Here is a 72089-nt window from a genome sequence, read left to right as displayed (position 1 = left end):
TACAAGTTGCAGACCCCCAAAAAAGTTGTGCATAAATTTGTTGGTGATGCGCAATGTGTTTGCATATCGTCTGCTACGTGTAAGGGCGTTTCTTTTCTTCTGTTTTTCTTCATTTAGAGCTGTGGAAATTTAAGACCCCACACGGCTCGCAAGTTTGTGCCAGTGAAGCAGGAAACAACAAACCGATGTAGTAAAGAGTTCCATTAGCATAGATCAACATAGAGTGAGGGAGAAAGTCATGGATGTTAACCGAAGGTAGTTCTGGTTGGCTATTCTTTACGGGGCGATGAGGTCACGGGGATAAAAAGAGCAAATAGCATGAGGGCCAAAAAAAAAAAAAGAGTGAAGAGCGCAAAGTCCTAGGCCGCTGCTCTCAAGACATCTCGTCGCAGTAGGTTATATTTCGGCTGCTTAAGCTTATGAGGTCTATGATCCTACACGTTAGACTTTAAGAATGCCAGCCGCTACCGTGAAAAATATCTAGAATACGGAGAGAAAACTGCGCTCGGCCATACTAACTTTTGTGGGAGCGAGGGAAGCTGTGCTAAATTAACACGGCAAGCTGGGCGAGTTGATAATTGAACATGTTCGTAGTGGTGGGCAGCGCAACCCAGACGGAAGACAAAAGGAAGTACACGATACGAGATTCTATTGTAGAGATTGCTTATGCAAAGCTTTGTTTGAACAAAGCGAAATATTGTATAAAAATGTGAATCAAATCAACAGCGAGATTGTGGAAGCCTACTTCATGCATGTAAACTCAGGGGCATGCGTCAGCCAGACTTCTGTCGCTCTGCAAGATAAGGAAACTGAGTTTTTGAATGGCAAGAAAGGCTAACACCATTCCACCCTTGTAAGCATCACTTTACACGTGTTCACATTTTCTGCATATTTTATTCGCTTGTTTGAAAAAATAAACTCGTTGTTAGTCTGCGCTCCTATAGTGTACTTCCTTTTGTCTTTCGTCCGGGTTGCGCTGCCCACCCCTAGGAAGGTGTGCTAGCCTGATTACTCTTGCGCCTTCCTGTGGCTTCACAAGCACTTTTTCTTTCTTAATATTTGCTCGCAATTCTGGCACTTCGTCCAGCGGTTGTTTTAGCGCTCGCAGGGCTTGCGCGCTATGTTGTAGGACCAGCAGCCATCTCTGCTGGCTCAGTGCCGGCGTTGATGACCACGATCACAAATAATCTGAAGAGAGTGAGCACAAAATTGAAATCAAAGTAAGAAGGCTCATTTGCGCCTGCTATGTCGCCATGTGCCACCGGCACTTTATATATCAGCTTTCTCAATTCCCTTGAGTCAACTATTCGTTCCATACATATAGAGTGTTTTCGTGCCACTGCCCTTTCATACGCAGGGGCCCTATGTGAGCCAAAGTGCACTAAACTAGTTCGTGTCTGAAGCCCAATAAAAGCGGCTGTTCATGACATCGTATAGTAAACCGCCTGGGTTCTTCCGATTCCGAACCCACAGAGCGTCTGCGTTCGTTTAGGATGACGAAGTTACACAATTATGCTACCCCCCCCCCCCCCCCATTCACCATCAGCGATAAGCAAAAATGAAACATCAGTTACCTGCAGACCACCATAGAAGCTACATACATAAACAACCTTCAAGGATACACACAGCAAGCGGTCTATACGTACGTCAAGCTCAAGTATCGGCCTGACATCTACTCAACTTGCTTTTCACCGCACTATTTCGTTCTCTCGCGTAACTCTTCGATGACAGAAGCTACCACTCCATGGCATGAAAATGGTTTTCACCAGCATGTTTCTGCGCCACTACCCTGGTCTGCAATTCAAGAACGACACATCTACCTGCATACACCGACCGCCTTCTTGCGCACCGGGAATACATGGTTATTGCAGATATTTAAGCTCCTTCAGGTTAAACTATACCTCCTCCAAAATGTGTGGAAATAATATACAGATATATCGATATTTCTCGTAGGGTAGTCAGCCCTTGCCTAATTTCTTCCCCGAGATCCTTGCTATCAATACACTATTAAAAATTACAAATGCTGTTCTTCTTTAACTGGAAGATTAAATGAATTCTTGAAAAGTTAGTAGATACCACATGATTCGTCTTCATATCATGGAATATTTCGTGGCATTTCATGATACACCTATTGTTGTTTAGTGCACTATTTACAGTGTCCTGCGTTTTTGTTTTGAATGTTACGTTTTCTCTTGCTCTATCTGCGCCTTAGTTTGCCCACGGCGTCCTTTAATACATGACAGGGCTGCAAGATTTAGGTTTGCAAATGGTGCAAAACAAAAAATAAACAAACAAGAAAGATTCCGTTCCTTCTGGCACGAGCAGCGACGATCAACTCACTAAAGTTCATAACCCGGAAGGTAACGAATGGGGATGACGTATACATAAACATCGAACGTAAAATTTCGTTAAGTGGATCACTTACCTCTACTGTAAGTGAGCTGCGCTGTAAGGTGCCTTAATGCGCCTTCGTCACACTCCGTTATGGGAACAAGGGCTAGAACAAAAAGGAACAACGCATTTCAAGTGTATGTGAGCACACACGAAATGATGGGAACATGCGAAAACGCTTAATATAGCCCGCTCTACAAAAGCAAAAAATTTAATGAGTGCTCTGTCCAGATCAATGGCGCGTCCCTAAAGGATAAATACAGGGCGTTCAACTCTTCGATAATAGTATTGGTGAGCTGCGGTTGCCCATTACTTTTTGAACCTTGCATGACCATGCTGCTGACAAACGAAGCAAGGGGAAAATAGATTCGCAGACTCAACTGTAGTTGACGTTTACGTAATGCGAAGTGTTCGTATTTGTGGAAGAATGGTAGAGGCCGGGACACAACCGCATAGGCCGCAGGAGTGTGCTGCACGCAATAGCATCAAAACGAGTAGGCGGAGATGTCTCGAATCAAAAACAGCGCAATCCAGTTGACATTAGTAACTGAAAATCAATATTGATGCATTGCCCACGCCGTAAGTATCTACAAGTGGCAGCAATATGATAAGAAAGAAGTAAAAATAGTAGAGTCTGTTTGTGGCACCGAGGCAAGCAATTTCTCCGCAGCTCCTGCCTGCCAACCGCGCGCGCGGAGGTAGGTGAAACTGTTCGAACGAATCCTACCTGAGCGCCGCTGCAGAGAGCGCCTCGGTATAATTGAATTGAGCCACCATGGTCCCGTGGGACGCACTTCGGAAACGTCGAGGCCAGCTGGAAATATCGGTGACACGCGGGGGATGTTGGTGGATTATGTAAGAAATGATGACAATGCACGGTACGAAGACACTAGACTAGACACTCGAAAGGCGAAATAACTTAGGAGAAAATATTATTTTGACTACACAAATAACGAGAGCACGTAAAATGATCACTCCCTATGAGCCAAGTCCCCACTACCTGAATAACGATTGTATTTGTTTCCTTTATTGTTTTTGTTTCTTTATTTACTTGTTACAGTGAAGCTGTTAGCCTCTCGGTGGTCGGCGCTTTTCGTGTCCCCGTCCGTGAACAAAAATGTGGGCCGATCCTGGAGGTGGTTCAATACCGGGCCCACCCACCGCGGAGGTGAAGAAGGCTTCAAGCACATGGCAAAGTGAAGCGAGAAAGTGCCTACATTCTTTGGAATCGCGCAAACAACACACAGAACATCATTCATTTCGATAAAGAACATGAACAAAACACGCATCTGAACCACATATTTGAAGACTAGCCCGCGAAAAATTCAGAAGGGCGTCCTATGCCGATTCTCGACGCGTGTTAGAGCCAGGGACCAATGCCACTCATTGGGTATATGTATGTGGTGTAAAGACCGGTGACGGAATGCTAATCTTCACACTCCACATCAAGCCTGAAACACAAAAAACAGTCATCGAGAACTTCATGCGAAATAACTTTGCATGGGTGAGACAAGGGCGAGGAACACCAGTGGTTATCATCGGCGACTTTAATGTTGACATTACGAAACCCGACAAGAAGGACTGATTCCTGTCGTTTGTCAGGGACAACTTTGGACTCGCAAGCTACAACAACCCAAATCAACGAACCACGCGGTACAGATCATGTTTGGATTTGGTCTTCGTCAAGAATGTAGCGAAAATTGGCGCGGAAGGCACCACCGTCTACCACAGCAACCACAAAGCGGTTATCACTACCATTACTCTAAAGTAATAAAATACTTCATGTCCCCATGAGCAGGTGTAGTGGTCCTGCAACAGCTGCGCTGTATATTCACTGAGGCTGCTATAATGTATGTTACAATGAGGCTTCTATGATGTATAAATAACGTTACAAATTCAGCCTTAAATGCAAATACGTACATCGGTCAATTCGATGAAGTCGAGAGTATGACGGAACGCCGTGTGGTCGGGATGATGCATACTTAAAAGGAAGAGGTCCGGACACCGACAAATATGGTTTAAACTAGTTATTTACGTTCCGGCTACCCCACGGGAGCCGCGGGGAAGCCGCAACATAAATAACTATTTTAAACCATTTTGGTCAGTGCCCGGACCTCTTCCTTTTAAGTATCGGTCAATTCGGCAATAGAAGTGGGCAGGTGATTCTATTCGTTGGATTAATTGGGAATAAAAGAGTTATGAAACAACTTTGTACAGGGGAAGAGAACGCGTACTTTAAGTTGGAAATCATTCCTGTTTTATACATTGGAAGGAAAACTGTAGAGATGCGTAATCGCAGAAGAGGTTGCGACATCTGGTTTGCGTGAGTATCGCTGAAAAGAAATGATATCGAGTGGTCTTGCAGCTTCTCCTCTAGTCACAGTCCTCAGTATGAGAGTAGACAGAGTGGTGCCGAAAAATGTACTACTTACTATACAGTAAAAAAACAAAATGTGCAATTCTATGGCGTTCATCTTTGCTACATGCTTCAATCATTTGCTTATAGCGAACAAAATACAGCCGCAATAAGTGCTGGAGTGAGACTTGTGAACGGAGGAAATGGTTCATTTGTGTGCAGGTTATGAGAACTGTGGAAATTACATATCAAATGTCACAGCCATGTTCATGTTCGTGTTTGAACTTGGTCTTCGAGACCCATGTACTCTAGGAACGGGTCGAAGCGATACCACGCTTTTATTGGCCAAATTATATCCGGTTTCGCGTGTGTGGCACCAGAGCCACGCTAGAACACATGCTATGGGAATGCCAGGAACTAACACAGGACAATGCGAGCGAAGCTTCCATCGACAGCATCCGCGCGTGATGACATGCTGCGCTACTCAGCTCGAACCTAGAAGATCAACTCCGGGCAGTCCAGCGGGCCAAGGAAGCCGCCGAGAGGTAGGAACTCTTGGCCGTAACCCCGGCGGCTGCCCCAGCCCACTAACTCGCCGGACGCGAATCGTTCTGATTCGAAATAAAGTTCACTCACTCACTCACTCACTCACTCACTCACTCACTCACTCACTCACTCACTCACTCACTCACTCACTCACTCACTCACTCACTCACTCCACTCACTCACTCACTCACTCACTCACTCACTCACTCACTCACTCACTCACTCACTCACTCACTCACTCACTCACTCACTCACGTAGCTAGCTTTTTGTGAAGAAAGCGTGTATAGAAAACAAAAAGACAACGAGTTTTAAAGTTCTATACCTAACTTTTCATGATCCCAATAAAGCCACTAGACAAATTAAAGTGGATAAAATAAATAAAGAGAGCAAAGAGAAAACTAAATATGGATATGCATCTCTAGTGACAAAGAATTTATCAAGTCACTGTCCACGACAAAATTCGTAGAGCCTTATGAGCTGATCCGTGTTTGTTGGGGCACGACGAGGGTCCAAGCGCTTTTTGCAAAGAGAAAGGGCACCTATCGAAAGAGTTCAGACGACCGCGAAATACTTCTCATTGCTGGTCACATAGACCTCGGAAACTCAAGCAACACATTTATAGCATTCTGCATGGAGTTAGAGCACCGTGCCAGCACTTTGTGTTGTTATTTTGGATGATATTAGAGTTCATCAAGCTCTCAGCACACACCTTGACTCTGGGCACTTTGTGCGGACACACACAAACTGCGTGTGTCAATGTCTCGTCACAGCTGCACGTGTCACAGGGCTGTCAGCTGTAGGCGATTGCAATCGGGAAAGCATGTATTCTACGAAGTAAATATGACGCCTTATCACAAACAGAATAACTTAGTACGTTGGAGTCACGGTAACCAAACGTTACATATAATTGTAGGTCGGAGGACAACGAAAGTAGGCGAGACACGTAGTGAAAGCATTCGAGTCCCACAGGGGCAACGCGCAATCACGGGACATCGAGCGTAATCCCGCTACAACGTTTGGTCGCGACAGCGGAATCGCTATCACGCGCCATCATGCACAAATCGAGCGGCTTCTTCAGCGCCGTCATTCCCACTGATACTACAGTGTCTAGAAAGAATGTATCAGTCATTAGCATAAATATGCTGGTTCAGGGCGTTCACTCAGCCGGATTGAAATGAAGAACCCGCATGTTCTTTCTTTTTTTTTTCACGTGTGTTGTACCCTGCGCAGTGCACTATTCTGTTAGGTCTCCTATCAGAAGCCTAACTCTATAACTTTTTTCTTCCAGAGGCTATATAATAAATGAAAGCATTCTCATGTATCTCTGCAATGTATTACCGTAAAGATACGTAGCCGTTAATGGTGCAGCCATCCGGACGAAAAAGAGCAATTACAATTCGTATTTTTTCAGAGCTTTGTACATAAAGCCGATTACATCTTTGATGTTTCGTTTCTTCAAGTACACAGATAAACATGGTATTCGTGTCGTAGGTGAACACGAGTGTTGCGGAGAAGAGTGCAAACAGCAAACCTTTAGGCAGAAGCAGTGCACTACAAACGCTCTTGACGCCAGTAAAAGCAACGACAGGTGCTTTGAGGAGAAATGCGTTGGTGTTCCAGTTACTTTGTTAACAAAACGTCGTTTCATGCACTGAAGCATACAACTGGAACTCCAATGCATTTCTCCGCAAAGTTCGGATATTTATATTTCGAAACTGCTGTCGTCCTGAGAATTCGTTCCAAGTGGATGCCTTGCGAAGTTCACTGCTAGTATTTGTAAATTGCAATATGGGTTATAAGTTAATTAGCTAAAAAAGTAATTAGTGAATTCTTGTTAATCAGCCAATTTCGCATTTCAATTTTTTGTGCAAGTAGTGTCCGCCGCTTCGAGTAGACCGGCTCATAAACTAGAATTGAGCGATCCGCCACAGGCAACTTTTAAAAAATTTTGAAAGTGTTCGCTGAAACACCCTGTATATGCTACCGCTACAGCTTACATTTTGCTCCACCAGAAGGCGAAAGTAGCGGAACTTTAGGAAGAATGAGCAACACTAAACGATACGCTCAGAAGCCGAGTGTCTCACCCACTTTGCTAAACCATTGGCCAAACGTCTTAACGCGCTCGCTTGCCTACAAGGAGTTCATGAAGGACCACTCAGCGGCGTTCAATTGGACATTAAAGGGACAGACAACCGCTCAGAACATGAATCAAGATAACCCCGCTGATGAAAAGATCGCCTATCGTATTGGTGAAAACGAGTCATGTTTTTCTCATTAAATGTGGATGTATATCTTTAATTCGGTGTATAGTGATGTATATTTTAAAGCGGTGCATAGTTCCGGGCGTAATTGGCTGATTATTGGCTGCTCTAGAGAGTTTTATTTTTGCTCGCTGCATGATACGATACCGGACATGTCATGGCCTTTGCAAATGCTCGTCGTATACCGAGAATTACTGCGACAGTTACCGCCGGTAACCGTAATAGCCACCCTAACCATGATCAACTGCAGCAGCATGGCCGAGCCCTTACAGCGCCGACTACCCGCTTCGATCTGAATTTGCGCTTGTTACTGGCGATCCACCTTGACAGCAACAAACAAGTGGCGAAATCCTTCATTGCTAAGTCTCATCTCAAGATGAGACGAAAGCATTAGGTATGCAATGTCGTAATCATTCAGATCGACTGTTTGTTTTCACGCTGCTAGGACTACAGACATGGCGCCAAGCCGTAAGACTCGTTTCATTTCTAGTTAGCAGATGGTGCCACACCGTTAACACTGGTGATGCGTTGACGATGCGCAACGCTATAAAGGCCTAATTGTTCACTGCATCGTTAATTTATTACCCCGCTCAAGCATGGTGTGATGACGGTAGCGAGCAAACGCCAACTGGACGCCGAGCAGATGCTGTGCCGCGGGTGAACATTTATGAAGGCGTTCTTCGTTACTATTTGCTAAGGAGGCTTCAAGGTAACTGCAGAGAAAGCACACAGCTGAAGAGAAGCCCCGCTATCGCATCTATGTAAACGAAGTTTGTGGTTGTGACGTCAAAGTCAACCTACCAACCATGGAGCATGTGCTGACAAGCTGGCAAGCAGACGCTGAGCAGACGACGCGGCGCGAATGAGCACATCTCGAGGGGCATTCCGCCTTCCTCTTGGTTAAGAATTCGTGTAGCTTCCACAGTGCTGCAAGGAACTACTGAGATAGACTATGGAGACCATGTAGTCAGTTTAACGCAGTCTGTAAAGAGATGCGCTGAATGTCGTAATGATAGGGCAAATGCGCATCTCACGCTTAACTGGGCGGGCAGCTTAAACTAGCGCCAGTGGTCACCAACAGAGAGAGGTCCAGCCAATTTCCCTTCTTGCCGCCAGTGTTTATCCTGGATCGAGCTCGCGCCGCTCGCAGACCGCCGCTTACCGTATAGCATGCCACCCTTGACTGTATTACATACCTTACCCGCCGAGCACTCCCGTCACATACTCATCGCGGTACCCTTGCTGCAATCTCCGCTAGCTCGAAGACCCCCGTACAAACAGCGCCGTCATCTGTGTTTGCTGGCTCGCGCAGTGGCGGCTCCTGTCTCCCCGGGCGCAGACGCTTTTGCCGGCGGTGCGTTCGCCCGGAACGCGAGACGTAACCCCGACCTGTCATTTCCTGTGGCTGGCCGCCTTACTCGCCGCTGCTAAGCAGCTGACGTGTGCTTCAGACCCTGCCCAGCGGTGATGTATCTGTCACACTGCCTATTTATTCTCGGGTAGAAAAAATAAATACATTTGTTGTCAAAATCTGCGTGAACATCCTGCCAGGCTTGTCATAACAAGCTAAAACGTGAGGTTCTAATATACAGGCTGCGAATGAACGAAACCAATGCAGGGCATCGTTGCAAAAGCTAACGATATCGGGCGACATTGCACGGGAAGCGGCAATTCGAAAAAATAAAGCGAGTTTGTTTGGTGGATATTGACTGTTTCTTTAAACACGTTTCATCACAACTGTGCATAGTGAAGCTGTCTTCTCTTCGCGTTTCTTTTATTTAGGTTGGCGAATGTCCCGAATAGTGAGTTAACATAGGTCAGTGCAAGCTTGTGGTTTCTTGCTGTACCGATATTTACTATAGGAACATGCCGAGGAAATCAAAACTTTGCATTCTGTCTTTATTTCTTTATTATTCGCAGGAATCGTGAATGCTAATTTTTGAAAAAGGTATAATAGAAACCCGATTTGCTCATATTAATAACGTTAGCGTGTTTCGCAGTCATGTCAACTGACGTGCCACATAAAGTAGTTCTGCATTTAGTGATGCGAAGGCACGCTTCAAGTATTTGTGCGCGGGAATAATGCCACAACAGTCGCTGCATTTCCGGCTGCTTGCAGTCACAGAGCTATCCAGTGGGAATCCCAGTGCTTCTGTTATACTTCATGCTTTCGTTAACCTCTCCAGCGGTGTCTTCTGGCCAGACGCAAGCCAAGTTAAATTTGAAGAGTAAAAGAAATAATGTTAACACTTTGTCGAGGGAGTGGTATTCTGTTGACCGTGGACGCAAGGAGAACTTTGAGTGCATTTCCACATCGACAGCAAATACTTTATTTTCATACAAAGGCTGTTGGAATTTCCTCATCAGACAGAGGTTCACAAAGGCACTGCTAAAATTATCAAGCGAAACTAGCCTGCATGAACAACTTTAGCTTTAACTGATGAGTATTGGGCTGCACGTGTGCCGCCTGCACTGGGATAGCGTGCGGTGATCGCGACCATCCGTAAACGTGAGTGTTCGTGAGATTCCTGTCTCTGTTTTATTCTTGTCTATTCTACGTTCTACTCCCCCAGCGTCGTAAACTAGCGAGTCGATTTTTCACAAGGCTTACCTCCCTGCCTCGTTCTCTTCGGTTGTCTCTCTTTCACTCGCATCAAAAAAACTTGTACGACAAGCAAACACGACAATAAATGTGCTTCGCAGGGACGATACGGAAAAAGGTTGCGGTTTGTCTGTCCATTTACTTGGCCCCTTCTGTAATTTCACCGCTGCTAAAGGTGTACATGGGGCATTAAAAAAAAACAAAATCTACCGTAGAGATAGTGCCAGTTCTGCATGGAGTGCATCGCACATCTGAGTACCAGCTTCCGCGCTTAATAAAGAGTAGCCTTCGAGTATATTCAGGTGACCCGCCCCTATAGGTAAACATCTGGTTCCTGGGTATTTGAGCACAGCTTGTATCGTATCTATCGCAAGCTGACTGTGTGTTTATTTTAGCTGATGTTATGTTCCTTTCTGTACACGACTGCTTGATTTCTTTTGTGCCTTGTCATATATATACATATATATATTGCATGCGATTTTTATTTGTAAAGTGCCTTTAGTGCATCTACCTGAGATTCTGACCTCTCTTGGTTTGAGTATTGTTGTTATTTTGTCATTCTTGTGGCCTTTCTCTTTCTTTTATTATTTTCAATTTTAACAGCTTTCTCTACGGGATAAGCTACGCGCCCCCCGCGCCCCCCGCACCCCAGGAACCGGCGCCAAATAAAATTCCTTACATATAAATATTGTGTATTAAAGAATTCTAACATTCCATCTTTCAAATCGTTTAATGCTTTTTACAGTGATGGTCCCTTGGTGAAATGAGACGTCCCCATACCTAAAGAAGATTTTTTTTCCATTTCACTTATCTCTGTTATGTTAACAAAACCATCATTTCAAGTCATCAAACAATCTTCCTAGCATGATCGCCATTCGTGGAAAATGAATATGTAGAAGGCATCTTTCGTGAGTTACGTCGTTCACCATATTAATTTCATGGCATCAAGACAGTACTCCTGCTCAATATACCTGTTTGCGACACTGGACGCCGAAAGTCCAAAACAAGCTTTACTCCACACTTCCTCTTCTTGAACAAGAATGAAATGAAGATTGGAAATATCAAGAGAAGATAAGAACAAGATGAAAAGAACGGGAGGAATTGACGACTCGATATTTTCATGTGCCGTGCATTACGTTCGGGCTCAGTGCTCGCACATTTTCCCTTGCCATTGAGATATTCGCGACGAACTGGGGAAGCAGGTGGATATGAAGAATAAAAATATAACGAAAGAAGGAAACCGATATTCCTTCATTTTCATTCACCAAAAGAAGCTCGTCGGAGCGAACGCTGTTAAGGTTCTTCTAAAACAAGCGCCAAAAAAAATCTGCAGAAGTCTATCGGATCCGACACATGGGATGTAATCGCCCCCTGCCGACAGAGAGGAAAACCTTGATCGCACTCCAGCACCCTGGTTCGATTGGTGCTCTTGCCGCGAGAGGGCGCCTTTGCTTCTATCGCCGTGGAAGCAATGAAAGGTGAAGCGTGATGCAGCAATAATGAAACATAGAGGACTTAGGGGCCACAACAAATATGAGGTGGTGCGTGGAATCTGGAAAGGAGTAATGGTGTCTGCGCTAACATTTGTAAATGCCATTCTGTGCTTAAAGCCGGATATCTCGTCGGGGCTGGAAGTCAACCAAAGATCGGTAGGCTGATTGGCTTTGGGAGCCCACGGAAAAAACTCAGATGAGGTAGCGCAGGGTGACAAGGGTTGGGCCTCGTTTGAAGTCAGAGAAGCGCAGAGCAAGATTAGTTTTCAAGAACGATATAGGAACACGGATCAAAATAAATGGGTGGGGACAGTGGCAAGCACGGCCGCTGGATTAAAAGAAAGAAAGAAAGAAAGAAAGAGGGGGGAGGGGGGTCTTTTTAATTTTTTTATCCAGCGGCCGTGGCGCAAGTATCTGTACTTAAAAAATTTGGATACAGAATGAAGGAAGAGGTCAAGAAAGTTGGCAACGAAGTACAGGGTAGCTGAAAGTCTAAATAGAGAACCAGGAGTCAAGAGAAAGAAGGCGAGAGAAACAGACGAAGTGAATTCAGTGCAAAGAACGGAAACAAAGAGACCATGGAGATTTAGGAGAATATGAAGAAAGAAATTAGAAGGGAAGATCTGTATTATAGCACGAAGGGAAGTGCCTTGCTATTTGAGGCTCAAGCTGGTTGCCTAAGGGCGAAAACGTACCGGTGCAAATATTAGCAGCAACATGAGGCATGTGTATGCTGCAACAAAAATCGGGAGACCACTCAGCACATCCTAATGGAATGCGAACCCAGTGAGACCCGTTGGTAACGCACCCCTTCCAGAAGCGCTTGGATTTAAAGTGGACGGAAGCATCAACTGGACAGCCGTCGAGAAAAGCAATAGATGTTTAGAGTAGTGGTATAAAAGAAAACAGGGAAGAGATTGATATATACGACTGAATCCGTCACAGGCATAGATAGCGGTACAAGGTAGATAAGTTTTGTGGAGAGAAGAAAGAGATGGTATACAATAACGCTACAATGAAAAGCATTTATAGCATACCTAACTCGAGTAGGCTAGGTGTCTATTTCTCACCGCTACGTTTCAAAGGGGATGCCAATAAATCATTATCATTATCACCGTCAATTTCGTGTAGCACCAACGTGGTAACCCGTTAGTGAATGAAAACGAGAAGGGGATCAATGATTTATTCCTTTTGTTATGCCGTTCTGTGTCTTTCTATAGAAAGCTGATGTTCATCATTAACTACGGCTAGCTTGTAGGCGCATGCAAAATCAAGATTCTTTATTATTATTATTATTTATGGATATTTTAGCCTATAATACCCTGCTGTTTTTTCTTGTTCTTCTTTTTGTTTTTTTAACGTACACGTACACGTAGAATGGGCAGGTGCGTTATCATGATGGAGCTGCCAAGTTTTTGCTGCCCACATATCTGATCCTCAACGCCGCACAGCATCACGAAGGTGCCGAAGGACCTCCTGGTAGTATTCCTTTGTGGTGGTTTGTCCTTGTGGTGCAGACTCATGATGCACCACACCACGGGAGTTGAAGAAAATGGCGAACGTGACCTTGACATTGCCGCTGACATTCCCGGCTTTTTCTTATTTTGGCCTCGGGGATGTCGGATGTTTCCACTGTGACGACTGCATCTTGGTTCCATGGGTTGTACCCATAAACGCGCAACCCACCACCTGTGATTACGGTGTTCAGAAAGTGGGAGTTGCTATGTCCATTCTCCAGCAGGTCCTGTGCGATTTTCAGGCGGAGTTACTTCTGCACCATTGTTAGCAGCTCGCGTGCGAATTTCGCGGACACGCTCCTCGTGCCCAAATCCTCGGTCAAAATTGAATGTAACGATATAATGCTTACCCCTATCTCCTTCCCGAGTTCTCGAACTGTGATGCGATGGTCCTCCATAACCAAAGTCTGCTCAATGACATGTTCATTTGGGCTTGTGAGAGTCTGCCTATACGCGGTTCGCTGTCCACTGATGTGCAACCATCTTTGAAGTGGTTGTAGCACTCCTTTATCAGTCAGGTGCTAATGCCATCGTTCCCGAAAGCCTGTTGAATCTTGCGAATGATTTCCAATTAGGTATCGCCAAGCTTTTGTCAAAATTTTATGCAATATTGCTGCTCATGTTGTTCCGTCATTTTACGGCTGAGTGGATTCCGACAAGCGCCCACTACGCGTCCTCATTCGTAGGCCGACTGTCAGCAACTGACAGTTTCTGCGGGCGGACAAAACATTCACGCATGCGCATGAATTCCCCCTCCATATCTTCACCGAAGGAAGCTTTCCGCACTTCGTTGGTTAGAGTGGGAAAGAATGTTCGATACTTTTTGAACACACCTTCTCCAAAGATTCTTGACCGTGTGAAATTTTTCATGTCGCAATAGTATACTACACAGCATACCGCGTTTTCTGTGCGGCCTTATTGCATTAGAGACTGCCGTATGACTCGACTCCGAAAATTATGTATTAAGCATTGTGCCTGTAATGACATTTCCAGAATTCCTTTTGCTGTGTTTTGTGCATATGTAGATACACATGTTGTACGATTAACACCCGTTTATGTCCGCCACCTCATTTTCTGTTTCGCTACATCGCATTGTTTTGTTGACCACATTTTTGTTCTCTGTGCAGTTTGTCTCACGTATTACTTTTTAACTGCGCCAGTGCGAGGCCTATGTATGAGGAAAAAGCAGGCGGGTATATGCCAACCAGATTTTCGTACCTTCCCCGTCTGACGTGGCAACTTGCAGCGAAAGGGGCACAACACATGTATACTACTTAGGGACTAGAATAACATAGAAATAGAACATGAGAAGAAATGGCGTAAAGAGAAAAAGAAAGAACAAAATGACGGTCCATAAAGACTCAAGTAAGATAACGATAAAGAATAGAGTACGGCAGCAGGAACAGGAATGAAAAATAACACCGCCGGTCGCACCATACACACACAAAAAAAGTAAGAAAACTTGCTACAGTTAACAGCGTTTACGCGCATTCTCTTACGTAGTAGTACGTAGTACGGTGGAGTTTGCAGCAAATGTTGACCCACCCGTGAATGAAGAAAAGAAAGATGAGCATCAAGAAATAAAATAAACCGACAAATACAGGGCAGGCAACGCGAACGCTTAAGTGGTGTTCAATCAGAAACATCAAGCCCTTATAATGGCAAAGAAATGGGGAGCGAAAGTGCCTTAAAGAACTACACTGTAGCTCCGTGCTATAGGCGGTTTAACCTCTAATAAATGTCTGCATATCTGGTTAACATCCCTGCCTTCTCTCTTCATTTCCTCCTCCTCCTGCTGCTCCTCCCCTTTCTTTGCAATACCTCTTTGCCACAGAACATGACTGCGTCGGGCGAAGCAGCCTCTACAATCACCAGGACGAACAGAAAATGGTGGTAATGTGAGATAACGTCTTCTTCGGCAAGTTAACGTTTACTGTAAGACATATTTTTCAATGGTTGTCCCTTTCATGAATTTTTTGCGCAAGAAGAATGATGTCACACAGTAAAAAGTCGTAAGGCAGGCACACTTACAAAAGTTGTCTATACCACTCGCAAGAAAAACGCTTACGGTACGACGTGGCTGTTGCGCTTTCCGTAAGGCCCTGCGTTATCTTATTTACTTTCGTTCGCTCTTTGCGATGCCTGGAAGCCGGCGCGACACAGCCAAAAAACAAAAGTCAACCCACAGAAGGCTATTTGTTTATGGCTGCAGAATGCCATCGAACGTAACAGTAGTAATAACTGGCCGGGTTTAGGGTACGAAATCAACATCTACCCTGTCAGAAACGTTCAAGTGAGCGACCCTGAACAACCCGCGTTATTTAGCGCAGACTACTGAAAGTACGTTCACGCGCTTTTTCGCATTCAGCCAATCGGCAAAATGCGGATGCTGTCGCTGGGAAGGAGCGCACGAAATAATTTTAAGCGGCATATCAAATCTTTAATGTGCCCCAAAAGTACGGGACATGGGCATCTTTGCATTTCGCCTCCCATCGAAATGCAGCGGCCACGGCCAGGATTTAATCCCCCTCGAGCTTACCAACGCACCACCACAGCCGCTAAACCACCGCAGCGGGTAGATAATTGTATTCAAAGCTTTATTATGGTATGGCGAAGATATGTGAGCAAAAGACTGCGAACGAATCTACAAACAAGTCCACGAAAGTTAAGCAGCATATCGTGCGGGTACGTTAAAACAAACGCAACAAACCATAATGTTTTTTTTTCTCTTTATAAAATACAAATAATTTGGAATAAAAATGCACATTTAACTGCCACCCCCCTGACAGGTTACCCTTTGTCAAATGATGGAGACTAAGCCAACCGAGTTAGTGGCTTCTCGAGCCACCATCGTTGCTTTACAAGAGTTGTCCTTCGTGTCGTCGCTGAAATTTGCCTGTTCTATTTTTTTTAAATGGCGAAAGTACTCGTAAACACTCTCTTGCCCTAAACACTGCTTCTTGTTAAATTTAGTATTCATAAATGGCTACATATTCACTTCAGTGAGGAAATACACACTTGTATGCGCGACTGGCAAATATTTCCAATGGCGGTAAAGTATAGACATTAGGCTTCGAGTATGTTTAGCCGTCTGCGTACACAGTATGCCGAGCCACCTTTGCTGAAGCCATTATCATGTTCGACAGGATGCATGACCTACCGCGTCCATCAGTTATGGTATCAGAATAATTTTGCCTTTCTCTTAAAGGACGTCGCCATCAACTAACAAGTGCACCTGCTTCGAGCCAGTGTTTCGTACGAAATAACGCAATGTGACTCACACGAAAATAAATGGATATTTAACTACTCTATAAGTACAAGCCCTTATAATTTGCACAAGGTATCGCCGATACCCCACCTCGACTTTCTCTCAGTGGGATCTCCAGCGCCTTCGGATTAAATTACGCGAATTTTAAATTTTTATCGAAAGTTCATAATTCCTGGCTCAGGGGGATGTAATCAATTCTGAGTCGATCAATCGAGAACCTGTCGGTCGCGTTCACAGAGGTTCCGCAGGAGTGGTCGTCCCGAGAGCATTCTAGCAGTAGCCGTTCGATCGCCGGACATCGGCCACCAACAACAAATTGTCATTTAGAAGACCAGCTGTGAAGCTTATCAGACGAGCGACGAGCCCCGCGAAGCGCTCGGCATTCTCGGTTAACCTTGGCAACACGTGACCTCAGAGAAGCATTTCGCTGGGCTCTCTGCGAGACCAAGACGGACGCATCTAGCAAGGCCTCGATCAGCACCGGAGCAACGGGCCGCCATGGTGATGCAGCGAGAAACAAAGCTAGCTCTCGAGTGAATGCCGAGGTTTGCCTAGCATGCTTCTCGAGACGGATACCGTGAAATGAAATGATACGCACAGTTGTCATACATGTCTTTCGGTAGGCGCTCCCATATTCCATTAACTCCCGTTTGCACGCCTCGCGCGTGCTTTACCCATTAATTCTTTCCCGGTCGTTAAAACGCACACGCTTAAATGGTTTCGGTTGCAGCTGCTTTTTTTAATGCACGGACGTGATTTATGGTTGCGCACAGTTGACCCTAAACTTCGATAAAGGCTGAATGCACGACCGCATGTATACTGCCGTTCTGCGTAGCAGGACCTGCTCAGTTAATCGTACCAAAGCCGTTAGAGTGCATACTTAAGGTTTGTGGGCTTCCCTTCTGATTTGGATTCGTAATGAGTTGTTCGCTGCGCATAACTCTGAAACCACTGACACCGCGCACAGATCGGTGGTTCGGAGGAGGGGAGGGGGGCACAGTAGGGAGGGGTATGTGGGTCGTGATATGCGATGTCATGTTTTGAGCTTAGCTTGTTGAGCGAGTTGGTACACGGTCCTGAGCAGGGAAATTAAATGCCAGTGAATAGAATAGGAAAGCAGGAAATGGAAACCGAATGGAAGGCAACGACAATGTTGAAGCTGAGGCGCCGGACTTACGACTGACTAAAATCGTCCTCCTCAATCGATCTAACGACGCATGAGTAACTGCAGCCAGGCACACGCCATTACGCAATGATCATACATACCCAAGTCTATCTAAGAAGTCAAATTTCAATAAAATGTAAGGTGTTACAGTTATGCATATAATCACTCAAACGGCCGGCTATAGAACAAGAGGCAAACGCAGAAATACCGTCTTTCATTTCATGACAAGAGCACTATTTCTGTCCCAAATGAGGAGCAGAATTATATACAATTAAATGGCTAGTTATAAGCCTCACGATATATGTAACAAATTACCTCAATATTCGCAACTATTTCGCACTAATATTTAAAAAGAACACCACCATAGAATGTTTGAGCGAGTAGCAACAGTACTGGCCTAAAAAGAAACAATGTAAATTTATTTTTCGCTAGAGTTTAATTATTCGGCTGTTTATAAACGCTTGCTACGCTGCTTTGTAACCACGGTACGTAGGTTAGCTTTATTAGAATGAATGGTTAAAAACATGGTTTAAAAAGTTTAAGCAAGCGTTCATCTACGCAAAATGCAATAATACGACTAAAGAAGGTAATTTTTAGACGTGAAGCTGACTATACACCCGTTACATTTCACATCGTTCATTATATTCACTGGGACAACCTATACTCATTACACATATAGGTCACCGCTTGTGGAACACCGGGAAACCGCATCCCACCCTTGCAACGATTACAGAGGGTTGGCGATTAATTTTACGTGACGTTTTCTAACGCGCTTTTTCACCCTCCCACTTTCGAGCACTTAAAGTAGTCGGCAAAACCACAGCACGAACTTCGGTCGCACTTTCCCAATCCCTGCGAGTTGAATAAACGAAGCCAAGTTCAACGCCAAAACTAACCGGAAAGCAAGTATAAGCGCACCGTTTAATTATAGCGACGACAGAGGGCCTCGCCTCGTGGAACTTCCATCCGTGGTCGTCATTAACTAAGTGCGTCACGCGTTTAATGGTTGCGTTAATTAAGCATAATTTTGGCGCAGCGACGTGTACGTTATATAGAGCCTCATATATACTTTTTTTTTTAAGCACGACTCATACACTTCTGTAGAGAGGCAAAAACACATAACCACGCAAACGTTGTTGCCGTTTTGTCGAGCACGGTCGCACAACAAGCGCGTAAGGCACGTCGAGAAGATTTTGCACCAACGTTTCCGGCATTAAGCATGACATTATTTAGAACATTCGTTCGACTCTGGCTTTGGCAGCGTTCTTTACAGTGGCGTGACCCCTCAATATCACGTCGCCAGGATACGGTCTAAAAGAGACGCAACCACGTGGTTGCAGCTGTCGTACCACGCTGGCACACGCAAACGGCACGTGATACACTGACCCATACAGCCAGAATGTTAGGCAAAAGCGTGCTAGAAAAGGAGATAATGAGATGCTGTCACTTACCGCGGGTGCAGCGACGAGCACAGTGGCGAAGACGTGCACCCTTGAGTCGCTATTACATTGCATAACGCAAACCAAGACTGACAGCGCTAAAAGCCAAGGCGCACTTATCAAGCCGCAGCGCGTCTTCAATCCGCTGAGAATACATTCATATAGTTCCACGTATACTTGCGCATCAGACCCCACTGCATCGCTTAAGATCCACAGCCCCCGCACGCGTTGTTTCCAACCAATAGGCCGCCGCCATTCGTGCATCGCGATATCGCTGGCGGCAGCGGCGGTTGCCCGCGCCGATGAGCCGAGCGCGTGCTCGGTTTCGCGCCCGTCATCGCGTTGATTTTGCTTACATCATCGCGTAGCGCTGTCAGCGTCTAGTCATAGTCCAATATTTTAATCGCGAGTTGGATAACGAGAGATGGTGGAATAGCACGGTAGACGTCGCGTGTGATTGTGCACGAACTGCTCGTGCGTAGGGGAAGGGGGGGGGGGATCTTCAAGAAAAAAAAATAATTCGCAGTTCTGCCGGAAAGGCGCGAAGCCATATGGCGAAGCACCGATTGCGATATCAAATTAGTAGATAACTGTACGAAGTAAGGATAGCAGTTTTAGTGGCCGTATAAACTCGTAAACATTAGCTTACTAAATAAATTAACAATGATAGAATGCGTATGCGTGACTCAACGACGACGTAGAAAGAAACAGACGCAGGCATACAGCGCTGTCTTTGTGTGTCTGTTTCTTTCTATGTGCTTCTTCAGTCGCGCTTACACATTCTATCATGAACTCAAACCAACTACCCCGTCAACGTGTTTGAACTAAATTAACAAGCACGGTGTCACGCCCGCACAGGTAAACATGAACACACATCTCTCGATGACAGTGGAAACTGTCTGTGAAAACGCTGGAGTTGGGGATCGCGGCGGCAGCCACGAGCCAATTGACCTCCGTGCATCTGCTGCTTCAACGCGCACGAAACGTCGAAAGCACAGCGCATACGAAGCTACCGGCATTATGCTCACTCTGCAAATATCGCAGATCGCTTTGGAAATGAAGCCCGTGCTGGCGAGCACTTAAGCAACGCTGCAGACCGCTTTCAAGACACACGGCACACGGCCGCCGGCAACGCGTCCTTACGGCTTCCGCCAAAGGCATCTACTACGGCGTCTGCAATTCGCGTGGAGCCTACGCCGTAGTAGACGCCGCGGTTGTCTCCACTCTGTACGGAGGAGCGGGCGAGGAGGACATCGAGGCGCCGTAGCAGCCGCCGGAGAAGAACGCCCCTCTCCCTCACCTCGCGCCCTTGCCTCGCGCGCCACAGGAGAGGGCACGCACCCGGGCCGCGTTCCTCGCTCGTGCGCGCGAGATTGAACCGCGTTCGCCGGCTCACCCTCACACGCTTTCACTCATACGGAACCTCACGGCAACGGCGACGGCAGAAATCCGCCTGGATTGTCCATATAATTGCTGTCGCAATAAAAAAAACACGGAGAGGTGCAGTCGGATCGTGCGGGATGTCGCTACCGTCAACAATATATTGTTGCGAATCGTGACGAAGATAGCCGGGATAAATGGGCCGAAAGTGAGAAACGGTCGGTGTGGAGGCGCCGCACTGGTGCCCGAATGCGGAGCAGAAAACAAGCATCGAACGAAGTTTATAAAATTATCGCAGTCAGTTGCGCATTATTTCGGGCTGAATTCAAACCGAATGTGCGTGCTTGTGCACGACCACGACTGGCCGGCGGCGCGCACTGTGCTTTCTGTTGCGCTTTGAACACGTGCTCAGCTCTATGATGGTGCGACATATTTCCACATGCACATGCAGAGCCCATTGGCGGCGAGGAGTTACGGAGTCGCCATCTATCGGAAGCGCCTCGCTGGCGTAGTATGAGGGATCACGTGGCGCGCTCCTCATAGATTTTGCTGTCAGCGCTCACTGAAAGCACCACACGTGAGCTCTCCCGGACATTTCTGTAAGTACTTTAGAAACTAGAGAAGTTTCTTACTGTCTAAATAATAATCTTGGGCAAACTGAAAGCACACAATTGTTTACAGACGCTATCTCTTTACCGAATACGTACAGTGAACGCCACTGCGCGCGGTCGCCGCGATGGAGTCTCCCGAACCAGCTTCTTGCGTGAAAGGTAGGCAAACGCTGAGAGCAAACTATGTGCAATATGTTCTTATAGTGTTTGTATAACTAAATGGAGTGTAATAGAACGAAGCCTCAATGCAGCGATCGCGCAGATTCGCAGCGACCGACTGCGCGTCTGCATGCTTGTCCGCGCACTGTTTCGCTTTCTCCGCGCGCGCGTTTTCGCACCGCGCCATGAGCTTTAGGCCGCAGAATATGAGCATTTGACAGTATGCAAGCAACCATTGTTGCGTGGGCGCTATCACAGCTGTTCAAAAATAATTTCATTGTAGAGACTTCGACGCCTACGGGGACTGTGATGTGCCGTCGCGACGATTCAATCTTTTTTGTTGTTGTTGTTGTTCTAAATTCTTTGCCTTTCAATACTATTTCTCGAGTTACGTCGCACTGTATGTTTATCGGTGTTCTCAGCGTGCAATTTCCCGCTGCTCCTTTTTTGTAATCCAGTGCATTAATTCATAACACAAACATGACCATATGCCATGCTTTATTTAAATGTGCTTCTTCCGCTGCCTTTCGACTCCACTGAAGTTACCAGTATCTATAGCATCGACAAGTTCATAGACCAAACCGCCACGACATTAGTCGGGCAGCGGACTCGGGCGAGCGTCTCAGTGCGCGTTTTCAGAACATCGCAGACCGGGCGCCGTAGCAGAAATCTTCCTCGCGTCTGTGCTTGATGCATACCCGAGTCGTAGCCGATGACTGTTTGCCGGTTTTATGTTTCGCGAGTCAAGTTTCACGCAGCTTCTTGTCCTGCGGCTACGCGTGAATAAGGCTGACACCTGCCTCCGTTACGTGCGTCCGGCCCTGCGGCACCGAGCTGTAGCCTACCATGTTGCGCGCCTTCAAAGGCAGCCACTAGTGCTTTCAAGCGTTGTAAAGGAGACACTCGAAGCGGGAAAATTTCGCCACTAAATGAGGACCGCGGCGTACGAGGGAATTTAAACTCGTTTTCAGCTCGCTTCGGCGCGCCCGACGCAGCCGACACGGCCGCTATGTCCACACGATCCCTCCTAGCACATCACGCCGACGGTGGCGCCAGCTTTTCCAGTGGTGGAGCTCGAGGCCAATGCACTCCCACCAATGCGATATAGGGAACACGTGGTCTCCTTCAAACTGCGGTTTGTTACAAGCGCGTAAATTTGCAGTGGCTGATAGCTATTATACATTTCTCACGTAGAAATGTTCGCTCATGACCTCATTACTTCAGGGCATGTACGAGGAAGTTACCGCCTATGAAAATAAATGTTGTGTTGCCTTTGCAGTGACGCACCACATTACCTCAGACTGCAGTGACTTTTTGATACGAAATCTTACTCCTTCCGCATTGGAATGGCCGACAACGCTCTCTGTAATGCCTGTCTTTGCGAGGAGACGCTGGAACATATTCTGTGCGACTGTCCTGAATATAATGTTCAGCGACAGTCCCTGGCATCTGTTCTAGCGCACCTTGACAGTAGACCATTGTCCCTCGACACGATTTTCACATGCCGCCGACAGAAGACATCGCAGGTGAAGGCGACAAAGGGACTACTTAGGTTTTTGAAAGAGACGGGATTGGACAAGCGGCTGTGAGAGTGATGTCGCGTACCATGCCAGATTGATGGACTCCAACGGACGATGTGTGTGTGCTGTGCTATGTGCTCTCTCTCCCTCTCCTCCTTCCCCATCTTTAATCTCCCCCATCCCTCTCCCATGTGTAGGGTAGCAAACCGGTTAAGCTAAACTGGTTAACCTCCCTACCTTTCCTTCTCCACTTTTTCCTTCCTTCCTTCCGTTTGATACTCTTCACTCAAGTACTGCGAACAGCAATTACGAGCTCCCCACTACTCAATACGTCTAGAGACTCATGTGATCCTAAAAACTAACACCGCCCCGCCACCCACTCCCCTTCACCCCGGTACTATTGTAACATTTTCATTGAAGCATGATTTTGCCTGAAGAACTTCTGAAAGGTAAAAGTTCTCCGTCAAATTCTTTTTCTTTTATGAGACCCCCTCCGCCTTGCGAATTTCTGCAAAACTGATTTGCCATATTCGTAAAAGAGTACTTACGTGATATTTACGACAATTTTTTTGCGTTAAATGATAGTCTTAGAGCTGTAAACCCTATAAAAATTGTGACAGGCCTCAGAACGCCATAAATTATTTGATACAACAGAATTTCTACAGCAAGTTTTGGTTTCGTTTCCCAAGAGACTACTGTGTCGTGGCGTCATGAAACAGTATGTGGTCACGTGGTATCAGGACATTGTGGCGTTTTGGCCCTCGTTCCGTCCCGTTCAGTCATCCGCTATGCTGCTGCACTGGCCCTCACAACTAGTAGCAGCATACGAGGCGACCAAGCGAGCCGGAGCGAATGTGAAAACGTCGCAATGTCCGGCTCCCACGTGACCAAATGCTGTGCCGTGACGTCACGACACAGCAGCCTCCCGGGAGACGAAAGCAAAACTAGCTGTAGGAATGCTGTCTTATTAAGTTAATAACAATCCTCTGAGGCTTGTGGCAATTTTTTGTTAGGGTTTAGAGGTGTCGTTCTTTAGCTAAACACTAGAAAGGAATAGTCGAAAATATCATGTCGGTACCCCTTAAAGAACTCCTGATACTACACATATAGATTCAAGAGTGATTTTTATGGCTCGTCCTATCTTTATGTCCTGCCTTCCTCGGCGATCGTATTTTTGTCGCTGATATCTTTACTATTATACATACATACATACATACATACATACATACATACATACATACATACATACATACATAATACATACATACATACATACATACATACATACATACATACATACATACATACATACATACATACATACATACATACATACATACATACATACATACATACATACATACATACATACATACATACATACATACATACATACATACATACATAAATCGGCTTTAGCAGTAGCATCGTTTGCTCGAGCGGTACCATCACCTGCGCGTGCTGCCTCTTACGGGCCCGCTACGGCTTTCCTCAATGTACTAGCCCAATTTTTTCCCCTTGTTTTTTTCTTCTGTAAGCAATAACGGTTATAGAGCCTGAGCAGTGCGTGCCATCTTTGCGGCCCCGTGTGACGCATCGAATCGTTCGGTGATCGAACGAGTCCCGTTGCGTGACAACTGCCATTGTTTAGCTGCGTGTTAGGCGACCACCGGAAGGTTGAGGCGAGCGACGCGAACGCCTGTCGCGTTGATGTGCCCTCCTCGTCGTGACAAAAGGAACTTCTCCAAATTCTACCCTGGCTGTCGAAAAAGAAAGCGTGCAATGACAGCCTTACAACCACAGGCACACGCCCTCGTTGGGGTGTCTCTCGTTGTCCACAACTCAAGTATCATCTGGCGGACGCCCCCCCCCCCCACCCCCGGCCCTTCTTTTTCGCTCGAAACGACGGAGAGAAAAAAAAATCGAAGGCCGTCGAGCCTGCCTATTTGAATCTCGCACGGCATCCGCAGATGACAATGATTCGGGTGCTTCACTGCATCGAGTCTCTCGGTGTGGGGCATTATCCAACCAGCGGGAGTTGTCTTCAGCACGTGCTGCAGTCACACGGCGTGAAAAAAGCGAGCCGGCAGAAGTGCGGGACGCCTTGTCCCGCCTGCAGGGAACGGAGCAAGTCGGACACGCAGGCAAGCGCGGCCACGTCCCAGGTATTTGAATGCTCGCTGGTAGCACGTAAGTATAGGTTTACAGACTTAACGTTTTGTGTAGGAAAAGCTTTTTGTGGAAGCAGGAACCGCACTGGCAAAGTATGAACAAGGGAACACCGCTAAAGGACTTGACGGCAGCAGTGGTACCAGTTTGGTAAGCATGTCAAGAAAGGCTGCACTTTTGCTTCCCCTTTTCCGTTTGCATCGAACCCACAGTCACATAGGCTACTCGCGCATGAGGCGGCCAGACAGCGATTTCTTTTCGCTTTTGCAAGTTCACTTCCATGCGCATCGAGTGCTGAGAGAAAGCAGACATGACAGATTTTTTTCCCGTTAAGGCAGATTTTCCAAGTGACAGGAAATGCAGCACTGAGGTGTTCTGGTCTCTTGCAGTGCGAAATAAGGATACGGACAACGTTGTAGCGAAATCTCAAGAGCGTATTTGAAGGGTTCAGCTTGTTTATGCTTCTACCAATCTAAAAGCAGTCACAAGAAGCCTCAAGTTGTTATTTTTTTTTTCATTTCTCAGACAGCAGCATAGGCAAATCTTACTGATGCACGATGCGCGTTGTTGCATAATTAGCGCTTGTTGCAGTCAGATTTAGAATTCATGACTTTGTCTCCAAGTAAGATAGCAGTTAAGACTGCCTCCAGAAGAAATCACGCTGCTTGCCAACTCTGAACTTAGCTGATATGTACATCATAGACTTAAAATCAAGGCTAACGCTATTTCGCGCTGGCGTACTCAGTGATCTACTGTTAGATCTGCACAAACGCTAGGCGTAATATTTTCACGTGGAGCTGAAGGAGTGCACAGATTTCACATTTGTGCCACTCCGTATACCCGGCGACAAGAGCCGACCTACATCATTCCGTCGCTTCAAACTTACACCACCTCCTGCACGGATTCACTTGAATTTTGCGTTTCTAGGTGTACTTCGGCGCACGTAAAACGCTACTGGTGTCATTCTGCGGCGTCATCTAAAGATATTGTCAAGCGAGGGCTCCTTGCTGTTCTCCTGTGAACTCGTCCTTGTCGCCTAAACGCAGCATCGATTGCGCACTTAGTTCAGGCACGAGTCTGGTCTTTTTTTTTTTTTGATCTTGCAATAGAGCGACTTTTTTCGATGTGCTTGAGTTTCAGAGTTCGAAAGCAGTTCTCTCACATGTACAACAGAGACACGAAAGACGTTAAACGACGCATTGGTGCCGTTAGGTTTCAAAACTTTCGTGTTCTGCCTGAACGCCGAATGCACGAGCGAATCTTGCCAGTCTTGGCGGCAGTTCTGCTCGCCGCTGCCCGACCTGCCGGAAGCCACTTCAAGTACAAAATAGGTGAGTGCAGTCTTATTGATTTACATTACTCTCGCAGCTCATACGCGCATGCACTTCTGAACATCAATCCTTCATTGAGCAGTTGTAAGTGCCTCATGAATACGACCTTGTTAGCCGCTCGAAGCATTATTCCGCCGATGTTCCCCAGACTCATATAAGGAGAGGAATCGGCCTCCTAGCCCTCCGGTAAGGAAGAACGCGCAGCGCCGGAGATTTCGGAGGCAAAAAAAAAAAAGCGCGAGGAGAGAATACTTCTGTCATGAAAAAGAGGCGCAATTCAGAGCTTCAGCAGATATGGTTGAATCTATAGTCTCGGCGCAATAAATTTTTCTTATCCAGTTATTATTCAACGTGTTAATGACGACATAACGAGCTTCTTCGATTCCATTTAGCGAAATTCTTCGAACGTATATGAATATGTTACCGGTAGCACGGTGCGCGCAAGCTTAGAATGCCTCTTTTTCGTGCGTTTATGTGTGAAGGCAGTGTCAGTTGCCTCTGGCCGTGCTTTAACCCGCTGCATTAGGCCTCTATTGCTCGAATAACGCTTCAGGTGCACTAATGCAGCACCGACAAGGATTCGCGCAGAGCCCTTCGTGCCCGGCTTGTGGACCGAAATGCTTGTCAGTGCAATGCTTGGACACTTGCGGTTGGAATGCCCAACTTTCCACTTTTACGGCTGTTTGCTGCCAAGCAAGCGCCAGAAATATCTCGTTCGAAATATCACAGTCGAAACATTTCTTGTTGCCAGTGGTCATGCTTCGATTCGATATGAGGCTGGCAAAGTTGTGCTGAAATTGTTGTCAACCACTGGACTATACGCTCTCGTCTATAATGCTCGTAGTCTGAGTGCGGTGTGCTGTGTTGTGATGTGTCACCCTCTTCCTTTCCCTTCATTTAACTCCTACTTCTTTTCTTTCTCTACCTCTCTTTCTTTTTCTGTCCTGTTCAAACGAGTGGCCGTGGTGTTCCTTTTAGGAGACAATTCTTAGCCCGCTTATCTTCCTCTCCGCGTGGTGTTTATATACATACACGATTAATCATGATGATGATGATGATGATGATGATGATGATGATGATGATATCAGCGAAGAGCTGGTTGTGAGCAGAAACTTCAACAGTGCGTTGTGTCGCGAGACCTGCGACACTATTTCAAAGGCACGATAAAGTGAGGTCGACGTCATGGGCGCTCTTTTTGCTCTTTTTCCTCGTCAGCTTCCCTTCCAGCGAGCCTTCGAATGTAAACCATTTGTTTGCGCAGCTCTCACGAGAGCTTGTTTATCGAAAATTTAATCGCTCGGCTAGATAATATCGAGGACAGGCTCCAAATTGTCCATTTTCTTTAGGCGTCTAAATTCAATAATAAATCGTTGATTATAACTTATTTGCGCCCATGACTACGCTAACCACCTCCTATCTATAGAGATTGCCAATCTTGGCGCTTGAATGGTAACAGTATCATCAACATCGTCATCATCTTCATCATCATCAGCCTATTTTATGCCAACAGCGCCTTCTCTTTATGCCAAGAGAAGGGAAGCGCAGTGGAGGACGGCAGAAGACTAGGTGGGGCGATGAAATGAGGAAATTCGCGGGCGCTAGTTGGAATCGGTTGGCGCAGGACAGGGATAATTCGAGATCGCAGGGAGAGCCCTTCGTCCTGCAGTGGTAACAGTATAGCGTCACCTTAGTTTATAGTGCTCAAATTTTAAAATTCTGGTGCGGCAAAAAAATATAATACTAAGGACACCCCGTAGACCTACGTACTGGTGGAGCTGTTGCCTATAGCCTTTCTTATTCTTTTTCCGGTGAATCTATCTACAGCCACCTTTCTAAGAATATTCTTTTTCACTTGCCACAAAGGAGAATCGGTGGTCATGAGCACATGCTGGTAAAAATAGTGACAATGACGTACTTTATGGTTCTTGCCGTAGCGGCCGGGTAAAGCCTTAACGCTGCTACCGTCCAAGCAAAATTCCAGTTACAAGTGCGCTGGCTTCGTCGTATACGCCATAGCGCGGAGTGCTGAACAGTGGCTCCATTGGTTGCCGTAACAGTAACGTCGCAAAAAAGTGTATCGTATCGCCGCACCACAATTTATTATCCGCGGGAACATTTGTAAATGTCTCATTGTTTATGTTAGCGTCGGTGCTAGATTTAAGCCAGCGACCGGGACATCACTACCCTATAACGAGCACGTTTTGTACTGTTACAAACACACGAATAACGCTCGCACTGTAACTTCTTTATGCTTGGCAGCGCGTGGGACGCGACAGCTCAGAGAGTGTTTTGGCAACACGTAGCGAATGATAGCAAACGCAGGACGCCTGTAGGCTGTGCTCACAGCATAAACTTCTTCACGAAAGCTACTTAATTGAAGACTGTATGGCGCACCTATCGTTCGATGCTTGTGGGAGTCAGAGCTTGCACAGTGCTCTTTCTTGGCGTGGTCATTGGGCTCCTCTGACCACCCATTTCGTGGCATTCCTATATTTCTTGCCGTTTTCTTGTCGGTTGTCTTTACAACCTTCACATAAAGCAGGTTAACCTTTTAACGTTCAAAATAAATGATAGAATATTCATGGCGTTATGTTAATAAGGCGGTCTATCTTTAGACTACATATATATGCGCTCTGATCATAGTGTATACGATTCGGGCAGTATAGATTAAAAAGGGCGTACATTTTTTTTAACACAAATAATTTTTTCATATAACAAGCACAGACATTAAGCTAATATTAACACTTCGGGCGTTTATTTGCTCAATCCAATCCGGTGCAGCTGTTTCCTGATGAAGCAAGACTTTGCTTAAAAAAGCCGTAAACGCGTTGAAACATAATGGGACTACGTCGAAATCCCACAATGGCTCCACTTACAACCTACCTGCTTTCGCGGACCCTACGTAGCGCCATATTTAGCTTTAGTAACTTTTGCACGAAGTTTTGGTGTGACTGACAGACACATCCCAGCTCTCCGCAATGTTAAAAAGCATCAGCAACCCTTTTTTTTCTCGAACAGGTATTGCAGTGCGATCTTACCATCAGCGTCACCTTTCAGGGAGCAACTGGGAAGAGAAGGCGCAGTTCCTGGGCACCTACTTGGCGACGCGCTACATGAGCCGAAATGACGTGCTTCCCCTTGGCATTCACTGGATCAACAGTTCGGCCGACGTCGACCGTAAGAATATGTGTAACAGTGAGAACGGAATGCCAGATGGCCCGCATCAAGGAGCAAGGGGAGAGGGAAAGACAGGGAGGTTAGGCAGTGCCTAGACCAGATGGCTACCCTGTGTTTGGGTGAGGGGGTAAAGCGAAATAAAGATAAATGAAGAAGACACGAGGGAAATACTAAAACAAAAGAGGGTAACAAAATGCACATGAGTGCGATGTAGTGCATTATGATTCTCAAGGACTATCCTCAGACCATATGTCTTCGGGTAAATTTCATTTTGACTGTATACGTTGCTCCATGCCAACGTCATTAAGCTTTTGTCATTAAGCATTTTGCTTGATTCCTATAGGCTAGAATTTGCAGTGCTTATAGTGGGCATCCATCTTTTGCTGTGAAATGCGGGAACTGGTGGAAAGAACGAGACAATAACCGCGATTACACTCAGCCGGTTCTTACAGTATGCTTGCCGCCAGTGTGCGATCGCCAGGGTTTTGTCATCAGCTGCCGTGACACCAAATCAGCATGGCGACGGGGGTCTAGATTAGTACCCTGACACACGGGCGCTCCAAAGGCCTCTACTCTCAATATCTACGGGAGAGGCGCTTACAGAAGGAAGGGGGGGCATGACAAAGGGTTGTCTTCTTTTCGGCGAAAGTTCCTTGCGAAAGGAGGCATATATTTGAACTGCCTTATTAGCCTAAAAGGGTACCTTCGTGAGCAGCACTTCCATAACACAAAACTTGATGAAACACAGTGTCACAGTAAGCCTTTAAGTGTCACGATTTTTCGGAAGTGGCGCACCCTAAGCGTCGGATTATAGATGCGTTAGCATTTTTAGGGTACTTCACGAACTTTCCGGGGGCTATCTATGTTTGTCTCTTCCCGTTTTCCCGCCTATATCTGGGTCACTGGGTAGTCGATTGTCGAATAGGTAATGCATCGGACTGCTGTGCTGAGGAAACAGGGTTCGAAACCAATGTTACACCTTACGGTAATATCAAGCTCTGGTTTATTATACAATGTCCAATGTAGAAAGCTAGGTGACTAGAAAAATGGAAAAGGTAAAGCCAGTTCCACGCAGTGAAAGCTGTCAGAATAGCGAGGCTGGCGGTAATTTTCTCAGGTTTGAACTCATGTTTAGCGCGATTTTCACGAAAGTCTTTTGTCTCGTTGTCGTCGTTTTGTTAGATTCGGGCTTCGGTTCCGGATTGCGCACACTCTTCAGTTTCGTGAGTTTGTGATGAAACCACAGTCTATTACACACCTTGCAGCTGTGGCTGCACTCACAGTCGAGGAATTCTCTTTTGAACTGTCCATCGGCACCCTCCGGGAGGAAGCTCTCTGCGTCTACTTCTCTGCTCTGCCTCCTACTCTCGTATTTGGAGGTTAGCTTGCGTATGCTGGAGCTTGGCTTGGGTTGCCTTCCCCTGAAAGTGGGAGTTGACTTGCCTCCACCGGCGCTTGGCTTGCGCTTCTCGTTCTCGAAGCTCGAGATTCGCGCTAAGTCGGCGCTGCCGCTAGCGCCGAACGGAATCCATGGGCCGAATGGACGTGCACCGGCGAAACACCTGCTCGTATACCTCTCCCCTCCCTCCTCCTATGGCCTATCCCCCACAGTGGTCTTGTGCCATTAATTTCCCTCCCTGCGTGACACCGGACGCCGGACGGTGAAGGTTCAACTGGGAACAGCACCGTTGTTAAAAGCGGTTTTGGGCCGGATATGTCAGTGCCTCCAATCAGCGCTCAAAGCTGTGTCTCAGGGCAGTGCGACTCTCAAATGAAAGCTTGTGTTCATATTTGCAGCGCATAATTGCAGACAAACACTCAGAGAAAGAGACGAAGTACACGTCCCCTCAATTTCATTTTCTTTTGTAGTCCTCCTGTGCGTCCTCCCACGCGCACGCTATGTTCGGTCTCTCCCTCGTTTCCTCCTTGTATTCCTCCTTTCTCTAACCGCCTGTGTAGGGTACAGACCAAAGCGGACGCTTGTCTGGTTAACTTCTCTGCCTTACCTCTCCCTGCTTTCTCTCGCTCTCTTTCTGTACGCGTCTTATTCAGTGTTACGCCGCAAATACGAACGCTCACTCCCAGCAGCCAATGTCTTGCGCTATTGACAGACTCTCATGAAAACTTTCGCTCTCGCTTCCTTCTCTGCTGCCGCGCCAGTTTGCGAGCTTCGGAAGAACGGCGTGGTTGCCCTGCTGGTGTCGAACGAGTGCGCTCCGACGGCAGTGCTGGCCAGAAAAGCGCGCCAAGCACGCCTGCCTTTCCTGGCCGTCCTCAACCGTGGCTGCAGCAGACAGTGGGTGCTCCGGGAGGCCTACGGCAACCAAACCAAGGCGGGGGATCAACGGGGAACCGCTCCCGGAGAGCCCGAAGAGCCCGCAGGAACCCTGCTGGTGCCCTATTTCGAAGAGTTCGACGTCCGCGTCGTGCTGGCCAAGATAGCGGCAATGCGCGTGAACCGGGCGCTCGTTGTCTACGACGACGCGTTTGGTACGTGTACGCTGTTACCGGTGCAGTTCGTCGCATCAAGTTTCCACGGCATGTGGTTCATGGAACGCCTGTTTCATTAAACATTGACAGCAACGAAATTTCACTATGGCTAAATTAGATATAAAGGAGTATATCGTATATATTTCTGAAGCAATCTTGGGAGAACTTTCACGGCTGGTTATTGTCGATTTTTTTTATTAGCCACCTATTACCAGCGCCTAATCAGACGACGCGCGCACCTAGTGGTTGGCGTATGTGACGTGATGCGTTTAGAAGCGGCTGTAGGCGTTCGATAAGCTGTAGCACAAAGGGTTACGGGCACGGCAGACACGCCGAGCCACCTCACTCGATAAGGTCCGTCTTTCGAGAAGAGGCTGCTTTAGTGCGTATCGTGGTCGAAATCTTCAACCCTGTTCCTGAGTGGCTTTCACATCTGTACGCTTGTCTTTGTTTGCCCCACTTTTAAACTTTCACTAGACTGTGTAACATGTGAGAATTTTTTGTGTGTATGTCTAAATGGTATAAATGTAATGTGAATAATGTTCGCTCGACGTTATTGATATTTACGACGTTAATGAAATTCCAGCGGTGGTGTCGCGTTAGGATATCTCATTGCCACGTTGTGTGTTCCGGGTTCAACTTTTCGTTGTAGCTGTTCTTTCTCTCTCTCTGTCTCTTTCTCTGTGCGTGCGTGCGTGCGCACGCGTGTGTGTGTGTGTGTGTGTGTGTGTGCGTGCGTGCGTGTGTGTGTGTGTGTGTGTGTGAGTGTATGTGTGCGTGCGTCTGTGTGAGAGTGTATGTGTGTGTGTGTGTGCGTGTGTGTGTGTGTGTGTGTGCGTGTGTGCGTGTGTGTGTGCGTGTGTGTTTGTGCATGTGTGTGTGTGTGTGTGTGTTTTCTTTTGCGGTGGTTTTGTTCTTGTGCGGCAAAATCCTCTTCGCCACTTGCATCTAATAATGGCAAATAACAACAAGCAGCGCGTCCTCACTGCCGCTCGACAGCCACATGTATTACACTGTCAGTTTGTACGCACAATACGTTTATTACGCTGTTTTTACGCTACGTTGATTCCATTGTTTCCTGATCTTGTCAAATGTTAGTGACGTAAAACGTTTTCTACACGTGAGACTGAGTGTCACAGACAAAAAAAAAGACAGAAACGAAATATATAAATACTGCAGTGAACTGGTATCAAACCAAGATACTCAGCGTAGCAATTGGATATTTTACCACAACGCTGGCAAAGCAGCCGACTTACGGACTTATCTGTACTTGTAATATTAATCACTGATTGCAAGCTCTCCAGGTTTCTGCCACATACTTTTTGTTGACTCCGGCATTTCTGATGGTCAGTTCTTGTGCGCTTTACGTATGTTCTACTATCACCATTTATTATAACTTATTGAGCTTTATAAACGTCAGTTTCATTATAAAATCGAGCCATCAGCCACACTGCACTGATTGCCATCAAAGTGAGCTACTTCGTAGATTGTTCCTCACATTTGCGGGGAGCTCCACGTATAAAACAATATAAATTAATTAAACAGCATCATGGTATAAATGTGGATGGACATGGCCTAAAAAGCGTTTGCAGATCCAAGACATATTGTAAGACGCTGTAACTCGCGCTACCAACTTTCAATTTCATCATTAATGGCCTGCATAGCAGTAAGATTAAGGCAGTCTCCCGAAGAAGCGTCAAGAAAAAAAAAACTGCTTGTGGGCGACAAAGCGAATGACACGACAAGGGTCACTCACGCCCACGCGGACGAAAACTGCAAGTTACTTCAAGAGCGGTGAGGGGAGCTAACTGCTCGTAGTAGAGCTGCGATTCTCTGCATCTGTTTAACATTCCCGTTAAATTGTGGACCGCAGTTCTGACTTTGACATCTTCCTAATTGCGAAATGCTGCAGCACGGACGCATTCCCACCAATTGCTTGAGGGGATCGCTAGCGGAACCTAATTGCGTGTCTGTGCAAGAAAGACACGTTGTCATACTATCACCCCCTCTCCCATCGGGGGCCACCGAATTATATGCTTTTTTTTGTGTGTGTGTGTGAGTGTCAAAGCACCCGCCGTGTTATGGTAGTGGCTTCGCCTTTGCGCTGCTAAGCCTGATGGCATGGGATGAAATCCCGGCCGTGGTAGCCGCATTTCGATGGGAGCGAAATGCAACTGGATGCACGTTAAAAAGCCCCACGTGGTCAAAATTATTCCGGAGTCCCCCACTACGCTGTGTCTCACAATCATATTCTGGTTTCGATGCGTAGAGCTCCAGAATTTAAACTTCTGTGAAACAGCGTTATGAATGTTAAGGAAAGTGGTGCGTGTGTGTGTGTGTGTGTGTGTGTGTGTGCGTGTGCGTGCGGCGTGTCTGCCGATCGGCAGACACGCCGATCGGCGCCTGGCCGCGCCCGTTTAGGCACGCTGCACCGCAAAACACCCAGAATGAGCGTTGAAGCGAGGAGAGCACGTATTTTTATCCCTGTAAGAACTGTCGAAGGGATAGGTCGAGTGTAGTACCCTTAGTCACAGTGGGGGAAAAAAAAGAAACACTCTTTAGTACTTCATTTTCACTACGGCGATATTACTACATGCTTTCAGCCACGTATGGCATGGAGATATTCAAGGAGCAGACGGAGGGTCTCAACCTCACGATGGCGTTCGTGCCGCTGGAAGCGAACCGAACGAATGTCAATGAGGCTATCAGCCAGACACTGCGGCGTCTGGCTCGAAGAAACAGCTTCTACACATCGTTCATCATGCTCGTGTTCGCCAACTTCACACTCGCCGAACGACTAGATGCTGAGGTAAGGAGCACACATGCGTAACGTCAAGTGCGACATAGGATGACCAAGCTACAAGCACTTCATTATTTTTTGTCGTTGCAATCTATTTTTTTTTTGTATTCCATAACTTTTAGTCGTGGTTGTTTTGCATTTCTACCTTTCTTGTTCTCGCTTTTCTGTGCACCAGCACACAAACCTCGGTGTTGTTGTTGGGCACATTAAATAAATTATTGATTGATTAAGTGTTTATTATTATTATTATTATTATTAGTAGTAGTAGTAGTAGTAGCAGTAGCAGCAGCAGCAGTAGTAGTAGTAGTAGTAGTAGTAGTAGTAGTAGTAGTAGTAGTAGTAGTAGTAGTAGTAGTAGTAGTAGTAGTAGTAGCGGTTGGCTTCGGACCCCCCTTGTGTATCTGGAGCTTTTTGTAGAAAGCATGGTTGAAAAAAGAGACACGAACAGCACCGCGTCGCAAATAAATTATATTTTAAAATGGTCTATTTCCAGTCTTTTCAAAGTCCGCTACTTCTCAAATCCACTATGGCAGACCTGCCTGTCGTAGTGCCGGCGACATTATGCGATCGTGTCTTGCAGCTCATCACGCATGTCGGAATCAACCCGAACATGCGGCTGTTGCTTTTTTACAACGGCTGGGACAAGAGTCTGGGTCGCTGGTACTACCAGCACGAGGTTCGGTACCCGTACGAGAAGCTGATATACGTCATCACCCGAGCGTACATCCATGAAGCCAGGAACATCATGAAGACGGCCAGTGCCAGCTGGGGCTCCCACGACCACGTGGTAAGACACCATGAAAGGAAGTTCCAGCTGCAGTATAGTCAGTGCATGACTCGGTGTTAAGGATGCTAGTCCATAACTGCCGAGCAGTTATGTTCCACGACTTATTTTTGACCATGCAGGCGTTACATTCGGGTTTTTTTTTTTTGCTGCCTTTTGGTTGAAATACTGCATATTTATTTATATAAATGCATGCAGTCGTTTTTTCGTAAATCAGGTGCATAAGTGACCTGTGGAACTTATCGGCGGTAACAAACCTTTCATTGTCTGTGAGCTGTAGTCTGTCAGTGTCCCGTCGCCTCTACCCGTGTGGATGCCGTCCCTGGAAAAAGCCCCAATACGGAAGGCGAGCATTCACTGCAGGCGGGGGGGGGGGGGGGGGGGGGGGAGCACATGTAACTTTGGGCGCTTCAGAGTTTTCAAGTGCCGCATTTTTCATTAAAATCAGTAGAGCTAAGCCCGCCACCAACACCGGCTCGATCAAGTACCGTATAGTAAAGGCCTCAAGGATGCCCCAACTGCCCGAGGAGCATCGGAAAATTATAATCAGGCCACGAGGAGGACTAAATTTGAGCAAAGTAAGTACCACCGCTATTGGAACTGCAGTGATCGAGGCTTCAGGCCTAACGGCAGAGCAAGCAAGTGAAGACATGGTGTGCCCCAACTTCACGCAAAATATCGTGGTGGTGAGCACTCCTGAACCAGAACATGCGGCAAGGTACGTGAGAATGAAGTCCTTCAAAATCGTGGAAACGGAGTACGAGGTCAATGCGTACGAGACGGCCCCGCACGCCACGTGCAAAGGGGTGATTAGACAAGTCGACATCAGGGACTCCCAGTCTACTATCACAAGGAATATCGTGCATGAGCGCAACCCGCTCGCTTTGGCCGCCAAGCGCATCAAGACGTCAGGCTCAGTCATCGTCCTCTTCGATGGACTGAAAGTGCCAAACTTTGTGCGCTACGGGCCGACCTTGTTGAGATGTTATCTCTACAGGAAACAATTTGATGTGTGCTTCACTTGTGGTAGGGTAGGACACCGCTCGGACGTGTGCCCCACGCCGGACTCTGTTCAGTGTAGAGGGTGTGGAGCCCCCAACCCACGAGCGGACCACGTTTGCACGCCCAAGTGCAAGTTCTGTGGAGGAGACCATCCCACCGGAGACAAGGTGTGCAAGCAGAGATTTCAAACACCCTATGTGGTACGAGCTCGCCGAAGGGAACGCGCCCGGTCCCGATCGGCCACGAGGGAGAGAAGCCGCTCCAAGTCGGGAGGATCGCAGGTGCAAAGGGAACGCGCCCGGTCGCGATCGGCCGCGAGGGAGAGAAGCCGCTCCAAGTCGGGAGGAGCCCAGGCGCTCTTAGAAGATGGAACACCCGGTGCCAAGCCGACAGTTGGGACCGCCTGGGCGGATAAAGTCAAAGGTACGGTGAGAATCGTTGGTGGCGCCACTACGCCGGCGGTGACTGAAAGCAATGATGCCAGAATAGAACAGTTGATTAGGGAGGTAAACTCTTTGCGTAAAGCTAATGCAGAGCTGACCAAACAGGTAGCAGAACTGAAAAAGAAGGCACAGCCGAGCCCTGCCAGCGTAGCAGTAGCAAGACCAGTAGGTCAAAGCAACGAACCAGGCGAGGGAGATAACTCCCCCGCCCCGAAAAAAAGAGCAGTAAGCCCCGAAACTGACTCGGTTTTCGAAGTCCTTAGCGAGCTGAAAGAGGTAATCAAAGAAATTAGAGAAACGACGGAAAGGACTAACTTTAAAGTGGATAAACTATGGAAATGGAGGTTAACGGCCGAACAGCGATTCAAGAAACTCGAAACGAAATGCGACGACGACGAATTCTTGCCGTCAGAATCAGAAAGCGTAAAATCGCTCTCCGGAACGTCAGGGGGCGCTCCAAAGAGATCGATCGCGGGTAACAGCAAAATTAACCCATTCAATAATCATGGATAGCGCCCACAGTTTTAGTGTGTGGCAGTGGAATTGTCGCGGATTCCACAACAAAAAGGCATCGCTGCGCCAATTAATTAGATCGATGGGGGTCAAACCAAAAGTAATTATGCTGCAGGAAACTTTAGCGGACGAAGTAAAGCTAACCGGGTACAAATCGGTATGTAGAGAAAAAGATTCCGGAAGGGGATTGGCCACCCTCGTTGACAAAAAGCTACCCTTTATCGAACACGATATCCATCTCGGACTGAGTAAAATCGAGTATATCCTAGTAGAAGTCGTACTCAAAAGGCACAAGGGCAGGGCGCAGAGTATCTTCTGCCTGAACATTTATAGCAGTCCCACCTACAAGAAACAAAGCTTTAGGGCACTTTTTAACAAGGCACTCGCTGTCGCAAAGAGCTCTCCGCTCATCATCGGAGGGGACTTTAATGCCCCCTACCAAGCGTGGGGATACGCTTGGAATACAAAGAAAGGTGAGGGGTTATGGAACCTTGCCATGGACCTGGGACTGTGCCTGATCACAGATCCGACTTTCCCCACCCGCTGTGGCACGTCCACGTGCAGGGACTCTACGCCCGACCTAACTTTTGTCAACAACTCTAAACAAGCTAGTTGGGAAAACTCGGGCACCGATCTAGGCAGCGACCACTATATCATACACATAGGTATAGGTATGCCGAAACAAGAGGCTAGAACCTTTCGGTGCACGGACTGGGACCTTTTTAGGAAAGTTAGAGCGAAGAGACTAGAATCGGAACCGATAGAAGCGGGCAGACAGTCCTTCCAGACCTGGGTCAACCAGCTCGAAGAGGACCTCAGGGAGGCCACTAAAGAAATTAAGACAGAAGAAAACATAGAGAGCATGGACAGTAGGCTCGCGCATCTGATCGAGGCCAAACAATCCATTCTGCAAAGATGGAAAACGCAAAGACTGAACCGAAAGCTCAGGAAAAAGATAGCGTTACTAAACAGACAGATCGAGGAGCATTCGAGAACGCTCGTGAAACAGCAGTGGGACGAAGTTTGCCACTTGGCAGACGGCAGAATCAAACATGGAGGCAGTTGGGACATCCTCAAACATCTATTGAACGAGAGCGACACTAAGTCAAACAAGAGAACAGCAATTACAAAACTGGTACATCAAGTCAGCCAGTGCACGACTCAGGAGGTAGTCATGAGGCAGCTCGCGGACAAATATCTCCCGCTCGAACAACTGGGCGATAGCGACGAACGCGTGGAGTACATGGGAGGACCGTGCGAGGAAATGGACCGCGATTTCACCGAGGGTGAGGTACGGGCCGCCCTCCATGGTCTCTCTAGTAGATCGGCAGCCGAACCCGACGGTATTACCAATAAACTCTTAATGAATCTAGACGATGAGTCGATCACTTTCCTGACGGATCATTTCACCGAGTTGTGGGGAAAGGGAGACTATCCGGAGGAATGGAAGATTGCTAACACCATCCTCATACCGAAACCGGGCAAACCACTCCATCTGGATAACCTACGTCCAATATCGCTTACATCGTGCATAGGTAAAGCTATGGAACACGTTATTCTTAACAGACTCACTAGATACGTCGAGCAAAATGACATACTCCCGTATAACATGATCGGTTTCCGCCCCGGACTATCGACTCAGGACGCCATGCTCCTGATCAAACACCAGCTCATACACGTTTAGCCCGGTGCACGCGAGAGCGATTCTGGGACTAGACGTCGAAAAAGCTTTCGATCGCATACAGCACAAGGCCATCCTCGAGGTCCTGTCCGAGCTGGGTTGGGCGAGAGGCTATACAGTGTAGTCAAGGCGTTTCTGGGCGGTAGGCAAGCAAGCCTCACGCTAGGTGAACTAAAATCAAAGGTGATGAACCTGGGAAACAGGGGCACCCCGCAAGGGGCCGTACTTTCGCCCATGCTATTTAATCTAGCAATGACCAGAGTCGCGAGCAAACTGGAGAGCATAGAAGGTATACACTTTGCAATATACGCCGATGATATAACCATATGGAGCGCCAACGGTAACGTAGGCCAAACGGAGACCAGACTGCAAGAGAGCATACACGCCGTGGAAAGCACGCTAGGCGAGATGGGACTTAACTGTTCGGCGGCAAAGTCGGATCTTTTGGTCCTAAAACATCCACGCAGGGGTCGAAGACCCAGGGGCTACGTCCCCGGGGAGGAACCCAAGATTATGTTACGCTGTCACGACGGATCCGCGATCAGGCAGGTGGAAAATATTAAAGTTTTAGGCTTCCACATAGCAGCGGGAGGTACCAACCTGAATGCCATTCAGCACATTTCCAACAAGACGGACCAAGTCATCAGATTACTAAGGAGAATCATCAACAGACACAGAGGCCTGGGTGAGGACAGCGCTCTAAGGCTAGTGCATGCCTTCGCTCTATGTCACTTCACCTACGTGGCAGGTCTATTTAAATGGTCGCAGGCCGAGCTGAACAAGCTAAACACTCTGATCAGAAAGTTAGTGAAGGCTACCCTAGGTATACCCATCAGCACCCCGAACGTGAAGCTCATGAACCTAGGCGTGCACAATACGATAGAAGAGATGGCGGAAGCGCAACAGATGGCGCAGCAGGAAAGACTGACGAAAACGCGAGCGGGCAGGCTTATACTCAAAGCGATAGGGACAGACCCAAATAGATCAATGAACCCGAAGGAATCCGAGGTAGAATTGAGCGCGAAACTTAGAGACGCGATCAGAACCACACCCCTCCCGAGAAATATGCACCCGGAACACAATGTTAGCAGGAGAAAAGCGAGAGCGAAAGCTTTGTTGAAAGAAATTGAACAGCTAGGACAACAGGCGGCCCTTGTAGACGCTGCCTGGGTCAAAGGCAAAGAGGCCTACACCGCCGTGGTGGTCGACAGCCGGGGCGAGGTACGGGACGCCATCACCATCTTCACTAAGGATTCCACGGTGGCGGAGCAAGCCGCGATTGCTCTAGCCATCAGGAACCGTAAATGGTCTTTCATCTATAGCGATTCCAAAGCAGCAATTAAGAGCTTTGACAAAGGCTATGTAGCTGGGACTGCGGCTAAAATTATCGACAAGGTCGAAACTATCAAAACTGAAATCCGATGGTTTCCTGCACATATGGGACAAGTGGACGAGACTCGGCCCAACCTCAACGAGGTGACGAACGACCTGGCACGAGGACTTGCTTGCCGTGCCGGTCAGAACCGAACCGACGCCCACTACCATTCCGGGGAACATAAAGATCACTTACTAACTTACAACGACATAACTAAATATTACTACTTGGGGCGTAGGCAATTCCCTCTGCCACACGTAAAATTGAACAGGGCTCAGGCAGTGACGCTACGTTTACTGCAAACCGGGACGTACCCCACTCCGTATTTCATAAATAAAATTCACCCAGAAAGAGAAATTAGGACAGAATGTAACGTGTGCGATGGCATCATTGACATCAGACACATGCTGGCGGGCTGTCCCGCGACTCTCACCGACCCCGAAGAAAAATGGCTTTACTGGCACAAGTTCATAACAAGCTCTTCATATCAAGATCAGCTACGGGCTGTCCAGAGGGTCCACAATGACGCCATAAGGCTCGGCCTGGCGGTGCCGACGTGGACGCGGCCCGCCTCGGTCTGAAAAGACCGGGCTTCAGGACGCTAATAAAGTTTTGTGAATGAATGAATGAAGTCCGACAGACACTAATAGCCTTGGGAATATACGACTACTGGCTGGCCTCGCTTTTGAAATCGCGTGTAGTGAAATGCCTGAAAAATAAGGAAATCCAACTGGGGTGCTATGCAGGATGCGTCGAGTTTGGCGAAACTCGGGATCTTCACGAGCTCTGGCGACACCCCAAGATGAAAGCACGAATGGTACCGAGACACAGTTTATCTTTCGACAAGCCTCCAGTTTCATTGGTTTATCTAGATTCACTCTGGCTGGGTATCATTCCTTGGGCGTTGCCTTCTGGGCGGTCGACATACTGGGGCTCACGTGATCATACCGTCGGTGCATGGTCGTGCCTTCTTTCACTTGTTTGTCGTTCCACCGAGTGCATTACATGCAGAAGCAAGTTGTAAAACAAATGCATTTAGTACAATATTATTAGTTACTTTAACGTGGTTTAGAAGCATTTTGAAGCTTACGAGATGTGCACTGAATGCGTCTTAGACTAATTTGTAATTTAGTACGCTTCGCATTATACCACGAGGGAGCGCTGTAGTGGCGTCATCACATCCATTCACCGGGCAAGCATGGCGGCTAAGCATCAGAGAGGCCCAGTGTAAACAAACCCGTACAACGAGCTTGCAGTGCGCGACGTAGTGATCAGGCTCGGCGAAGGCCACTATTTCTTGGATAGTTCTGTTCCTCCGTGGGCAATCTTCCCGTGCACCCGGTAAGACTGCCAATAGCTTCGGCGATTTTACAGATCGCAACGCGCACCTACTGTTCACGGCGAAGTGCTGAAGAAACAACTTGTCCGGTGCTGCTTCTGCGAGTGCGCTGAGTTCCTCCACTCTGCGTGACTGCGAGCGTCACGAACATTACATAGTGTGGGCAAAAGGTAGACATCCTATATAGCTACGATGCGACGAGGTGGTACCGACGATGGATCTCGCTACCAACACAGTGAAGGAGACTTCGACAAACTGCAGATAAGTATATTTCTACTGTTTCATATTTAGCATAATAAGAGTGCACGGATTAAGTCACTTTCGTAGTAACGAACTGAATGTCCAGCAGTTTAAAGAAGGCAGTGAGAACCAATGAGTGTTCGTGCTTTTACGTGCAAGTGGGCCCGCGAAAATATGGAATAGATGAAGGTAACCTTCACTAACTTGGTGAGGCAACAGAAATTCATGAGTGACATTAAGCTAGAAAATTTATGGAAGAGTATCCTTATCCAAGTGAAATATCAATAGCAAGTACTGATATAAAGCAGGAAACTTATACAAAAATTTCATGGGTTGAACAGCTCATGGAAGGCATTACCGAATCGTGATCGCCACGTTACCGATATCCTTGAAAAAAGTCTAGAATCATTGCATTCCACCGGTTATGCAATATGGGACATAAACCTGGAGGTTAACAAAGAAACTTGAGATGTCAAGGACTGTGTAGAAAGCGAAGTAACAAAAATTGTTGCAGATAGCATTAAGGCAGGAAGACAGTGGCGTAGTAAACCGTGGCAACTGATATGCTAGTTGAGATTAAAAAAGAAAGGAATCGGCAGGCAGGCCATGCACATATTCGATCACTTGTTGCCAATTCATATCAGGTGATTACATAAGCATTACAGAATGAATGTCAAGGAGAGAGAACTACAGCCAAGGATGGTAGAAAATTGCGTAATGGGACAAGAATATGATGTTTGTAGGCATAGGATGCAATCAGCTCGTATAAGACGGGATTGTAGGGTGAGGCATTTGTTTTGCAGCGAACAAAAATAGGTTTGTGGTGCTGACAATAGAGACTCGTGAAGGTGCAGGGCCACCTCAGCTGCTGGCACACTAATCAACATGACAATTGGCTCTGAAAAAGAAAACCCCAGTTTTGAAAAATAAAGCAATGTTGTCCCAACGCATTGTTTTACTAAGCATACTACACTAGAGGCTTCCACATTTAAGGGCACTTAGTACTAATAGTGCAATGAGCATTTTTCTTTGTAAATAATGGTTTGTATGTGGCTGATTCATTCCAATACACTTTTTTGCAGCAAAACATTCTGCTGCTGGAGCCACTCAACCGCCTGGTGGCAGTAGGCGAGCGCCAGGCACGTGCTCTTGAGAGTGTGGCAAAGGTCCAGAGGGCTGCTCCGCAACAGTAGTATCGGTGCCCTCACTGCTGTCCTGTCGAGCCCACAGAAGGCACCTTATAAAGGAGCTTTCAGTTTAATATTTTGTTTATTATTCAAGAACATGAATAAAATTATTGCAGTAAACATTGTGCTGTGTATATTAGGAGACTTATAACATGCACTTTGTGTCCCTTCAAAATAGGCAAAAACGTAAGACAACCTGTGCCACTCTTGGACCATGTAAATAAAAAATACACTAATGCAGCATACACGTCATCATGCTGTTTGTTCTTTCTATGTGCAAGAATACAGTGCGTGTTCATTAGCCACAAGATGAACGGTGTGTGTAATTCACAATGAAGAAAGGAAACAGCAGGAGCTTAATAATGCTATCACCTATAGACTGTGCATATGACTGCAACACTCCCCGATTCAAATGTGCCATTACATGCATGTTCAATACCACATATTCTTTAACATTGTCTTATAATTGCATGTACCATATTTCACACATCTTAAGCCCTTGCATAGCACACTTCTGATGTATCCATTTCATAGACCAAATAATTGTACACTTTGTCCTTTTGTGTTGTATGAAAAGCAGCATCCTTTACAGTCGGATAAAACTTCAGAAGACAGGAGAGGCCCCACCCAGATGACCAAAGCGCAGCAGCCGATTGCCTACACGTCTAAAGAAATAGTCCCTCTCCAATGAGCAATATTAGTCTCTCTGGCGGCACAATATCAGTCTCGAGTGCGTGCCCATTGGTGCAGGCTTGTGTTCACCTGCCTTAAAGTGCAGATTCCGCAGCCTCCTAAAGTTGTATCCGACTATAGAAACACGTAATGCCTTGCACCAGTTGCATAGACTTCTGCAATTTGATAGCACACAATGATCAGGAGCAGAAATCTATAAAGGCATCCAAGCAAAGCTGGCTGACCACACTTCCATTATGAGGGGCTGAAAAAGGTCTCGCCAAATATTCCCATGACGTCCTGGAAAAAGAGGTGGTGTTTGGCACTTCTTTAGAATCAAAAACAGATTACACCGAATGTTGTGTAGCACGTCAAAACAAACTGAGCTTGGTTATTTGCACAGCATGTAATGGGAGGTCGAGCTTCACTTAGGAAACAAACTGCTCTGTCCAGTACAATTTTGAGGCCGGTATGGCACCTATTATGGCACCGGTATGGCACCTATTATGTCAACAGTGTCTATATACAAATTACACTTTTCACAGGCCATTGATTTCACCATTATTTTTGTGTGATGGTTCTTTCAATCAGTGCTTGTATTACATGAGCAGTTGGATTTGAAAGCAAAGCTTTGTTTGCAAACCTTCCGACTTCCATAAGTGTGTGGCAAGGCACTGGCATGTTGTCGAATAGCTCACACTTCCTCGGTCCTGCACCAAAGAAGCCCAATGCTCTATTTTAAGTTGGATCGCACAACAATTCAACGGCACACAAAGAAGTGTAACACACACAGCAAAGCATTCTGCTGTGTGTATTTCTCTTTGTGTCCCGTCGAATTGTTGTGCAATTAAACTTCAAGCTTCTATACCAATACACCGTCTTCAACCTCACCAATGCTCTAGTTATTAGGCCACAATGGTGCACATCTTTGAAATTTCCCAACACAAATTAGTTCTCCGAAAAATCACAAATGTTAAATTTTGCAGCACAGCTGTATGTATGAACGTGCCATATTCTTTACTACTAAACTCACAGGAATCAAAGAGGCAAGCATTAACCAGCCTTGCTGCTGCCGTTACCATTATCATCATGACACCAATGGAAAGACAGTGCCACGTTTCAGAAAGGGAGTGCTGGAGGGAAAGGTGTGACAGCGAGGGCTTACAATAAAAATAACAGTTACGAGACATGTTCAATGCCAATATATGCTGCATGTCGCTCAGCCTACTTTGGCAATGCGGCAAGTGTTTACTCGTTTGGGCATATCACGTTTTGTGTAATCGTTGCTCTAAACCTGTACAAATGGTCTATTTGCTCTGCAAGTTTTATTTTTGTCATGGTAGGTTAAAGACCCACTTTTCATTGGCATCTGCACCACATTTCTCCCGATATGTAATAATGCCTTGGTGGTTCATGACATCTTCACGTACAGAGAGTTCTGCCGAGTATCGGATGTGCATTGTTCTAATGCTTAAGAATTAGAGCCCCATTATGAGACGAAAATATACAATTTATCCATCCAGAATAACGCCGCCCCCCCCCAAAAAAAAGAAGATGCACTGAACCTCTGGCACATGCATAGACAGTGAACAGAGCAAACAATCTGAAGTATTTTCTTCATGCAAGCCAACACACTAAGATTCTCAATGCATTTTCATTTCGCCACAAATGCATAGGCACAACCGGCTTGGCGCAACATCCACATCTCGCGCTGCAACAAATTGTGCAATGCCTCGCTGTTTCATAGTGCGGCCGACAGATTACGCATGACCAAAATTCAGCATTGTGCATACTTAGTAACTTCACCAATGAAGAACCCCAAGTTGTTTATGAGATTAGGATTCATAGGTTACTTCACACAATTAGTGATATCCATTTATCTATTTATACTTAACCCCTTTCCCAAGAAAGTGAGCCATTTGGAAGGCACCTTGACAGATAAGTAGAACAATCGACAAAAAGTGATCAACCAGCGAAAAAGTCTGTTAATCACAGTAACGCTGACAATGAAGGCGCCTTAATTCCTACGTACGTTCCGTCGACACACCCGACTACGTTCGTAATGTTCCCACGAAGTGGGAAGCATTCTTTTATATATGTCCGCTCCGCCGCAGTATTCTGGAAAGCTAGCCACCGCTTACGCACTGCCGCATCGATAAGCGCGTCATACACATCTCTGACACAGTGGCTAACAGTAGTTTGATGGCGTCCGATGTAACGCTCGGCGCCGACGCTTCCCTGAAAACTCCCAGTCCCGTAGAAACGGAGGGCACAGATGACTTGCTCTACGACGGTGAGCGAATGAAGCCCGCCACGCTGTCTCCGCAGACGAGAGTCTTCGCCTAGCTCGTCACACAGCCAGCGCACTGATGTCTTCGACAGGCGAAAATGACGCTGAAACTCCCCGTCGGTCATGCAGGTGAACGGGTCCGGACGGTCATACTGACGCTTGCTGCCGCTGGACGCAATGAAACAGGCTGCTGCTGCCGCCGCCATGTTCCCGAGTTGAACTCGGAGGGGGTTTCGCGATGTACGAGTTTAGCACGAGTTCACCTGTCAATCAAAACCAGAGGTCACGCCCCGCGCGAGGCATGTAACTATTGCGCGCGCACCCACTACAGTTGGGCCACGCCCAACTTATCTTCCGGCAACAGCGACGCGGTGTCGAGCTGAGAGGCATCAACAATCTTGACCGCCGACATAAAACACGCACAACGCACTGTCATCGGTGATGTACTGAGCACCACTATCGAAAACAAAGCGTTGACTGTCGCTGGCATACATCCTCTCGGGCTGAGATGGCCGCACAACACGGTTTCACTGCCTGCATTGCGGCGCGTAGCGCACAGTAAATAATTATCGGCACGTCACTGTAGGTGCTTGCAAGGCGTCGAGGCGTCGAGGGGGACGACGATGCTGAGAAGTGTTTATTGCAGCAGTCGTTTCAGATGGCTGCTCTGTCATCGGTGATGAAACGGAGCCACAACGTCGTGAACACGATCAGCGTCCGAGAATCGCTCGCTCTTGTAGGCCCAGTGCAATGGCATTTCTTCATCACAAGCACTGCGCACTCAACAGTTCCAACACCTCTCTCCGTTCGAAATCTGATTTCATAAATGCACACAAGAGCCCTCACCTGCCAAAATGCGAGTGCTGCGGTGTCGTTACGATATCCATCTGCGATCGCTGCTGGCTCCAGCAGAGGTAATCCGCAAGCACCTTCGACTGCACAACACACTCATATACTGCGTACATGCGCTCAGAGGCGCCTTCACTGGGCAAGCGATGACAAGCGATGAATTCTGTCGCTGGGGAAGCACGCACGTTTCGCAATGTATCGCAGAGGCTTCGCGCACAAAGATAAACTGGTACATTTTCACGGAACTGCGTCACTACGCACTCTAAAATAACATACCGCCATTTTACAGCGACAGCTGTTGTGTCGTTTTTAGTCGGTAAAGCGGGGGCCTTAAAGCCTAGTGAAGCGCCTGCGATGAACAGCCGTACCGCGGCGCTGCGTTTTTATTCTCCTAATAGAGAAAGAGTGGCCATGACCCTCCATGGATCATGACCGACTTTATTGAGAATAGCACTGCAGCGCCCCTAGGCGACTTATCACCGTATGAACGCCCTCGTGCGTGCGACCCGCTTCAATGTACCGCTTCTAAGCTTTCGCCTCCCTGTCGCCACTCACGGCAAGAAGTGCAAAATTTAATAATTTGCTCGATCTCCGTTTGTCATCACAAATTTCTAGCATTGAAAACGAAAAACAGATACCTAAAGAAATAAAAATGTGCGTTATTTTATTTGTCGTATTTTAACGTATTCGTTTGAGTGAAAGTGTAGGTGCAAGAATGCGCCGCATGTACCCCGTTCGCATTCAATGGAGGATAGATAGATAGCGCCCGAAAGATGAGGCACGCCCTTGACGCGCCCGGGAAAGGCGTGGCAAACGGCTCACGGCAAGTGTGCTGACAGACAGCGGGGCAGTCACGGTATCGCTAAGTTGCGATAATCCGTTGATAACAATACGCGGCGCTGGCGCGTTTCGTTGTGCAGCCTTCTGCGCTTGAAACGTGGAAGCAGCGTGCCGCGCAGGGTGCGCTCATGTTGTCATACGCGACTTCTTGTCTACATATTTTTTTTGCCTGCACCTTCGGCCCGTTCCGCGCTATCTCCGTTCACTGACTACCGTCGAGCAAACTCGGGCAAAACTCGGGTGAACGAGAAACTCGACGCATCCTGCATAGCACCCCTGGTTAATTTTTTTTAGTCACAACCATACGAAGAAACCAAGGAAACCAAGAAACCAGAGAAAGCACTGATAAAAAATTTTTTTTTTATTGTTTCACGGAAATGTAGGTCCCGTTGCAGTCTTTGACTTTGGGACCCTCGTCTGTATATTGTATCTTACCAATGCATTGTATTTAAAGAATAATAAACTGAAACTGATACTAAAACTGAAACTGAATGCAGAAACAATTAGGTAGATGAAAATTAAAGAGGACGAAAAGATAAATTGCAGCAGTACGTGGGAGCCACCCACCACCCTCCGCATTAGATGTGCTGTGCTTTACTAATTAGTTGCTACGTTGGCGATTATATTCCCGTCCAGTTGCTTGGATATATTTGTGTATGCCTACAAGATTGGGAGTGATATCCAGTGCTGCTCGCGGTCATGGGGCTGTGGCTGTCAAAACAACATCCTTGTAACTACATGCGTCACGTAGTGCGACTAACTGTACAATTAATTAACTGAACGATTAATTCTCCGTGGGAAGAGTGGAAACCTTGGCCATCGATCTTATCCGATTCTTCTCTCTTTCCTGCGCAGTTCACCTTGCCAGATATCACCACCCTGGTGTTCATACACTACGTCATCGAGTACATGTCTCGCAGCGCGCATAGGCTGCCAGAATCGACTGCGTGTGGAACTCCCATGGATGACGTCCTCGAACACATGCAGCGGAATATTACGGTGAGAACCGCAAACAAAACTTGTGTCGCTCCACGTTTTCTACACAACAAGCAACGCAACGAAGGCTAGAGAGACCTCTCTCACTGCCTGCATCCGCGACCAAAAAATAGTGCGCCACGCATGAAAGGAAGACATTGGGTACGCGCCGTGTAAATCAATGTAACATGAAGTTGCGTACTTATGTCTCGATATTTGACGTACTTATTACCTGGAAGGCGTCGGAGATCAGAATCTCTTTGTCACAAAAATAGCGGAGTGATATCTTTCTGCGAACGGCGGCCAAGGCGTAACGCTTGTGCTCGCGATCAAAACATAGTGCACGTCACATACTGGGAGCACATAGGTGCACAAATAATACGTCGTTGGGCGCAAAAACGCATGCGAGTTGTAATTGTAGAACGTGAGGAAGTCATTGCGTAGGAAGGCGTCGCATATCAAGAATTCACACTACGAAACACGCTGCGTAAGATTGACCGCAACTCTCGCAAGGTTGCCATAGCGTAAACACACACGTCAAGGAATTTTCGACTTTGCCCCTTACACAATTCGTTGGACTCACCACAATACACTAGTGTAACTCAATGAGCAGTTGTTTTAAAAAATATATTTCAGAACGTCTGCAAAATTTGAACAGGTTCTTTTTAGCAACGTCCAGAGGGTAATTCCTTCTAATGCCATACGTATTTACGGTACTTAATCGCCAATTAGAGTGGCCTTATAGCAGTGTCTTGGTCGGGAACAAAACAAAAGCGACAGCTTTTGTTGATCCATACTTCATCCATTCATGTTGCAAAGCTCACTAAACTCTGTGCGTGAATCTATTATGCGTTACGTTATTTGCTTGACTTCGCTTCTTATTCTTGATAACCTATGTCACCTTGCTTGTGCCTTTTTGCTTCCTCGTCTCGTACTCGACATGTCTTGACTTGTGGGTTTTCTCTCCTGCCACAATTTACGGCTGCATTGCGGATTATTGCCGTTCTGCTTTAAGCTCTTCTGCAATTTAATATCTTTTTGTCTGTAAAGCTTCTTTGTACTTTAAGAGCCGCCTTCGGTAATTGTTTCTTTATCAGTTTTCATAAATGACTAAAGCCTCTTCTTCCGTACCACCTGACAGCCTAAAAAGTACTTTGGGTATAGCAGCTCCGCAATTTACTCATCTTGTTTTCCTTGGAGGCACTGCCTGTAGCGCATTCTAATATTTGATGCATCCGTATCGGCCTACCCCCGTTCCTTTTCCTGGAGGAAAGTCAGCCGCAGTTGTGCCGTATACATGCCGACCTTCAACCGCGACCTGCTCCTCTTTATTTCAGGCGGAGGTCAAGCGTCTTGCGATACACAGCAGTGCGGCCAGATATCGGACATATTTTCTGGCGCCCGTCACTTCCAAGGAGTACCAGCTCAAGCTCATGGAGAACTGGAGCCTAAACAACGCCACCCTGGAGCGCACGCTTCTCCTCAGCGAAGTGGACGCGTACCTGAGAAACCGGACACTCAACTTCGCTGTTTTAGAGGTCGGGCCCCTTGGAAACCTCACTTCGCATGCGTTTATTGCTTACAGTCGGTGCCTAATTTTGCGGAGCGAGGGATCTGAGGGAACAGTGAACAATTCAGCATGAGGGCACACTGCTTGGCATTCAAAGCTTTTGAGCATCATGGCTCACCCGCATCATTATATTCGCACTGAAGTCAGAACGGCTGGGGTTTAGCTTAAAAATATAGTGCCACGCACTGCAACGTACTGCTGACGCTCACCGGAACCTTCGTCTGCACTGGTAACTTCAACGTGCATCACCAGCTATGAATCACCAAGATTCGCGGCAGCCTAACATATCGACGGAGCACTTGCTCTGACTTGACTGATTTCCAGGCCCTTTGCTGCGTGCACAGACAGTGTTCCCTCTATCCCGCTTTCCTCTTTCTGTTCCCCCTTTCCCTTCCCCCAGTGTAGGGTAGCAAACCGGACGCTCGTCTGGTTGACCTCCCTGCCTTTCCTCTCTTTGCTATCTCTCTTGAGCCAGTGCAAAACTACATGTGCATTATTATTATTATTATTATTATTATTATTATTATTATTATTATTATTATTATTATTATTATTATTTGATGCTTAGTAAATGTTGGCGCCAGCTACCCTTTTCGCATAGAGGCATCAAAAAGCAATCACTTCAACGCACTAAAACTAAAAGTCAACTCCAAACCACAGTGACATAAAGTTCATTCCCATAAGTACACTAAAGCCACACTGAAACTGAAGGACAACTCGGGTTTTACTATATATACGTTAAACACTGTTCGGAAATTCAATGATTCCGTAGATCCGGTGATCCCTTAACTTTTGATTCCATCTGTACATATACAGGGTGTTTCACTTGACTTGAACGAAACATTAAAAATGTGCAAATGCTACGTCGCTGGACATAACCACGGTAATATTGTTAGCCGCCGTTTGGAGATACTCAGATATTTTTTTTTTGCGTTCCCAATTATTACATAATTAGTTTTATTAATTAATCAACTTCTCTATTATTATAAAAACATGAAAACTGTCGATGAGAAAATCGCAGAGCAACATTAAAAACTCCCGGTACAGCTTTCTGTTGCTCAGTACGTGCTACATGAAAGTGTTTTTTTCCGAGCGTGAAAGAAGCCCGCGAATACGTGCAAACTGCGACCAGTCGCGCTCCAATTTGGAAGATAGAGGGGGGGGGGGGGGGGGGGGCTGCACATGCGGGTCGTTGGGTCGAAATGTCGAGAGGACCGTGATGAGGTAGGAGAGAGGGCACCGGAGTAGGCTTCACGTTTCGCATGCGTTGCGCCACCTGGCAACCACACGGACGGCCGCATCTGCGCCTCCAAGGGTGGCCATGTGGGGCATCCCAAACAAGTGGCGCAGTAAAGCCAGCTTGACTCTTTCAACTCTAATAACGCTGGTTGCGTTCAAAGGTGAGTTGCGTTCTTCGCCAACGTGCCACTTAAAACGAAACCTGAGAGAGCGATAGAAAGCGGGGCAAGAAGCGCCGTGCTGAGAAGCACGACTTGTATATGCTGCCAAACGGTAATGCTGCGAGATGCTGCCAATCCTGCTTCAGCGTCCAAAACACAAAAGCGACCACCACGAACCCATGTAATTAACCGTTATATTGCACGTGTGAGTTTTGTTTACAAGACACTGCATTTCCTCTATAAGATACCTGAATAAAGCGTTCAGTTTCACATTGCGCTCACATTGCATAAACAGAAACCCTTGTTTCAGCACGCCTTGTGCATTTACGGAAAGCTTAGCGAGGGAAAGCCAATAGCGACGTTAAACAGGCAGGACACAGGGCGCCATAGGCTTCATTGTCATCTTTTGGTGCTGAGACAGGGTTGGTTGCCTGTGCTGTTGCGAACGCCAGCAGTCCGTGAGTTCCACGGCCTTGCGTCGCCTCGAGAGATGGCGCCAGACTGCGTGGCGCAGAAAAGCCGGTGTCGTCGGTGTCGCTGTTGGCGGGGGTGGCCGTGAGCGATAAATCCCAGCAGGCACTCCATGAATAAAAAACAACTTGCAAGATGGGCTGGGTGGGAATCGAACCAGGGTCTCCGGAGTGTGAGACGGAGAGCTACCACTGAGCCACGAGTTCGATGCTTCAAAGAGGTACAAAAGCGCCTCTAGTGAATGCGGTGTTGCCTTAGAAACAAGCTGTTTCTAAGGCTCAGGCGTGCGTCACTTGCTCAGGCACACATTTCGTTGCCGCGCCGAACGCTGCGTAGCTCGACGCTGACCGCGTCCGATGCGGGGCGCGTAGTCGCTGCGCCGTAGCCCATTGTCTTACACCCCTTGGCGGGTCGACGGGAACGCTGTCGCGTTCCACTCTTGAAGGCGAAGCTTAAGCGTCCTCCAATTTTTTATTCTTCTAGCTGAGCAGTACGATCTGTCTCCCTGGCGTATTTCGCTTCCTGTCGTGCCGCCTTCAGCCGGCTTTCTTCTTCTACCCAGGCAGCGTTCATATAGACCAGCGCACAGTATGGCACGGTGTGGTGTGATGCAGCGTTGTGGTTAGGTGGGCCGAACCAAAGCCACATTTTTTTCTAGGTGGCTTTGGCCGAACATGCTGCACCAATGCCAAGGTTGTCGCTATCATCTCCACCCAATCTGCTTTGCTGGCTGCCATTTCACGCTGCATCTGCTCTCGATTACGGGAGAGCCAGCAATTTTTTTTTATTGTTAACAGAATTTCAAAAATACGTACTAGTGGCAGGTAGGCCAATTGTACTTCTTGGGCTAGAATAGTCTTGAAGGCAGATATATATTGCTCGAGAAATCTAAATGAGAATCTGACTAATTAACAAACGTTTGCCAATCAATATGTAAACAAATTACCTTACGGCAAATATTGCGGTTTAAGAATTGTAGCAGATTACTCGGAAAGTCATATCCATTCGGAACTATTTCTGAACAAGGCACCAATTTCGAGATATGCGTTCCCAAACTTTGTGCCATAATACCCTGTTGTTCCAGAAACCTTTGAGCGCCAATACATAAAAAAGCGTATTGTTAAAAAAAAGGAAAATAGAGCAGCAGTGCATTTTTACTGCAAGTTTGACGGTGTAGTCTTAAAACTGGCGCTAGTTTCAAAGTTCGTTCCAGGTGGATGTGCTTTCTAAAACCGTTGTTTTCAATTCGTGTATTGTTACATGTGGGCTAAAGTAATTAGATGCACTAGTAAAGGGTTGTTAGTTAGTCAAATGTGCATTTGAATTTTAGTGTAAGTAATGTCAACCTCTTTTAGTACAATCCAGCTGAATAAGTAGATTTTTGTTATATGCCAAAGGTGATTTGTAAAAATTCGTTTAACGTTAAAATAAAATATCCGCTATATATTTATTTTCTACATCTTTGGCAGTGGCGCGTTGAAACACATTGTGGTTTGCCGGCAAATACGCATTACAGATTTACATACGTACTTGTTTATTCTCATTAAATGCTTTTAGGAAACTGGTCAAAGTCAAAGCTCACAAGAGCATCCCCATAAGGAGTTCAGATACAGACCGTTACGGCGATGTTCATCACTTGTCTTGTAACCTTCAAAACCTTTTCACCTTATTTCTGATGACCCTAAAGGCGGCTCAGGCATGATTTCGCACCTATCGATGTTTCATTCGTTTTCGCGGCTTAAACTAAACTATTAAGAAAGCTTTAACGAGAGCGTGCCGACCGAAACAAGACATCGTTAACGATTTGATTTCGAATATTACGCAACCTGTTGATATCAAATGAAATTCAATGACTGTTGAAAACGTGATGCCACCATGAAGCATAAAGCCGTTAATCCTGTTCTCGACGGACGCGTTATATTTAGTTATGGAGCGTGAGAGCGAGGCCAGACCCAGTAGCATAATAAGATACCCAAACCACGTTGCATCCCCAGGACTCAAGATCATTACGGCTGGCAAAGGTCCTTAGACCGTGGACATTTGCCGCAAGCTCAAAAATCGGCACATGCGTTACTACAATTAATGAATTCAAAAAGCCTCTGTGATCGTCTGTTATCGCTGTGTGACCTCGGGATTGAACTCTTTCTTTCCTCCTTTTTTATTTCCTTCTTTTCTTCGTTCATATTTCTCCTGTTTTTCCTTTTCATCCCTTAGCACTTTTCTTTTTGCGTATATATGGCGACAAATCGGAGACTTTTCTGCTCAACATCCCTGCCTCTCCTCTCCTTCTCTCTTTAACTCTCTCTTTTCACGGCTCGCCGCAGTAGCTGAATGGCTACGGCGTGGCGCTGCTGAGCTCAAGGTCGCATGTTCGATCACGGCCACGGCGGCCACGTTTCAATGGGAGCGAAGAGCAAAAGCGATCGTGTACCGTACATTGGGCGCACGTGAAAGAACCTCAGCGGGTCGAAATTATTCCCGAGCCCCCGACTACAGCGTACCTCAATATCAAATCGTTGTTTAACAGAACATAAAACCCAAGAATACATTTCTTCTTTCTTTCTCTCTCTTCGCGGCACTTTGAGAAATCACGCTGTTGGTATAACTCTAACACAACACTCCTCTTTTCGCAGCTGCCGCCCTATTCCATTTACGGTAAAGGACCAAGAGGTTCGATCATCCTCAGTGGAACATTCCTTAGATTTGTGGACTACATGCAAGAAATATACGGATTCAAGTAAGTGATCGTGTTTTGCACGGCATATATATAGGGTTATTGATAGTGATTCTGATTTTTATGCACTTCAGAGTGATTTAGGTAAACTTTCAACTTGGTGTGCGAAATGGGAAGTGTCACTTAACGTTTCAAAATGTTTAACATCACCTTTACAAGGAAACATTCATACAAGAGAACTAGGCGTCGGATTCCTGATTAATAAGAATATAGCTGGTAACATACAGGAATTCTATAGCATTAACGAGAGGGTGGCAGGTCTTGTTGTGAAACTTAATAAGAGGTACAAAATGAAGATTGTACAGGCCTACGCCCCTACATCCAGTCATGATGACCAGGAAGTCGAAAGCTTCTATGAAGACGTGGAATCGGCGATGGGTAAAGTGAAAACTAAATACACTATACTAATGGGCGACTTTAATGCCAAGGTAGGCAAGAAGCAGGCTGGAGACAAGGCCGTGGGAGAATATTTTGCATAGGCACTAGGAATATCAGGGGAGAGTTATTAGTAGAGTTTGCGGAACAGAATAATATGAGGATAATGAATACCTTCTTCCGCAAGCGGGATAGCCGAAAGTGGACGTGGAGGAGCTCGAACGGCGAGACTAGAAATGAAATAGACTTCATACTCTGCGCTAACCCTGGCATCATAAAAGATGTGGACGTGCTCGGCAAGGTGCGCTGCAGTGACCACAGGATGGTAAGAACTCGAATTAGCCTAGACCTGAGAAGGGAACGGAAGAAACTGGTACATAAGAAGCCGATCAATGAGTTAGCGGTAAGAGGGAAAATAGAGGAATTCCAGATCAAGCTACAGAACAAGTATTCGGCTTTAACTCAAGAAGAGGACCGTAGTGTTGAAGCAATGAACGACAATCTTGTGGGCATCATTAAGGAGTGTGCAATGGAAGTCGGTGGTAACTCCGTTAGGCAGGATACCAGTAAACTATCGCAGGAGAAGAAAAATCTGATCAAGAAACGCCAACGTATGAAAGCCTCTAAACCTACAGCTAGAATAGAACTGGCAGAACTTTCGAAGTTAATCAACAAGCGTAAGACAGCTGACATAAGGAAGTATAATATGGATAGAATTGAACATGCGCTCAGGAACGGAGGAAGCCTAAAAACAGTGAAGAAGAAACTGGGAATTGGCAAGAATCAGATGTATGCGTTAAGAGACAAAGCCGGCAATATCATTACTAATATGGATGAGATAGTTCAAGTGGCTGAGGAGTTCTATAGAGATTTATACAGTACCAGTGGCACCTACGACGATAATGGAAGAGAAAATAGTCTAGACGAATTCGAAATCCCACAGGTAACGCCGGAAGAAGTAAAGACAGCATTGGGAGATATGCAAAGGGGGAAGGCAGCTGGGGAGGATCAGGTAACAGCAGATTTGTTGAAGGATGGTGGGCAGATTGTTATACAGAAACTAGCCACCCTGTATACGCAATGCCTCATAACGTCGAGCGTACCGGAATCTTGGAAAAGCGCTAACATAATCCTAATCCATAAGAAAGGGGACGCCAAAGACTTGAAAAATTATAGACCGATAAGCTTGCTGTCTGTTGCCTACAAAGTATTTACTAAGGTAATCGCAAATAGAATCAGGAACACCTTAGACTTCTGTCAACCAAAGGACCAGGCAGGATTCCGTAAAGGCTACTCAACAATAGACCATATTCACACTATCAATCAGGTTATAGAGAAATGTGAGGAATAAAACCAACCCTTATATATAGCTTTCATTGATTACGAGAAAGCATTTGATTCTGTCGAAACCTCAGCAGTCATGCAGGCATTACGGACTCAGGGTGTAGACGAGCCGTATGTAAAAACACTGAAAGATAACTATAGCGGCTCCACAGCCACCGTAGTCCTCCATAAAGAAAGCAACAAAATCCCAATAAAGAAAGGCGTCAGGCAGGGAGATACGATCTCTCCAATGCTATTCACAGCGTGTTTAGAGGAGGTATTCAGAGACCTGGATTGGGAAGAAATGGGGACAAAAGTTAATGGAGAATACCTTAGTAACTTGCGATTCGCTCATGATATTGCCTTGCTTAGTAACTCAGGGGACCAACTGCAATGCATGCTCACTGACCTCGAGAGGCAAAGCAGAAGAGTGGGTCTAAAAATTAATCTGCAGAAAACTAAAGTAATGTTTAACAGTCTCGGAAGAGAACAGCAATTTACAATAGGCAGCGAGGCACTGGAAGTCGTAAGGGAATACATCTACTTAGGGCAGGTAGTAACTGCGGATCCGGATCATGAGACGGAAATAATCAGAAGAATAAGAATGGGCTGGAGTGCGTTTGGCAGGCATTCTCAGATCATGAACAGCAGGTTGCCATTATCCCTCAAGAGAAAAGTGTATAATAGCTGTGTCTTACCAGTACTCACCTACGGGGCAGAAACCTGGAGGCTTACGAAAAGGGTTCTACTCAAATTGAGGACGACGCAACGAGCTATGGAAAGAAGAATGATAGGTGTAACGTTAAGGGATAGGAAAAGAGCAGATTGGGTGAGGGAACAAACGCGAGTTAATGACATCTTAGTTGAAATCAAGAAAAAGAAATGGGCGTGGGCAGGACATGTAATGAGGAGGGAAGATAACCGATGGTCATTAAGGGTTACGGACTGGATTCCAAGGGAAGGGAAGCGTCGCAGGGGTCGGCAGAAAGTTAGGTGGGCGGATGAGATTAAGAAGTTTGCAGGGACGGCATGGCCACAATTAGTACATGACCGGGGTTGTTGGAGAAATATGGGAGAGGCCTTTGCCCTGCAGTGGACGTGACCAGGCTGATGATGATGATGATGATGATGATGATGATGATGATGATTCATACAAGACATACGAGTACAAATTAAAGAGCGTTACTCTAAGTAGGGTTACGGAATGCAAATACCTGGGAGTTTGGTTTACCTCGGATTTAAGGTGGAACAGGCATGTACAGAAGGTAAGAAGGAAGGCGGCACGAAAGTTCGGCTTCCTCCATCGAAATTTTGGCCAATTACCTTGTAAATTGAAAGAACGGCTGTATTTTACTAACGTACGTTCGGTACTTGAGTCCGCTTGTATCTGATGGGATCCTTATACGTGTCAGTTAGTCGATTTACTTGAACAAATTCAGAATAGGGCGGTTTGATTCGTTCTGGTAAATTGCGACAAAAACCTCAGTATCACGGAAGGCAAGCGCAGACTTCACTGGCAGGATCTAAAGGACAGAAGAAAGGGCCTCAGACTCAAATTTTTTCACAGTGTTTACTATTCTAAAACAGGCATTGACAGGAACAAATATATTACATTACCGTCGTATATCTCGCGTAGAAGAGACCATGCCTTGAAACTTTATGAATATCCTTTTAAAGGCGACATCTTGCGTTATGTATTTTTTTATAGGACCACGAGGGAGTGGTATGCTCTCCCGTCAAATATTGTAGGTATACAATGTAATGAAAAGTTTTACCACGCTTTGTGTGTTGAAATGATTGTCAATTGATGTAGATATATATGTATGTACTCCCCTGCTGTGATGCCTTCCAAGGCGATGCAGGTACTAAATAAATAAATAAATGAATGCATTGCCCTAGCTCAGATGAATTTCATATTGGCCCTTTAGCGGAGCAGTTTGTTCTAGAGAAACGAGATGGCGCTTTCGGCGGTGCGCCGCACGTCGCCTCAGCGACAACGCACGAATACGAAACCATTACCGCTATCATCTTGCTTCTGTGCGATAAGCTGTCGGAATTGCAACTGAGTATTCGATAACGCATTGTGCTCCAGTCATGCCGGATTGAATCATGCGGATCGAAGATGGATGTGTGCACTTCAGGTGGCTGTAAAAATAGTGACTGGCATATTAAGAAATGAAATGAATCTGTGTAGCCAAGTTCACGGACCGTTGCTGCAACTGTCCGCACGTGTAACCGGCACTTCGAGATGTACGGCTTTCTTCGAGGAGACAGAAATTTGCTCATCCGCCAGCGTTGTATCGCTAACCTTCAAAGAAAGTGATTCAGCCCCGGCACGTCGGCAAGAGTGAGTACCGCTCGATACACAATGACAAAGGGAGTAGAGCTGCTTGCTGTCACTATACGTTTCGCGCACAGTATCTACACACGTCAACCTCAACTGGCACGGCATCTTACGACCGCTCTATCGCCAACGCGTCAATAAAGGGCCGTTTATAGTCCGACGTAACGCACGCGCGCGCGCGCGCACGCTACGTCACGTCGGCGAAAGCGACACCTCTATAGTCGGGCGCACCGGCGCAGCTAACGTAACCGGCGGCTTCCAACGCGCCCCGACGGGCCCGGCGCCGATTTGGCTCCGGAGCCATTCGCGCGTCGAAGTCGGCGGAACTCTCGCACCACAATGCATTGCGCGCGAAGAAAAAGGCGCCAACACAACTCCGCAGACGGCTTTTGCGGACGGCGCGCGACTTGGCGAACCTTCTGCGCATGCTCCGAAGATAGCAGCCGGCGGCGCGCGCGTTGAAGTATAGAGGGGATGGCATCTCGGCTGGCGCAGCGCAACCGACGTAGCGTGACTGACCATGAACGACGCTCGCCCGCGCGCCGATAACGTCGGACTATAAACGGGCCTTAAGTGAATGGGCGCACTCTTTAATATATGCCCACCATAAGCACCATAAATGACGGACTACACTGATAGCGCATGAATAGACGAAGCTGGACGTTCCATGACGGTCCACAAGAGTAAGCGAGTTACTAGCGATAATAAATCTTTGGTAAAAGGTATTCCAATGTATCTACGCGGTATCTACGCTGCACAGCAGACAGAGATACACGCAACTGTGTGCACGACAGGGCTGGAGTTCTCGGTAGCGCTCCTGTGCTCCAGTCTCACAGTGCAACGTGGCGCGGACCGGCATTGTCCTGCACCAGCTTGATTGGCCGATGGATAGCAACCACATCCAATTTCGCATGTTGAAGCGTTGTTGACATTTCGCGACGAAGCGACATGTGCCAAGGTTCTAGACAAGAGCTGCCAGGAGTGTGCGCGCTCTGGCAAGCATGCGTGTGGTCTTCCCTTAAGTTTCGCGTGGTTCGAGGCTAGTTGAGTGCTCAAAACTAATATAAATTAGCGAGACCCGATGGCCATACGACACCGACAAGCAGTGTGGCCAAAGCTTCGTTCCTGCGCGGGCGGGCGCAGCCGAGCGTGAGCAGACGGCACAGTCGGATCCTTCCGGAAGAACGTAATTATTATCAAAAATCGAAACGTATATCTTCACTTACTTCAGCCTGATTAGTAAACTGCGTCGATAAATACACACAGTAACAGCAGGTAGGAGCGCGCTCATCTAAACACGTCTCTTGATTGACGTGAACTATCGGCCAATGGCAGTGGTTTATGGGAATCTGCCCGCTGACGTCAAGGGGCAGCCGCCGGCAACCCCGAAACGGGTGAGGAGAAGGCCTTTGTTGAAGAGAGAGAGAGCATGAGAAGAAGGTGATTCCGCGCTCCACTTGTGAGCCCCACGCGTCAAGCACGAGTGCAAAATTTGGTAGAGTTGTTCAAAGTAGCGTGTGGTATCCACGAAATGTGTTTGTTTTTTCACCAAGCTCAAAGGGCGGTTCAGGGCCCCTTTAAGAAACACGAAAATGTTTGTTTCTCACGTTCAAAAACATCTTTCTGATCAAACGTAACAATTTTCCCTGCGCAGTGTGACCTACCAGCTAATCGAAAATGAAACAAGCGTCGGGGTCAAATTCGGAGAAGACTACAGTTGGAGCGGATCTTTAGGCAAACTTAACACCAGGGTGAGTCGACAACATCAATGTCTAGGGGCGAATTGTTCCTCACATGGCATGCTCCTTGCACTGGCCGATGAATGTCATTTTTTTGTGAGATGGCGTGTATGTGTGAGATAACAACGTTGTGTCATTCATCGCCTTGCCATGCGTTCATATTCACTCACATCTTTTCCTCATTTTCCTCCTCTCTGACAAGTTCATTAGGAAAAAGATCAGATCAAACTTACTTAAATATAGAGTATCTCGATTTCGCTCAAGAAGGGTGTTTCATGTACAAGGTGGGCGACGTGATTTTAACGCAAATTGAAGAACAACTAACAAAGTGCGTCAAGGTAGTCGAGCCGCGCAATTATTAAACGCCACGTGACCTACGGTTTCTCATTGTTCGTTCCAGCAAATTTCTCACAAATGTTCTCCAGATTGCGGAATATCCTCTTAGCGTTGTCTACAAGTTTACGTTAGTTCTTGAGGCGGTCGTTTGAGTTCTTTGAAAGTTTTCAAGGAGTACTAAGTGGCTCTTTTTAAGATATCTAAACGTTTCGAGAAGTCTGGTTCTGATTGCTGTACGCAATGCTCAGTAACCGAGTGAAAGGTAGTCATGGGATATGGAAAGTCTTGTTTTTCCTCTCCTTCAGTACCAACTCAGGCATGCTAATTTCTTCGTTTATCCACTTCTCTACACGCGCTTAGTACATTCTCTGTCTGGACAAATTTTGTTGTATGTTGTAATATTACAGCGCCGTATTTGTACACTCACTCAAAGTGGGTGTCATTCACATGAGTACAGCTCCCGCCAAGTATACGAAAGTCAGTGCCGCTTCTTTCCTTTACCTTCGTGCAACCGTGCAACACCATACCGGCATGATATTTACGGATATCTTTCCAAATCAAAATTCATACGCACAACGCCAGCAACCGATGTCGCTTCCGATGCGTAATGATCCTCATGGCGGCCTTCGACCCAGGAGACCGACTTGGTGGCGTTCATGGACATAACGGAGGAGCGTGTGCACTCTTTCTCTATGACCGACGGTATCATCAGCCACCCAATGGCCATGCTGGTGCAGACGCCCAAGATCCTGTCTCGCAAGCTGCTCTTCGTGCAACCCTTCACGACGCAGGTGCAGTGAGTGAGTGAGCGAGCGAGCGAGTGAGTGAGTGAGTGAGTGAGTGAGTGAGCGAGCGAGCGAGCGAGTGAGTGAGTGAGTGAGTGAGTGAGGAGCGAGCGAGCGAGCGCTGTGTCATGTGTGCCTGTGCGTGCGTGTGGGTGGTCATGCCGTAGAAGTTGTTCTAAGGCCTTGAATTATGCACTGCGATTAACGTCTTGAATGGATCAGCCTGGAATCAAAGCACGTCTTTCTGTACCTATCATAGCCTGGTAATCCTTACGGATCGTGAAGTCACATCGTGGTGCCTTAAATTAGGTGTCAATGCGCAGGTTTGGATCCTCGTCCTGGTTAGCATCCCAGTTGTGAGCGTGGCCCTGTGGTTAGTCTACAACTGGTCCCCCGAAGAAGCCCATCGACGCCAAAAAGGAAGGGGCTTATCACAGCTCCACAACTGCGCCTGGTACACTTACGGAGCGCTCTTGCAGCAAGGTATGCGGTCGACAGCGCTTCCTTTGGTTCCTGAAGAAGCCTACACTTGCCCTTTCCTGTTTCGCGCATCTCTTCCCGGCATACAACTCGACAATACCGTCGAGCTCAAACTCAAACATAAACAAAGTCAGAACTGAAAACATAAATATAGGGTAACTCGATATTTTACGACTGCGGCTGCGCAATACGGAACAGGACGCTATTAACAAAAGGAGATATTTATTATCCAGACAAGAACGTGAAAGTGAAGGACAGGAGGCAATGGCACCTTCAAATTCCTTAACAAGTTTCTTGTGGTCGAACGAGTGGTCGAACCGAGTGGTCGAGCCTAAATCGAGTGGTCGAACCTAAATTGCTCCCACGGAAGCATAGTTATGTTCCCTTTCTTCCCGTCTCTCTCTCTCTGTATGTTTTTCTTTTTTATCTTTCTGTCTCTCCTTAACCTTTCCCCACTGCAGGGTAGTAAACGGAATAGTTAGCTTCCGGTTAACCTCCCCTCCTTTAGCATCTCATCTATATATATGTTCATCGCAGTGCGCATGGTAACGACTACGCTAGACTTCGGAGCCGCTTCCCTTTTTTTGCGGCTCCACGCACCAGCCACGGGCGGGGATGGCAGGTGCTGCTATGTACATAATACCATAGCTAAAGCTTAGATCTCTAAACGGTTCCTTGTATTCGGTGAAATATAAATAAATACAGAAGGGAAACCTACGGTAAGACCAAAAAGAACGTTCAGTGCAGCAACGTCATCGGCGCTGCGGCTTGGGCGCGAGGAATATTGGGAAGGGGAAGTTGTGCCTTCGGGTTTGACTTCTTCAGCTATAATATGGCATATATAACTGTGAACGGGCAGAGCGAGTGCCGAGGCAATCTACCAAATCAACATAACTTAAAGGAGGGCTGTACGACATTTCTGACTTTGTTTGTTTTGCTAAACGAAGGTCGTATGCTTTGAAACTACTAGAAAATGCACTGGCCTACCAGTGTAAACTTGCAATAATAGCGTTATACACACCAGTTTCGGTTTGGGTTTCAAGGGGGCGTATGCGTCATGGTGTCATGATACAAGAGGCGGTCACGTGAGAGCAGCACGACATGGCAACGTTCTGGCGCACGCTACGCCTCGCTGTTATACTGCTGCGTCAGGCCGCTGAATGAGTAACAGAAAAGCGCACGACCGAGTGAGCCGGAGCGAGCACCGAAACGTCGCCACGTCGTACTCCCACGTGACCACCTTCTATGCCATGACGTCATGACACATACACCTCTTGGATCTAGGGCATGCAATTACCAAAAAAAAATGAAAGCTCGGAAATCTCTCCTTTAATGTTTGCCTCCCAGTGTCCTCTTAAGGTCGCCATATTGCAGCACGCGACACGCATTGCAGGCGCAGTGCACCTTCCGGTGGGCACCTCTTCCCGCCTGGTGGTGGGCACCTGGTGGATCTACGTGGTGATCGTTATGGCCTACTACAGCAGCAACCTGATCGCCTTCCTGACGGTGCCGGAACCCCAGTGGCTAGTGCCGTCCTTCCGCGAAGCCGTGAGGAGGGAGGACATACACATCTACATCCCTCACGGCACGGGTATCCACCAAGAGATACTGGTACACCAAAACTTGGAACTGCGCAGGGAATTTCGTTTGAAATGCCGGACAGGAGATAGATAAAATACGACACGAAAGGCAGCAAAAAAAGGTTATCCAAAGTACCCTTCCGGTTGGCTTAGTAGAGCGAACGGAAATCGATAGACAATATAAGGAGAAATTAGACGAAGACATAAAAGCAATCTTTCCTCAAGAGAGCAATGAAGGCTTTTGACAGCGACTACAATATATGCATTCAGGATGCTGCCAGAAAGCAAAATAATTATTTTAAAGCAGCTCAGTATAGCGTCGCTGTGATCAGGGTCCAAGAATTTTGTTTTCTGCAATGGGACGGTGGTCAAGTTTGTCAGACGTAGTGTCGAGGGTTGTTATTTGTGCCCTGAATTGAAAGAATTCGCAGAAAAGGTTCAAATAATCTCCTTCCACCAATAAACGTCACACTCAGAACGGCTGGCCATTAAGATTACGATGGTGTGGCTTATGTGAATGCTAGTCCAAGCTATAGAGGACATGAGAGAATCGGATATATGAGGACTCGTCGATACATTGGTTGCGCGGCCGAGCACGAATATCCTATAAACAACGGAGTTCTTCGGGCTCCTTCATTTGGAAGTAACTGGTTGTGAGATGTGTGAATCAACACTCGAGAGTTCTAGTATACTTCCACATGCAGTACGCCTGCTGCAGAACGCTGTAGTAATGGACACGTGGTAACAGGCTAGTGAGTCATGGAAAGAGTTGCTCAAGCAAAGTACTTGCCTGCCAACAGAGTACAAGGTGAACCCACCTGCCAGGATGACCAGGAGTGGCTATCTCCGGCTGCAGCTAGTGTAGGGTTAGCCATATTCCATTTTGGTGAGGTTTAGCGTCCTCTAACGTTATTGGGGCAACCACACAGAGAGCGAGAGGCGCTTTAATAAATAAGTTTGCCTGGTTGCGCGTCCAGCATGCTACTTCTTATAATGGTATGGGAAATGACACAAACATTACACGCTGCCTCCCATACATACGCACACTCACTAGAAACTAATCTGAGTACGTCGTAGAGACCATTGTGTCGAAGGAAGCACCATCGTAGGTCAAATAAGGTAAGTTCATTTTAATTGGCAAGAAGTTGAGTTACAAACGAGACAACTGCGGCTGCTTTGCACTGTCGTGTGGTAGAGTGGGCAACGGCCAGCAGCCTTTCGAAATTATCTATGCACCACTGCAGATTCGATGACAAGGTATGCCTCATCGTCACATCTGCCCTATAGTGTCCACTAAAAGTCCGTCTTTGCTGCTCATGGAACAGCGCGAGCACAGACGGCCTAGCTGCTGGACCACGTGTACAAAGCTAGCAAAGTGTATCGGTTCCGCGGCCTCCAGTAATTTTCGCAAATGCAGTTGAGTTGAGTTGAGTTGAGTTGAGTTGAGTGGTTGTAGGCTACTGGTGGGATCAGCCTTGCAGTTGCTGCCTGCAATTTGCTCCACCGTAGCGACACCTAAAATAAGTAAATCACATAAATCAGACACAGACCTCACAATTACAAATCGTTACTCTAAGGTCACGATGTGGAGGCGAAATTTCATGGGAAGTGATCACTATCCAATTTTAGTGTTTACTGTCGACTTACATATGCGCGGCTCTAAAATTAGTAATGTTGTTAATTGAGACAAATACAGGGAGCAACTTGCATGGGTTTCCGGTGATGTGAGAGACAATATGATCTTTGGTAAGATGGATGCTACCACGGCGGTCAAGTTGCCTAATCGTTTTCCGACTCCGGACCTAAAACTCAGGAACCTTTGCGCAGTGCGCAGAAGGGCGGAGCGACAACTGATGCGGAAGAAGGACAACAGACTTTTGGAGACGACCTTAAATAGGCTGAACTCTGCCATTCGCAAATGCACCCTGAACAGCCTCATTACTTTCCTCCACACAAGATTGTGAGAGGGCCCGAAAGATGCATGTTGCAGTTCGTTCGCAACTGTCATTAGCGGCGGTTCATCCTCGAGTTGCATAGAGCTTCTAGAGCTATCTCAGTACTATTTCAACACGGGTAGATATGTCAATGAAAGCCACAGGAAACCGCCGCTCTTTCGAAAACGCTTAGATGAGCGTGAGCATACGCTCACATTATTTTTTTTACTTCGCTAGATATCGTTTCTCCCTGTTACTCGCCCTACCTCTTGCAGAAGTCTTCGAGTGAGGACTTCGTCAAGCTTCGACAACGACTGTACAAAGCCAGTGCCAGTGCGGTGCCGGACGTCAGACTTGTCATCGATGCAGTGGCAGCTGGAAAGGCCATACTTCTAGGTAAGGGAATTGGCCAAACCGCATCGCAGGAGCGTTTTGACCCGCTCCTGACCCTCTTGACCCTCTTGACCCGCCGTAGTTTCTTGGCGGCTATGGCGTTCGGCTGCTAAGCGCGCGGTCGCGATATCGAATCCTGGCCACGGCGGCTGCATTTCGATGGAGGCGAAATGCGAAAACACCCGTGTATACTTAGCCTTAGGTGCACGTTAAAGAACCCCGGGTGGTCCAAATTTCCGGATGTACTCACTGCAGCGTGCCTCATAATCAGATCGTGGTTTCGGCCCGTACAACCCCATAATTTAATTTTTAGGGGCCCTTTTGACTCGGCACCGTGTTGAGCAAAGGTTTTCTTCGTGCGACACTCAATGGTACACTTGACTGCGCATGCAACTCTTCGCGACAGTGTGAACAGCTGCCTAAAATTAATCGGCATATCTGACATGCAAAGGGAAATGGAGTTGCCGCGAGCTTGCGGCCTTCCATTATTCTCACCTAACATCCATGGAGCTATACGTACTCGTCACTCATAGTGGGTACACAAGGGCCTTGCTCACGCTTTGCGCGTTGGTTCGTCTTTCTTCTTTTATACTTTTGAGTGTTTCTACATACTCTCTTTTGTGTACAAAATAAGTAAACGAATTTTAGTTTACCTTATATACTTCCTTCGTTTTTGTTTCTTTCGTTTCTGCCTGCAGGAGATAAACTCCTGCTAGAAGCGCTTGCCTTGACGGATTACAGGAACCGAGGTCGCCGGCGCTGCCGCGTAGCCGTCCTCAACGACGACATCATGCGTATCAGCGTCGGTATCGGCACTCGCAAAGGAAGCCCCTTTGTACAGGCCTTCAACCGCGAGTGAGTGAGTTGTGTGTGTGTGTGTGTTTGTGTGTGTGTGTGTGTGTGTGTGTGTGTGTGTGCGTGCGTGTGCGTGTGCGTGTGCGTGTGCGTGTGCGTGTGTGTGTGTGTGTGTATGTGTGTGTGCGTGCGTGTTTGTGTGTGTGTGCATGTGTGTGTGTGTGCTTCAGTACGCACAATGACGTCGCTACACAGGGTGTCCCAACTATCATGCACCAAGATTTTAATAAATATGCAAATGCCACGTAGCTGGACACAACCAAGGCAATGTTCTTTGCCGTCGCTTAGAAGTACTCAGATTATTTATTGCATTCAACCTGATTGCTTAATTAGTCCTCTTCAATTAACTTCTCAAATATTACAATTAGATTAAACGTGTGCCATGAGAAAATTGTAGAGCAACATTAAAAACTCCCGATACACCTTTCCGTTGCTCAATAGCCTGAAAGAAGCACGCGAATACACGCAATATTGCCGTGCGACTGACCGTCGAGGCACTTTGCGTAGATAGCCTGTTGCAGTGAACGTAATTCTAGTACTTGAGCTGGATTATTCAGAGAGGCGGACATGCACTATGATATTCAACTAGTAAATAATTCACTAATTAACTTCTGATTAATTACTTTGCAGCAATTGCAATGTATGAATTGGAGCCGTTGAACTTGCAAGGCGTATCTACTTGGAATGAATTTCCAGAATGGCGCCAGTGCGCAAAGGTTGATACGATGAGTATCAGTACACAGCCGTCCATAATCTGAGTTCTCCTGTCATTTGCGTACAAACCCATATTTATTGGTCTCAAGATTTGCTCCTCATGTTGTAGGTGTCATCTGGCTATTTGATCTCTATAAACCTATCCCTGCACACTTTAAAGCGGGTTTTTGTTGTCTAAGATGGGTTATAGAACGTCAGGTGAGTTATAAGATGCGTTATAGCACGCCTGCCCTTGGGTTTTGCTAGTTCAGGTCTTTGTCACTGCCACCGCGTACATGCTGGCACTACCGATGAGTCGACGAACATTGCCTGGCAGTCAATGCTCAATAATGGCACACTTATGTCTTCTAAGGCCAGGCTGGACGGCCGTAATGCGGCAACATGTTTTCTGGAGTGGTAGAATAATAAACTGAGCAATATTCAAAATCCGTTCAAGGAAACACTGCGCGCTAAATGGGAATTTCGGCCCTTAAGTAACATAAAATCCGCTTCATTAGCGGCAAACGTGCTAAATCGTCAATAGTGATTATAGTGGGCCCCTCAGTAACGAAACGGTTCGATGAGCTTAATTCATGCGTTGGCGAATCGAGTGGCGCGTACATACGACTTCGGCATGGCGTGGCCGCACGCAGCTTCTTCAAGCTGCGCAGTTCGGGCAACCTGCGCTTCCTGCTGAAGGACCACCGCGAGAAGCCGCACGCGTGCATCCGCGACTACGACGAGGACAGCCACGGCCTTACCAAGCCCATCGGCCTGTCCGAGCTGGAGAGCGCCTTCCTGCTGCTGCTGATCGGCACCGCGATCTCCTCGCTGCTCGTTCCCGTCGAGTTCGTCGCCCGCTGGGCACGCGCTCGGCGCAGGGCGCGAATGCTGACGCCGTTGGGGCCGGCCTCGGGGGGCGAGAACACCTGGTGGACACCCGACGACCACGCGGTATGTAAGATGCTTGCCATGAAAACGTGTCTTTTTGTTGTTGTTGTAGTTTTCTATTATAATAGCTAGTGTTATCGCCGTTTTGGTGGGAAACAGTGCCATGAGTATTAGAATGCACAGTAAGACATACTTCACATCGGGCTCACTGTTTACATTGAAGTACGAGCATCTTTGCCACGTGTGATAGCAAAGGATATACTGTCGTGTAGTGCCACAGATATGATTGCATAATCCACGATGTCAATCAGTTTTGAACACGTTCGCCTCCCTTTTACTGTGGTGCTGCTCCACATGCCTGCATGCGCGTTTCTCGCGCTAGAAGCTTCGCAGAGTGCTATTTGCAGCCACATGAAGGCTTACAGGAACCAGAAGCTGTTTACCGTAGGTTCAGTGTGATGTTGTTGATAGTTCGAATGCCACACTCCGGCTGAGAAAGACACAGTTTAATTTTGTGAGGTTTCTGCATCAAGTTTGATCGCCGCGGCTTTATGTAACACGTACAAAACTTGCAGCCCCCGGACGCTAACGCACAGCATACTGTACAAATGCGTCTACTTCAGCCAGGAATAGAACATTGTGTTTGCAGCTGAACACCGCGACAGTTGACCTCGACAGCTGATCTCGACAACGACTCGTTGATCTCGACAGTTTTGAATGTGTCATCCCTTTCTTCGCAGTCACGCCCCTTTATCAGCCTGCGACATGGCTGGAAGCGCGCCGAAGAGGCCGTCTGGACCACGGTCGGTCCCGGAGGCCACGTCATCAGCGACTGCTACCCAGCCTTCGGCCAGTTCGGCCGTCGGCCGCTGTTCGTGAAGCAGACGTCACCCTTCCCTTTCTACCAGCCTTGCTGGGGCGGAACAGCAGCCGCCGAGGAGCCGGCGCATGGCCGGCGGCGCGGACACGTCGTCATGGTCGGGAACTGGCCGTGACTTGGGCGAGCAGACCCCTCACCGGGCCCCGTCGGAAATTTTTGCTACACACTCGAAGTTGGGAAGCGCTGTCTAAAGAGCATTCTACTGCAATAATTTGTCAAATTGTTTCGTGAATAGGGTACATAGGAGAAATTCGAATGTCGGGTCACCATGCTGCCAGAAGGGGAGCTTCACTATCAACAGAGACGCTCTCTCTTTCTCTCTCTCTCTCTCTCTCTCTGCGTCGACACCCGCCGTGATTGCTTAGTGGCTTTGGCGTTACGCTGCTTAGCACAAGACCGCGAGATCGGGGAAGAAGGGTGCACTGGCTTTGGTTTAAAATTGTTGCTGTTTTTGCACCATGCAACAGTTTGGTGCGTTCCAGACACGATTGTCGGCGCATATCCATGCACCGCGCTTGTCTATATACAGTGTCCTGCATTGTGAGCGGCCCTTTAAAGGGCGTATGTAAAGCAAACTGACATTCCAGACTACGGGTCCCAATACTTCTTCAAAGCACACGGAAAACCATAACATGGGAGTTTGCAGGCACGCCTTGCAACGATGTTGTCCATGGAACATACAGCCATAACCTGCTGGCTTTACTCACAGAGATGTTGCATTCCATCATAGGTTACTGTTTTTTTCGAAAAACACCTTAGACCTTTTGGAAGAATAGGGGCCAGCATATTAAAAATCAGCGTTCGATAACACGCACGAGGATCAATCCCCACCCTATTCTTGACGTCTATTAATTTGCGTTCTGTCTTCAAAACTACTTAAAAAAAAACACTGTTTATTACGTGCTGCAGTTAGTGGCTTGAACACCACATTCGTAAACCTTGTTTTAGAAGCTCAGAGTCAGTCACAGCTTACGACCCACATGCCATTTCAATGAAAACGTTTTATAATCTTTATAGGAGGGCGTATGAAGTACACGACTTCTGCGTCTATATATATATATATATATATATATATATATATATATATATATATATATATATATATATATATATATATATATATATATATATATATATATATATATATATATATATATATATATATGTTTCAAGATTTGGATTGAAAACATCAGCAAGTACATTCTTATTTGTCCTGCCTAATTGTGTTGTCACCTGAACTAGTTGCGAGAAAGCCATGGTTTGGGATGTAACACCTCGCCGAAATTGTTTTGTTTGGTGTAGCGACGTTTGAATGTTTCACTGTTCACTCTTTGAAAGCAAATGTTATTTCAGTGCTCTCACATCATCACAGCGTTCCTCTTAAGCACAGCTGTCTCACGTAGTAGTAGTCACCACGTTCACGTCTATGTAACTAGAAAATATGGTAACCTCCGAGATAACGTAATGGAGCTCGTTGGTTCTGGAGTCATGTTTAATATGTTCACCGCGAACTGCAATATATTTTACGTGCTCCGTTACACGTCTTCAAATTATGCTGCTGTAAATGTCAATGTTCCTGCTCACTGTATGCAGTACATTTTTTGCAGTTATCGCTTAATCTATAAATTTGCGTTGTGTACTACTGCACAGCAGTCAGTAGTACAGACATCATGACTGTCTTTATAACCTTGTAGTGTTCGCAGAGGTCTTACGGTTACCCACTTTTGTGCCTCAGTAGTCGTCGCACAGGATAATCAGTGTTGTTCCGTCACAAAAAGAAATAGTAAGCAAGTGGCCTCAGTACGACAAGCAAAAAAGGACGAAATACACGACCCCAGTGAACTACACGTTTTGTGGTGACAGTGTAAGTGAGCTCGCACTGAACATGCCAGTATCGCCAGCACTGTTCTGCTATCTATGCGCTTATGGAAGATAACTGCTGTGACCATTTTCTGCACAACGTATTTGTCCCTGTCCGAGGACTACTCGAGCAAAGTTCTTCGTATCTAATCGAAATGATACAACTCCAAGAACGAAGCCACTTGCCAAAAGTCCCTATATACTAGTCTGAAAGAACAAAAAGAAAACATATGCTTCAATTAACGCCTAGATATGGCCTTGTTTATGTCACAATAACGAATTTGCAGTTTGTTGTAGGCCACATATATCGGGGCCCAGTCTCAGGCCAAATATATCGTGCTCTTTTGATGAGCTTGGGACAACCTACGCCTGAGCTGCACGTCTTTGCGCTCGACAACGTATTGAAACGGAAAAGCGCGAGGGCCTTCTTTTACCTTGCAAGGCGTTCAAGCAGACCTGCTGCAGTGTAATCCCGATGAGCGCCCATACTCCAGTGTGTACACCCGCCGGTATCCCAGAATTGCAGTTGAGTATCACTCTGGCGACACAAATAAGGTGCATAAGTGATTTCACCAATTCA

At 46.9% G+C, this 72089-nt stretch overlaps 2 protein-coding genes across 2 annotated transcripts in view; one reads left to right on the top strand and one right to left on the bottom strand.

Annotated features, from left to right (window-relative positions):
- The window catches only part of LOC135917243 (hepatocyte growth factor receptor-like), a 594900-nt gene extending 591692 nt beyond the window's left edge, over positions 1 to 3208 (bottom strand). The window contains exons 1-2 of the mRNA XM_070538625.1: positions 3119 to 3208; positions 2426 to 2497 (exon numbers count right to left, since the gene is read on the bottom strand). The gene's annotated coding sequence lies outside the window, so the exon portion shown is untranslated. The remainder of the gene's footprint in view (positions 1 to 2425; positions 2498 to 3118) is intronic.
- Positions 3209 to 26124: 22916 nt separating this feature from the next.
- LOC139060331 (glutamate receptor ionotropic, delta-1-like) lies at positions 26125 to 64868 on the top strand. Its single transcript, XM_070539434.1, has 14 exons — positions 26125 to 26209; positions 29228 to 29386; positions 30652 to 30765; positions 31547 to 31876; positions 34480 to 34685; positions 35257 to 35463; positions 48747 to 48890; positions 50204 to 50404; positions 54941 to 55044; positions 60738 to 60834; positions 61794 to 61949; positions 62267 to 62426; positions 63817 to 64014; positions 64804 to 64868. The coding sequence occupies exons 1-14, from the start codon at positions 26125 to 26127 to the stop codon at positions 64866 to 64868; spliced, it is 2226 nt and encodes a 741-aa protein (XP_070395535.1).
- The last annotated feature ends 7221 nt before the right edge of the window (positions 64869 to 72089 follow it).

The sequence above is a fragment of the Dermacentor albipictus genome, chromosome 5 (genome assembly GCF_038994185.2).
Source record: "Dermacentor albipictus isolate Rhodes 1998 colony chromosome 5, USDA_Dalb.pri_finalv2, whole genome shotgun sequence".
Taxonomy (NCBI): Eukaryota; Metazoa; Arthropoda; class Arachnida; order Ixodida; family Ixodidae; genus Dermacentor; species Dermacentor albipictus.
This window is presented reverse-complemented; position numbering and strand designations above follow the sequence as displayed.

Bases quoted from the DNA above. Each gene is read 5' to 3' on its own strand.
- LOC139060331 (XM_070539434.1), top strand. From the start codon at position 26,125: ATGCACGAGCGAATCTTGCCAGTCTTGGCGGCAGTTCTGCTCGCCGCT. The intron at 26,210-29,227 runs GTGAGTGCAGTC...TTTCTCGAACAG, and splicing joins CCACTTCAAGTACAAAATAG to GTATTGCAGTGCGATCTTAC. The intron at 35,464-48,746 runs GTAAGACACCAT...TTTCCTGCGCAG, and splicing joins GGGGCTCCCACGACCACGTG to TTCACCTTGCCAGATATCAC.